The sequence below is a fragment of the Hypanus sabinus genome, unplaced genomic scaffold, assembly GCF_030144855.1.
Source record: "Hypanus sabinus isolate sHypSab1 unplaced genomic scaffold, sHypSab1.hap1 scaffold_773, whole genome shotgun sequence".
Taxonomy (NCBI): domain Eukaryota; kingdom Metazoa; phylum Chordata; class Chondrichthyes; order Myliobatiformes; family Dasyatidae; genus Hypanus; species Hypanus sabinus.
The window spans coordinates 1,933-73,651 of record NW_026781624.1 but is presented as its reverse complement, the minus strand read 5'-3'; positions in this window follow the sequence as shown (position 1 = coordinate 73,651).

Genomic DNA, 71,719 nt, shown 5'->3' with positions numbered 1-71,719 from the left:
TCCTATCAGGCTCCCCCTTCTCCAGTCCTGTATCTCATTCACCAATCACTTCCCAGCTCTCCTATCAGACTTCTGTCCTCTCCTGTCAGACTCCCCCTTCTCCAGTCCTGTGTCTCATTCACCAACCAACTTCCCAGCTCTCCTATCAGACTTCTGTCCTCTCCTATCAGACTCCCCCTTCTCCAGCCCTGTATCTCGTTCACCAATCACTTCCCAGCTCTCCTATCAGACTTCTGTCCTCTCCTATCAGATTTCCCTTCTCCAGTCCTGTCTCTCGTTCACCAATCACTTCCCAGCTCTCCTGTCAGACTTCTGTCCTCTCCTATCAGACTCCCCCTTCTCCAGTCCTGTGTCTCATTCACCAACCAACTTCCCAGCTCTCCTATCAGACTTCTGTCCTCTCCTATCAGACTCCCCCTTCTCCAGTCCTGTATCTCGTTCACCAATCACTACCCAGATCTCCTATCAGACTTCTGTCCTCTCCTATCAGACTCCCCCTTCTCCAGTCCTGTATCTCGTTCACCAATCACTTCCCAGCTCTCCTATCAGACTTCTGTCCTCTCCTATCAGACTCCCCCTTCTCCAGCCCTGTATCTCGTTCACCAATCACTTCCCAGCTCTCCTATCAGACTTCTGTCTTCTCCTATCAGACTCCCCCTTCTCCAGACCTGTATCTCATTCACCAATCACTTCCCAGCTCTGCTATCAGACTTCTGTCCTCTCCTATCAGACTCCCCCTTCTCCAGCCCTGTATCTCGATCACCAATCACTTCCCAGTTCTCCTATCAGACTTCTGTCCTCTCCTATCAGACTCCCCCTTCTCCAGTCCTGTATCTCGTTCACCAATCAGTTCCCAGCTCTCCTATCAGACTCCCCCTTCTACAGTCCTGTATCTCGTTCACCAATCACTTCCCAGCTCCCCTATCAGACTTCTGTCCTCCTATCAGACTCCCCTTCTCCAGCCCTCTATCTCGTTCACCAATCACTTCCCAGCTCTTCTATCAGACTCCCCCTTCTCCAGCCCTGTATCTCGTTCACCAATCACATCCCAGCTCTCCTATCAGACTCCCCCTTCTCCAGCCTTGTATCTCGTTCACCAATCACTTCCCAGCTCTCCTATCAGACTTCTGACCTCTCCTATCAGACTCCCTTTCTCCAGCCCTGTATCTCGTTCACCAATCACTTCCCAGCTCTCCTATCAGACTTCTGTCCTCTCCTATCAGACTCCCCCTTCTCCAGTCCTGTATCTCGTTCACCAATCACTTCCCAGCTCTCCTATCAGACTTCTGTCCTCTCCTATCAGACTCCCCCTTCTCCAGTCCTGTATCTCGTTCACCAATCACTTCCCAGCTCTCCTATCGGACTTCTGTCCTCTCCTATCAGACTCCCCCATCTCCAGCCCTGTATCTCGTTCACCAATCACTTCCCAGCTCTCCGATCAGACTTCTGTCCTCTCCTATCAGACTCTCCCTTCTCCAGTCCTGTATCTCATTCACCAATCACTTCCCAGCTCTCCTATCAGACTCTCCCTTCTCCAGTCCTGTATCTCATTCACCAATCACTTCCCAGCTCTCCTATCAACCTTCCCCTTCTCCAGCCCTGTATCTCGTTCAGCAATCACTTCCCAGCTCTCCTATCAGACTTCTGTCCTCTCCTATCAGACTCCCCCTTCTCCAGTCCTGTATCTCGTTCACCAATCACTTCCCAGCTCTCCTATCAGACTTCTGTCCTCTCCTATCAGACTCCCCCTTCTCCAGCCCTGTATCTCGTTCACCAATCACTTCCCAGCTCTCCTATCACTTCTGTCTTCTCCTATCAGACTCCCCCTTCTCCAGTCCTGTGTCTCATTCACCAACCAACTTCCCAGCTCTCCTATCAGACTTCTGTCCTCTCCTATCAGACTCCCCCTTCTCCAGCCCTGTATCTCGTTCACCAATCACTTCCCAGCTCTCCTATCAGACTTCTGTCTTCTCCTATCAGACTCCCCCTTCTCCAGTCCTGTATCTCATTCACCAATCACTTCCCAGCTCTTCTATCAGACTCCCCTTCTCCAGCCCTGTACCTCGTTCACCAATCACTTCCCAGCTCTCCTATCAGACTTCTGTCCTCTCCTATCAGACTCCCCCTTCTCCAGCCCTGTATCTCGTTCACGAATCACTTCCCAGCTCTCATATCAGACTTCTGTCCTCTCCTATCAGACTCCCCCTTCTCCAGTCCTGTATCTCGTTCACCAATCACTTCCCTGCTCTCCTATCAGACTTCTGTCCTCTCCTATCAGGCTCCCCCTTCTCCAGTCCTGTATCTCGTTCACCAATCACTTCCCAGCTCCCCTATCAGACTCCCCCTTCTACAGTCCTGTATCTCGTTCACCAATCACTTCCCAGCTCTCCTATCAGACTTCTGTTCTCTCCTATCAGACTCCCCCTTCTCCAGTCCTGTATCTCGTTCACCAATCACTTCCCTGCTCTCCTATCAGACTTCTGTCCTCTCCTATCAGGCTCCCCCTTCTCCAGTCCTGTATCTCATTCACCAATCACTTCCCAGCTCTCCTATCAGACTTCTGTCCTCTCCTATCAGACTCCCTCTTCTCCAGTCCTGTATCTCGTTCTCCAATCACTTCCCAGCTCTCCTATCAGACTTCTGTCCTCTCCTATCAGACTTCCCTTCTCCAGTCCTGTCTCTCGTTCACCAATCACTTCCCAGCTCTCCTGTCAGACTTCTGTCCTCTCCTGTCAGACTCCCCCTTCTCCAGTCCTGTGTCTCATTCACCAACCAACTTCCCAGCTCTCCTATCAGACTTCTGTCCTCTCCTATCAGACTCCCCCTTCTCCAGCCCTGTATCTCGTTCACCAATCACTTCCCAGCTCTCCTATCACTTCTGTCTTCTCCTATCAGACTCCCCCTTCTCCAGCCCTGTGCTTCATTCACCAACCAACTTCCCAGCTCTCCTGACTTCTGTCCTCTCCTCAGACTCCCCCTTCTCCAGCCGTATCACATTTACCAATCACTTCCCAGCTCACCTATCAGACTCCCCCTTCTCCAGCCCTGTATCTCATTCACCAATCACTTCCCAGCTCTCCTATCAGACTTCTGTCCTCTCCTATCAGGCTCCCCCTTCTCCAGTCCTGTATCTCATTCACCAATCACTTCCCAGCTCTCCTATCAGACTTCTGTCCTCTCCTATCAGACTCCCTCTTCTCCAGTCCTGTATCTCGTTCTCCAATCACTTCCCAGCTCTCCTATCAGACTTCTGTCCTCTCCTATCAGATTTCCCTTCTCCAGTCCTGTATCTCGTTCACCAATCACTTCCCTGCTCTCCTATCAGACTTCTGTCCTCTCCTATCAGGCTCCCCCTTCTCCAGTCCTGTATCTCATTCACCAATCACTTCCCAGCTCTCCTATCAGACTTCTGTCCTCTCCTATCAGACTCCCTCTTCTCCAGTCCTGTATCTCGTTCTCCAATCACTTCCCAGCTCTCCTATCAGACTTCTGTCCTCTCCTATCAGACTTCCCTTCTCCAGTCCTGTCTCTCGTTCACCAATCACTTCCCAGCTCTCCTGTCAGACTTCTGTCCTCTCCTGTCAGACTCCCCCTTCTCCAGTCCTGTGTCTCATTCACCAACCAACTTCCCAGCTCTCCTATCAGACTTCTGTCCTCTCCTATCAGACTCCCCCTTCTCCAGCCCTGTATCTCGTTCACCAATCACTTCCCAGCTCTCCTATCACTTCTGTCTTCTCCTATCAGACTCCCCCTTCTCCAGCCCTGTGCTTCATTCACCAACCAACTTCCCAGCTCTCCTGACTTCTGTCCTCTCCTCAGACTCCCCCATCTCCAGCCGTATCACATTTACCAATCACTTCCCAGCTCACCTATCAGACTCCCCCTTCTCCAGCCCTGTATCTCGTTCACCAATCACTTCCCAGCTCTCCTATCAGACTTCTGTCTTCTCCTATCAGACTCCCCCTTCTCCAGTCCTGTATCTCATTCACCAATCACTTCCCAGCTCTTCTATCAGACTCCCCTTCTCCAGCCCTGTATCTCGTTCACCAATCACTTCCCAGCTCTCCTATCAGACTTCTGTCCTCTCCTATCAGGCTCAGCCTTCTCCAGTCCTGTATCTCATTCACCAATCACTTCCCAGCTCTCCTATCAGACTTCTGTCCTCTCCTATCAGACTCCCTCTTCTCCAGTCCTGTATCTCGTTCTCCAATCACTTCCCAGCTCTCCTATCAGACTTCTGTCCTCTCCTATCAGATTTCCCTTCTCCAGTCCTGTCTCTCGTTCACCAATCACTTCCCAGCTCTCCTGTCAGACTTCTGTCCTCTCCTGTCAGACTCCCCCTTCTCCAGTCCTGTGTCTCATTCACCAACCAACTTCCCAGCTCTCCTATCAGACTTCTGTCCTCTCCTATCAGACTCCCCTTCTCCAGCCCTGTATCTCATTCACCAATCACTTCCCAGCTCTCCTATCAGACTCCCCCTTCTCCAGCCCTGTATCTCGTTCACCAATCACTTCCCAGCTCTCCTATCAGACTTCTGACCTCTCCTATCAGACTCCCTTTCTCCAGCCCTGTATCTCGTTCACCAATCACTTCCCAGCTCTCCTATCAGACTTCTGTCCTCTCCTATCAGACTCCCCCTTCTCCAGTCCTGTATCTCGTTCACCAATCACTTCCCAGATCTCCTATCAGACTTCTGTCCTCTCCTATCAGACTCCCCCTTCTCCAGTCCTGTATCTCGTTCACCAATCACTTCCCAGCTCTCCTATCAGACTTCTGTCCTCTCCTATCAGACTCCCCCTTCTCCAGCCCTGTATCTCGTTCACCAATCACTTCCCAGCTCTCCTATCAGACTTCTATCTTCTCCTATCAGACTCCCCCTTCTCCAGTCCTGTATCTCATTCACCAATCACTTCCCAGCTCTGCTATCAGACTTCTGTCCTCTCCTATCAGACTCCCCCTTCTCCAGCCCTGTATCTCGATCACCAATCACTTCCCAGTTCTCCTATCAGACTTCTGTCCTCTCCTATCAGACTCCCCCTTCTCCAGTCCTGTATCTCGTTCACCAATCAGTTCCCAGCTCTCCTATCAGACTCCCCCTTATACAGTCCTGTATCTCGTTCACCAATCACTTCCCAGCTCTCCTATCAGACTTCTGTCCTCCTATCAGACTCCCCTTCTCCATCCCTCTATCTCGTTCACCAATCACTTCCCAGCTCTTCTATCAGACTCCCCCTTCTCCAGCCCTGTATCTCGTTCACCAATCACATCCCAGCTCTCCTATCAGACTCCCCCTTCTCCAGCCCTGTATCTCGTTCACCAATCACTTCCCAGCTCTCCTATCAGACTTCTGACCGCTCCTATCAGACTCCCTTTCTCCAGCCCTGTATCTCGTTCACCATTCACTTCCCAGCTCTCCTATCAGACTTCTGTCCTCTCCTATCAGACTCCCCCTTCTCCAGTCCTGTATCTCGTTCACCAATCACTTCCCAGCTCTCCTATCAGACTTCTGTCCTCTCCTATCAGACTCCCCCTTCTCCAGTCCTGTATCTCGTTCACCAATCACTTCCCAGCTCTCCTATCAGACTTCTGTCCTCTCCTATCAGACTCCCCCTTCTCCAGCCCTGTATCTCGTTCACCAATCACTTCCCAGCTCTCCGATCAGACTTCTGTCCTCTCCTATCAGACTCTCCCTTCTCCAGTCCTGTATCTCATTCACCAATCCCTTCCCAGCTCTCCTATCAGACTCTCCCTTCTCCAGTCCTGTATCTCATTCACCAATCACTTCCCAGCTCTCCTATCAGACTTCCCTTCTCCAGTCCTGTCTCTCGTTCACCAATCACTTCCCAGCTCTCCTGTCAGACTTCTGTCCTCTCCTGTCAGACTCCCCCTTCTCCAGTCCTGTGTCTCATTCACCAACCAACTTCCCAGCTCTCCTATCAGACTTCTGTCCTCTCCTATCAGACTCCCCCTTCTCCAGCCCTGTATCTCGTTCACCAATCACTTCCCAGCTCTCCTATCACTTCTGACTTCTCCTATCAGACTCCCCCTTCTCCAGCCCTGTGCTTCATTCACCAACCAACTTCCCAGCTCTCCTGACTTCTGTCCTCTCCTCAGACTCCCCTTTCTCCAGCCGTATCACATTTACCAATCACTTCCCAGCTCACCTATCAGACTCCCCCTTCTCCAGCCCTGTATCTCGTTCACCAATCACTTCCCAGCTCTCCTATCAGACTTCTGTCTTCTCCTATCAGACTCCCCCTTCTCCAGTCCTGTATCTCATTCACCAATCACTTCCCAGCTCTTCTATCAGACTCCCCTTCTCCAGCCCTGTATCTCGTTCACCAATCACTTCCCAGCTCTCCTATCAGACTTCTGTCCTCTCCTATCAGGCTCCCCCTTCTCCAGTCCTGTATCTCATTCACCAATCACTTCACAGCTCTCCTATCAGACTTCTGTCCTCTCCTATCAGACTCCCTCTTCTCCAGTCCTGTATCTCGTTCTCCAATCACTTCCCAGCTCTCCTATCAGACTTCTGTCCTCTCCTATCAGATTTCCCTTCTCCAGTCCTGTCTCTCGTTCACCAATCACTTCCCAGCTCTCCTGTCAGACTTCTGTCCTCTCCTGTCAGACTCCCCCTTCTCCAGTCCTGTGTCTCATTCACCAACCAACTTCCCAGCTCTCCTATCAGACTTCTGTCCTCTCCTATCAGACTCCCCCTTCTCCAGCCCTGTATCTCGTTCACCAATCACTTCCCAGCTCTCCTATCAGACTTCTGTCCTCTCCTATCAGATTTCCCTTCTCCAGTCCTGTCTCTCGTTCACCAATCACTTCCCAGCTCTCCTGTCAGACTTCTGTCCTCTCCTATCAGACTCCCCCTTCTCCAGTCCTGTGTCTCATTCACCAACCAACTTCCCAGCTCTCCTATCAGACTTCTGTCCTCTCCTATCAGACTCCCCTTCTCCAGCCCTGTATCTCATTCACCAATCACTTCCCAGCTCTCCTATCAGACTCCCCCTTCTCCAGCCCTGTATCTCGTTCACCAATCACTTCCCAGCTCTCCTATCAGACTTCTGACCTCTCCTATCAGACTCACTTTCTCCAGCCCTGTATCTCGTTCACCAATCACTTCCCAGCTCTCCTATCAGACTTCTGTCCTCTCCTATCACTCCCCCTTCTCCAGTCCTGTATCTCGTTCACCAATCACTTCCCAGATCTCCTATCAGACTTATGTCCTCTCCTATCAGACTCCCCCTTCTCCAGTCCTGTATCTCGTTCACCAATCACTTCCCAGCTCTCCTATCAGACTTCTGTCCTCTCCTATCAGACTCCCCCTTCTCCAGCCCTGTATCTCGTTCACCAATCACTTCCCAGCTCTCCTATCAGACTTCTGTCTTCTCCTATCAGACTCCCCCTTCTCCAGTCCTGTATCTCATTCACCAATCACTTCCGAGCTCTGCTATCAGACTTCTGTCCTCTCCTATCAGACTCCCCCTTCTCCAGCCCTGTATCTCGATCACCAATCACTTCCCAGTTCTCCTATCAGACTTCTGTCCTCTCCTATCAGACTCCCCCTTCTCCAGTCCTGTATCTCGTTCACCAATCAGTTCCCAGCTCTCCTATCAGACTCCCCCTTCTACAGTCCTGTATCTCGTTCACCAATCACTTCCCAGCTCTCCTATCAGACTTCTGTCCTCCTATCAGACTCCCCTTCTCCAGCCCTCTATCTCGTTCACCAATCACTTCCCAGCTCTTCTATCAGACTCCCCCTTCTCCAGCCCTGTATCTCGTTCACCAATCACATCCCAGCTCTCCTATCAGACTCCCCCTTCTCCAGCCCTGTATCTCGTTCACCAATCACTTCCCAGCTCTCCTATCAGACTTCTGACCTCTCCTATCAGACTCCCATTCTGCAGCCCTGTATCTCGTTCACCAATCACTTCCCAGCTCTCCTATCAGACATCTGTCCTCTCCTATCAGACTCCCCCTTCTCCAGTCCTGTATCTCGTTCACCAATCACTTCCCAGCTCTCCTATCAGACTTCTGTCCTCTCCTATCAGACTCCCCCTTCTCCAGTCCTGTATCTCGTTCACCAATCACATCCCAGCTCTCCTATCAGACTTCTGTCCTCTCCTATCAGACTCCCCCTTCTCCAGCCCTGTATCTCGTTCACCAATCACTTCCCAGCTCTCCGATCAGACTTCTGTCCTCTCCTATCAGACTCTCCCTTCTCCAGTCCTGTATCTCATTCACCAATCACTTCCCAGCTCTCCTATCAGACTCTCCCTTCTCCAGTCCTGTATCTCATTCACCAATCACTTCCCAGCTCTCCTATCAACCTTCCCCTTCTCCAGCCCTGTATCTCGTTCAGCAATCACTTCCCAGCTCTCCTATCAGACTCCCCCTTCTCCAGCCCTGTATCTCGTTCACCAATCACTTCCCAGCTCTCCTATCAGACTTCTGTCCTCGCCTATCAGACTCCCCCTTCTCCAGTCCTGTATCTCGTTCACCAATCACTTCCCAGCTCTCCTATCAGACATCTGTCCTCTCCTATCAGACTCCCCCTTCTCCAGCCCTGTATCTCGTTCACCAATCACTTCCCAGCTCTCCTATCAGACTTCTGTCCTCGCCTATCAGACTCCCCCTTCTCCAGTCCTGTATCTCGTTCACCAATCACTTCCCAGCTCTCCTATCAGACATCTGTCCTCTCCTATCAGACTCCCCCTTCTCCAGCCCTGTATCTCGTTCACCAATCACTTCCCAGCTCTCCTATCAGACTTCTGTCCTCTCCTATCAGACTCCCTCTTCTCCAGTCCTGTATCTCGTTCTCCAATCACTTCCCAGCTCTCCTATCAGACTTCTGTCCTCTCCTATCAGACTTCCCTTCTCCAGTCCTGTCTCTCGTTCACCAATCACTTCCCAGCTCTCCTGCCAGACTTCTGTCAGACTCCCCTTTCTCCAGTCCTGTGTTTCGTTCACCAACCAACTTCCCAGCTTTCCTATCAAACTTCTGTCCTCTCCATCAGACTCCCCCATCTCCAGTCCTGTATCTCGTTCACCAATCACTTCCCAGCTCTCCTATCAGACTCAACCTTCTCCAGTCCTGTATCTCGTTCACCAATCACTTCCCAGCTCTCCTATCAGATTTCTGTCCTCTCCTATCAGACTCCCCCTTCTCCAGCCCTGTATCTCGTTCACCAATCACTTCCCAGCTCTCCTATCAGACTTCTGTCCTCTCCTATCAGACTCCCCCTTCTCCAGTACTGTATCTCGTTCACCAATCACTTCCCAGCTCTCCTATCAGACTTCTGTCCTCTCCTATCAGGCTCCCCCTTCTCCAGTCCTGTATCTCATTCACCAATCACTTCCCAGCTCTCCTATCAGACCTCTGTCCTCTCCTATCAGGCTCCCCCTTCTCCAGTCCTGTATCTCATTCACCAATCACTTCCCAGCTCTCCTATCAGACTTCTGTCCTCTCCTATCAGACTCCCTCTTCTCCAGTCCTGTATCTCGTTCTCCAATCACTTCCCAGCTCTCCTATCAGACTTCTGTCCTCTCCTATCAGATTTCCCTTCTCCAGTCCTGTCTCTCGTTCACCAATCACTTCCCAGCTCTCCTGTCAGACTTCTGTCCTCTCCTGTCAGACTCCCCCTTCTCCAGTCCTGTGTCTCATTCACCAACCAACTTCCCAGCTCTCCTATCAGACTTCTGTCCTCTCCTATCAGACTCCCCTTCTCCAGCAAAGTATCTCATTCACCAATCACTTCCCAGCTCTCCTATCAGACTCCCCCTTCTCCAGCCCTGTATCTCGTTCACCAATCACTTCCCAGCTCTCCTATCAGACTCCCCCTTCTCCAGCCCTGTATCTCGTTCAGCAATCACTTCCCAGCTCTCCTATCAGACTCCCCCTTCTCCAGCCCTGTATCTCGTTCACCAACCAACTTCCCAGCTCTCCTGACTTCTGTCCTCTCCTATCAGCCTCCCCCTTCTCCAGCCGTATCTCATTTACCAATCACTTCCCAGCTCTCCTATCAGACTTCTGTCCTCTCCTATCAGACTCCCCCTTCTCCAGCCCTGTATCTCGTTCACCAATCACTTCCCAGCTCTCCTATCACTTCTGTCTTCTCCTATCAGACTCCCCCTTCTCCAGTCCTGTGTCTCATTCACCAACCAACTTCCCAGCTCTCCTATCAGACTTCTGTCCTCTCCTATCAGACTCCCCCTTCTCCAGCCCTGTATCTCGTTCACCAATCACTTCCCAGCTCTCCTATCAGACTTCTGTCTTCTCCTATCAGACTCCCCCTTCTCCAGTCCTGTATCTCATTCACCAATCACTTCCCAGCTCTTCTATCAGACTCCCCTTCTCCAGCCCTGTACCTCGTTCACCAATCACTTCCCAGCTCTCCTATCAGACTTCTGTCCTCTCCTATCAGACTCCCCCTTCTCCAGCCCTGTATCTCGTTCACGAATCACTTCCCAGCTCTCATATCAGACTTCTGTCCTCTCCTATCAGACTCCCCCTTCTCCAGTCCTGTATCTCGTTCACCAATCACTTCCCAGCTCTCCTGCCAGACTTCTGTCAGACTCCCCTTTCTCCAGTCCTGTGTTTCGTTCACCAACCAACTTCCCAGCTTTCCTATCAAACTTCTGTCCTCTCCATCAGACTCCCCCATCTCCAGTCCTGTATCTCGTTCACCAATCACTTCCCAGCTCTCCTATCAGACTCAACCTTCTCCAGTCCTGTATCTCGTTCACCAATCACTTCCCAGCTCTCCTATCAGATTTCTGTCCTCTCCTATCAGACTCCCCCTTCTCCAGCCCTGTATCTCGTTCACCAATCACTTCCCAGCTCTCCTATCAGACTTCTGTCCTCTCCTATCAGACTCCCCCTTCTCCAGTACTGTATCTCGTTCACCAATCACTTCCCAGCTCTCCTATCAGACTTCTGTCCTCTCCTATCAGGCTCCCCCTTCTCCAGTCCTGTATCTCATTCACCAATCACTTCCCAGCTCTCCTATCAGACCTCTGTCCTCTCCTATCAGGCTCCCCCTTCTCCAGTCCTGTATCTCATTCACCAATCACTTCCCAGCTCTCCTATCAGACTTCTGTCCTCTCCTATCAGACTCCCTCTTCTCCAGTCCTGTATCTCGTTCTCCAATCACTTCCCAGCTCTCCTATCAGACTTCTGTCCTCTCCTATCAGATTTCCCTTCTCCAGTCCTGTCTCTCGTTCACCAATCACTTCCCAGCTCTCCTGTCAGACTTCTGTCCTCTCCTGTCAGACTCCCCCTTCTCCAGTCCTGTGTCTCATTCACCAACCAACTTCCCAGCTCTCCTATCAGACTTCTGTCCTCTCCTATCAGACTCCCCTTCTCCAGCAAAGTATCTCATTCACCAATCACTTCCCAGCTCTCCTATCAGACTCCCCCTTCTCCAGCCCTGTATCTCGTTCACCAATCACTTCCCAGCTCTCCTATCAGACTCCCCCTTCTCCAGCCCTGTATCTCGTTCAGCAATCACTTCCCAGCTCTCCTATCAGACTCCCCCTTCTCCAGCCCTGTATCTCGTTCACCAACCAACTTCCCAGCTCTCCTGACTTCTGTCCTCTCCTATCAGCCTCCCCCTTCTCCAGCCGTATCTCATTTACCAATCACTTCCCAGCTCTCCTATCAGACTTCTGTCCTCTCCTATCAGACTCCCCCTTCTCCAGCCCTGTATCTCGTTCACCAATCACTTCCCAGCTCTCCTATCACTTCTGTCTTCTCCTATCAGACTCCCCCTTCTCCAGTCCTGTGTCTCATTCACCAACCAACTTCCCAGCTCTCCTATCAGACTTCTGTCCTCTCCTATCAGACTCCCCCTTCTCCAGCCCTGTATCTCGTTCACCAATCACTTCCCAGCTCTCCTATCAGACTTCTGTCTTCTCCTATCAGACTCCCCCTTCTCCAGTCCTGTATCTCATTCACCAATCACTTCCCAGCTCTTCTATCAGACTCCCCTTCTCCAGCCCTGTACCTCGTTCACCAATCACTTCCCAGCTCTCCTATCAGACTTCTGTCCTCTCCTATCAGACTCCCCCTTCTCCAGCCCTGTATCTCGTTCACGAATCACTTCCCAGCTCTCATATCAGACTTCTGTCCTCTCCTATCAGACTCCCCCTTCTCCAGTCCTGTATCTCGTTCACCAATCACTTCCCAGCTCCCCTATCAGACTCCCCCTTCTACAGTCCTGTATCTCGTTCACCAATCACTTCCCAGCTCTCCTATCAGACTTCTGTTCTCTCCTATCAGACTCCCCCTTCTCCAGTCCTGTATCTCGTTCACCAATCACTTCCCTGCTCTCCTATCAGACTTCTGTCCTCTCCTATCAGGCTCCCCCTTCTCCAGTCCTGTATCTCATTCACCAATCACTTCCCAGCTCTCCTATCAGACTTCTGTCCTCTCCTATCAGACTCCCTCTTCTCCAGTCCTGTATCTCGTTCTCCAATCACTTCCCAGCTCTCCTATCAGACTTCTGTCCTCTCCTATCAGACTTCCCTTCTCCAGTCCTGTCTCTCGTTCACCAATCACTTCCCAGCTCTCCTGTCAGACTTCTGTCCTCTCCTGTCAGACTCCCCCTTCTCCAGTCCTGTGTCTCATTCACCAACCAACTTCCCAGCTCTCCTATCAGACTTCTGTCCTCTCCTATCAGACTCCCCCTTCTCCAGCCCTGTATCTCGTTCACCAATCACTTCCCAGCTCTCCTAACACTTCTGTCTTCTCCTATCAGACTCCCCCTTCTCCAGCCCTGTGCTTCATTCACCAACCAACTTCCCAGCTCTCCTGACTTCTGTCCTCTCCTCAGACTCCCCCTTCTCCAGCCGTATCACATTTACCAATCACTTCCCAGCTCACCTATCAGACTCCCCCTTCTCCAGCCCTGTATCTCGTTCACCAATCACTTCCCAGCTCTCCTATCAGACTTCTGTCTTCTCCTATCAGACTCCCCCTTCTCCAGTCCTGTATCTCATTCACCAATCACTTCCCAGCTCTGCTATCAGACTTCTGTCCTCTCCTATCAGACTCCCCCTTCTCCAGCCCTGTATCTCGATCACCAATCACTTCCCAGTTCTCCTATCAGACTTCTGTCCTCTCCTATCAGACTCCCCCTTCTCCAGTCCTGTATCTCGTTCACCAATCAGTTCCCAGCTCTCCTATCAGACTCCCCCTTCTACAGTCCTGTATCTCGTTCACCAATCACTTCCAAGCTCTCCTATCAGACTTCTGTCCTCCTATCAGACTCCCCTTCTCCAGCCCTCTATCTCGTTCACCAATCACTTCCCAGCTCTTCTATCAGACTCCCCCTTCTCCAGCCCTGTATCTCGTTCACCAATCACATCCCAGCTCTCCTATCAGACTCCCCCTTCTCCAGCCCTGTATCTCGTTCACCAATCACTTCCCAGCTCTCCTATCAGACTTCTGACCTCTCCTATCAGACTCCCTTTCTCCAGCCCTGTATCTCGTTCACCAATCACTTCCCAGCTCTCCTATCAGACATCTGTCCTCTCCTATCAGACTCCCCCTTCTCCAGTTCTGTATCTCGTTCACCAATCACTTCCCAGCTCTCCTATCAGACTTCTGTCCTCTCCTATCAGACTCCCCCTTCTCCAGTCCTGTATCTCGTTCACCAATCACTTCCCAGCTCTCCTATCAGACTTCTGTCCTCTCCTATCAGACTCCCCCTTCTCCAGCCCTGTATCTCGTTCACCAATCACTTCCCAGCTCTCCGATCAGACTTCTGTCCTCTCCTATCAGACTCTCCCTTCTCCAGTCCTGTATCTCATTCACCAATCACTTCCCAGCTCTCCTATCAGACTCTCCCTTCTCCAGTCCTGTATCTCATTCACCAATTACTTCCCAGCTCTCCTATCAACCTTCCCCTTCTCCAGCCCTGTATCTCGTTCAGCAATCACTTCCCAGCTCTCCTATCAGACTCCCCCTTCTCCAGCCCTGTATCTCGTTCACCAATCACTTCCCAGCTCTCCTATCAGACTTCTGTCCTCGCCTATCAGACTCCCCCTTCTCCAGTCCTGTATCTCGTTCACCAATCACTTCCCAGCTCTCCTATCAGACTTCTGTCCTCTCCTATCAGACTCCCCCTTCTCCAGCCCTGTATCTCGTTCACCAATCACTTCCCAGCTCTCCTATCAGACTTCTGTCTTCTCCTATCAGACTCCCCCTTCTCCAGTCCTGTATCTCATTCACCAATCACTTCCCAGCTCTTCTATCAGACTCCCCTTCTCCAGCCCTGTACCTCGTTCACCAATCACTTCCCAGCTCTCCTATCAGACTTCTGTCCTCTCCTATCAGACTCCCCCTTCTCCAGCCCTGTATCTCGTTCACGAATCACTTCCCAGCTCTCATATCAGACTTCTGTCCTCTCCTATCACTCCCCCTTCTCCAGTCCTGTATCTCGTTCACCAATCACTTCCCAGCTCCCCTATCAGACTCCCCCTTCTACAGTCCTGTATCTCGTTCACCAATCACTTCCCAGCTCTCCTATCAGACTTCTGTTCTCTCCTATCAGACTCCCCCTTCTCCAGTCCTGTATCTCGTTCACCAATCACTTCCCTGCTCTCCTATCAGACTTCTGTCCTCTCCTATCAGGCTCCCCCTTCTCCAGTCCTGTATCTCATTCACCAATCACTTCCCAGCTCTCCTATCAGACTTCTGTCCTCTCCTATCAGACTCCCTCTTCTCCAGTCCTGTATCTCGTTCTCCAATCACTTCCCAGCTCTCCTATCAGACTTCTGTCCTCTCCTATCAGACTTCCCTTCTCCAGTCCTGTCTCTCGTTCACCAATCACTTCCCAGCTCTCCTGTCAGACTTCTGTCCTCTCCTGTCAGACTCCCCCTTCTCCAGTCCTGTGTCTCATTCACCAACCAACTTCCCAGCTCTCCTATCAGACTTCTGTCTTCTCCTATCAGACTCCCCCTTCTCCAGTCCTGTATCTCATTCACCAATCACTTCCCAGCTCTGCTATCAGACTTCTGTCCTCTCCTATCAGACTCCCCCTTCTCCAGCCCTGTATCTCGATCACCAATCACTTCCCAGTTCTCCTATCAGACTTCTGTCCTCTCCTATCAGACTCCCCCTTCTCCAGTCCTGTATCTCGTTCACCAATCAGTTCCCAGCTCTCCTATCAGACTCCCCCTTCTACAGTCCTGTATCTCGTTCAACAATCACTTCCAAGCTCTCCTATCAGACTTCTGTCCTCCTATCAGACTCCCCTTCTCCAGCCCTCTATCTCGTTCACCAATCACTTCCCAGCTCTTCTATCAGACTCCCCCTTCTCCAGCCCTGTATCTCGTTCACCAATCACATCCCAGCTCTCCTATCAGACTCCCCCTTCTCCAGCCCTGTATCTCGTTCACCAATCACTTCCCAGCTCTCCTATCAGACTTCTGACCTCTCCTATCAGAGTCCCTTTCTCCAGCCCTGTATCTCGTTCACCAATCACTTCCCAGCTCTCCTATCAGACATCTGTCCTCTCCTATCAGACTCCCCCTTCTCCAGTCCTGTATCTCGTTCACCAATCACTTCCCAGCTCTCCTATCAGACTTCTGTCCTCTCCTATCAGACTCCCCCTTATCCAGTCCTGTATCTCGTTCACCAATCACTTCCCAGCTCTCCTATCAGACTTCTGTCCTCTCCTATCAGACTCCCCCTTCTCCAGCCCTGTATCTCGTTCACCAATCACTTCCCAGCTCTCCGATCAGACTTCTGTCCTCTCCTATCAGACTCTCCCTTCTCCAGTCCTGTATCTCATTCACCAATCACTTCCCAGCTCTCCTATCAGACTCTCCCTTCTCCAGTCCTGTATCTCATTCACCAATTACTTCCCAGCTCTCCTATCAACCTTCCCCTTCTCCAGCCCTGTATCTCGTTCAGCAATCACTTCCCAGCTCTCCTATCAGACTCCCCCTTCTCCAGCCCTGTATCTCGTTCACCAATCACTTCCCAGCTCTCCTATCAGACTTCTGTCCTCGCCTATCAGACTCCCCCTTCTCCAGTCCTGTATCTCGTTCACCAATCACTTCCCAGCTCTCCTATCAGACATCTGTCCTCTCCTATCAGACTCCCCCTTCTCCAGCCCTGTATCTCGTTCACCAATCACTTCCCAGCTCTCCGATCAGACTTCTGTCCTCTCCTATCAGACTCTCCCTTCTCCAGTCCTGTATCTCATTCACCAATCACTTCCCAGCTCTCCTATCAGACTCCCCCTTCTCCAACCCTGTATCTCGTTCACCAATCACTTCCCAGCTCTCCTATCAGACTTCTGTCCTCTCCTATCAGACTCCTCCTTCTCCAGTCCTGTATCTCATTCACCAATCACCTCCCAGCTCTCCTATCAGTCTTCTGTCCTCTCCTATCAGACTCCCTCTTCTCCAGTCCTGTATCTCGTTCTCCAATCACTTCCCAGCTCTCCTATCAGACTTCTGTCCTCTCCTATCAGATTTCCCTTCTCCAGTCCTGTCTCTCGTTCACCAATCACTTCCCAGCTCTCCTGCCAGACTTCTGTCAGACTACCCTTTCTCCAGTCCTGTGTCTCGTTCACCAACCAACTTCCCAGCTTTCCTATCAAACTTCCGTCCTCTCCATCAGACTCCCCCATCTCCAGTCCTGTATCTCGTTCACCAATCACTTCCCAGCTCTCCTATCAGACTCAACCTTCTCCAGTCCTGTATCTCGTTCACCAATCACTTCCCAGCTCTCCTATCAGATTTCTGTCCTCTCCTATCAGACTACCCCTTCTCCAGCCCTGTATCTCGTTCACCAATCACTTCCCAGCTCTCCTATCAGACTTCTGTCCTCTCCTATCAGACTCCCCCTTCTCCAGTACTGTATCTCGTTCACCAATCAGTTCCCAGCTCTCCTATCAGACTCCCCCATCTCCAGTCCTGTATCTCGTTCACCAATCACTTCCCAGCTCTCCTATCAGACTTCTGTCCTCTCCTATCAGGCTCCCCCTTCTCCAGTCCTGTATCTCATTCACCAATCACTTCCCAGCTCTCCTATCAGACTTCTGTCCTCTCCTATCAGACTCCCTCTTCTCCAGTCCTGTATCTCGTTCTCCAATCACTTCCCAGCTCTCCTATCAGACTTCTGTCCTCTCCTATCAGATTTCCCTTCTCCAGTCCTGTCTCTCGTTCACCAATCACTTCCCAGCTCTCCTATCAGACCTGTTCTCTCCTATCAGACTCCCCCTTCTCCAGTCCTGTATCTCGTTCACCAATCACTTCCCAGCTCTTCTATCAGACTCCCCTTCTCCAGCCCTGTATCTCGTTCACCAATCACTTCCCAGCTCTCCTATCAGACTTCTGTCCTCTCCTATCAGACTCCCTCTTCTCCAGTCCTGTATCTCGTTCTCCAATCACTTCCCAGCAATCCTATCAGACTTCTTTCCTCTCCTATCAGACTCCCCCTTCTCTTGCCCTGTATCTCGTTCACCAATCACTTCCCAGCTCTCCTATCAGACTCCCCCTTCTCCAGCCCTGTATCTCGTTCACCAATCACTTCCCAGCTCTCCTATCAGACTCCCCCTTCTCCAGTCCTGTATCTCGTTCACCAATCACTTCCCAGCTCTCCTATCAGACTTCTGTTCTCTCCTATCAGACTCCCCCTTCTCCAGTCCTGTATCTCGTTCACCAATCACTTCCCAGCTCCCCTATCAGACTCCCCCTTCTACAGCCCTGTATCTCGTTCACCAATCACTTCCCAGCTCTCCTATCAGACTCCCCCTTCTCCAGTCCTGTATCTCGTTCACCAATCACTTCCCAGCTCTCCTATCAGACTTCTGTCCTCTCCTATCAGACTCCCCCTTCTCCAGCCCTGTATCTCGATCACCATTCACTTCCCAGCTCTCATATCAGACTTCTGTCCTCTCCTATCAGACTCCCCCTTCTCTTGCCCTGTATCTCGTTCACCAATCACTTCCCAGCTCACCTATCAGACTCCCCCTTCTCCAGCCCTGTATCTCGTTCACCAATCACTTCCCAGCTCTCCTATCAGACTTCTGTCTTCTCCTATCAGACTCCCCCTTCTCCAGTCCTGTATCTCATTCACCAATCACTTCCCAGCTCTTCTATCAGACTCCCCTTCTCCAGTCCTGTATCTCGTTCACCAATCACTTCCCAGCTCTCCTATCAGACTTCTGTTCTCTCCTATCAGACTCCCCCTTCTCCAGTCCTGTATCTCGTTCACCAATCACTTCCCAGCTCTCCTATCAGACTTCTGTTCTCTCCTATCAGACTCCCCCTTCTCCAGTCCTGTATCTCGTTCACCAATCACTTCCCAGCTCTCCTATCAGACTTCTGTCCTCTCCTATCAGGCTCCCCCTTCTCCAGTCCTGTATCTCATTCACCAATCACTTCCCAGCTCTCCTATCAGACTTCTGTCCTCTCCTATCAGACTCCCTCTTCTCCAGTCCTGTATCTCATTCTCCAATCACTTCCCAGCTCTCCTATCAGACTTCTGTCCTCTCCTATCAGATTTTCCTTCTCCAGTCCTGTCTCTCGTTCACCAATCACTTCCCAGCTCTCCTGTCAGACTTCTGTCCTCTCCTGTCAGACTCCCCCTTCTCCAGTCCTGTGTCTCATTCACCAACCAACTTCCCAGCTCTCCTATCAGACTTCTGTCCTCTCCTATCAGACTCCCCCTTCTCCAGTCCTGTATCTCGTTCACCAATCACTTCCCAGCTCTCCTATCAGACTTCTGTCCTCTCCTATCAGATTTCCCTTCTCCAGTCCTGTCTCTCGTTCACCAATCACTTCCCAGCTCTCATGTCAGACTTCTGTCCTCTCCTGTCAGACTCCCCCTTCTCCAGTCCTGTGTCTCATTCACCAACCAACTTCCCAGCTCTCCTATCAGACTTCTGTCCTCTCCTATCAGACTCCCCTTCTCCAGCCCTGTATCTCATTCACCAATCACTTCCCAGCTCTCCTATCAGACTCCCCCTTCTCCAGCCCTGTATCTCGTTCACCAATCACTTCCCAGCTCTCCTATCAGACTCCCCCTTCTCCAGCCCTGTATCTCGTTCAGCAATCACTTCCCAGCTCTCCTATCAGACTCCCCCTTCTCCCGCCCTGTGTCTCGTTCACCAACCAACTTCCCAGCTCTCCTGACTTCTGTCCTCTCCTATCAGACTCCCCCTTCTCCAGCCGTATCTCATTTACCAATCACTTCCCAGCTCTCCTATCAGACTTCTGTCCTCTCCTATCAGACTCCCCCTTCTCCACCCGTGTATCTCGTTCACCAATCACTTCCCAGCTCTCCTATCAGACTTCTGTCTTCTCCTATCAGACTCCCCCTTCTCCAGTCCTGTATCTCATTCACCAATCACTTCCCAGCTCTTCTATCAGACTCCCCTTCTCCAGCCCTGTATCTCGTTCACCAATCACTTCCCAGCTCTCCTATCAGACTTCTGTCCTCTCCTATCAGACTCCCCCTTCTCCAGCCCTGTATCTCGTTCACGAATCACTTCCCAGCTCTCAAATCAGACTTCTGTCCTCTCCTATCAGACTCCCCCTTCTCCAGTCCTGTATCTCGTTCACCAATCACTTCCCAGCTCCCCTATCAGACTCCCCCTTCTACAGTCCTGTATCTCGTTCACCAATCACTTCCCAGCTCTCCTATCAGACTTCTGTCCTCTCCTATCAGATTCCCCTTCTCCAGCCCTGTATCTCATTCACCAATCACTTCCCAGCTCTCCTATCAGACTCCCCCTTCTCCAGCCCTGTATCTCGTTCACCAATCACATCCCAGCTCTCCTATCAGACTCCCCCTTCTCCAGCCCTGTATCTCGTTCACCAATCACTTCCCAGCTCTCCTATCACTTCTGTCTTCTCCTATCAGACTCCCCCTTCTCCAGCCGTATCTCATTTACCAATCACTTCCCAGCTCTCCTATCAGACTTCTGTCCTCTCCTATCAGACTCTCCCTACTCCAGTCCTGTATCTCGTTCACCAATCACTTCCCAGCTCTCCTATCAGACTTCTGTCCTCTCCTATCAGACTCCCCCTTCTCCAGCCCTGTATCTCGTTCACCAATCACTTCCCAGCTCTCCTATCAGACTTCTGACCTCTCCTATCAGACTCCCTTTCTCCAGCCCTGTATCTCGTTCACCAATCACTTCCCAGCTCTCCTATCAGACTTCTGTCCTCTCCTATCAGACTCCCCTTCTCCAGCCCTGTATCTCGTTCACCAATCACTTCCCAGCTCTCCTATCAGACTTCTGTCCTCTCCTATCAGACTCCCCCTTCTGCAGTCCTGTATCTCATTCACCAATCACTTCCCAGCTCTACTATCAGACTTCTGTCCTCTCCTATCAGACTCCCCCTTCTCCAGCCCTGTATCTCGTTCACCAATCACTTCCCAGCTCTCCTATCAGACTTCTGTCCTCTCCGATCAGTCTCTCCCTTCTCCAGCCCTGTATCACGTTCACCAATCACTTCCCAGCTCTCCTATCAGACTTCTGTTCTCTCCTATCAGACTCCCCCTTCTCCAGTCCTGTATCTCGTTCTCCAATCACTTCCCAGCTCTTCTATCAGACTCCCCTTCTCCAGCCCTGTATCTCGTTCACCAATCACTTCCCAGCTCTCCTATCAGACTTCTGTCCTCTCCTATCAGACTCCCCCTTCTCCAGCCCTGTATCTCGTTCACCAATCACTTCCCAGCTCTCATATCAGACTTCTGTCCTCTCCTATCAGACTCCCCCTTCTCTTGCCCTGTATCTCGTTCACCAATCACTTCCCAGCTCACCTATCAGACTCCCCCTTCTCCAGCCCTGTATCTCGTTCACCAATCACTTCCCAGCTCTCCTATCAGACTTCTGTCCTCTCCTATCAGACTCCCCCTTCTCCAGCCCTGTATCTCGTTCACCAATCACTTCCCAGCTCTCCTATCAGACTTCTGTCCTCTCCTATCAGACTCCCCCTTCTGCAGTCCTGTATCTCATTCACCAATCACTTCCCAGCTCTCCTATCAGACTTCTGTCCTCTCCTATCAGACTCCCCCTTCTCCAGCCCTGTATCTCGTTCACCAATCACTTCCCAGCTCTCCTATCAGACTTCTGTCCTCTCCGATCAGTCTCTCCCTTCTCCAGCCCTGTATCTCGTTCTCCAATCACTTCCCAGCTCTCCTATCAGACTTCTGTTCTCTCCTATCAGACTCCCCCTTCTCCAGTCCTGTATCTCGTTCACCAATCACTTCCCAGCTCTCCTATCAGACTCCCCCTTCTCCAGCCCTGTATCTCGTTCACCAATCACTTCCCAGCTCTCCGATCAGACTTCTGTCCTCTCCTATCAGACTCTCCCTTCTCCAGTCCTGTATCTCATTCACCAATCACTTCCCAGCTCTCCTATCAGACTCCCCCTTCTCCAACCCTGTATCTCGTTCACCAATCACTTCCCAGCTCTCCTATCAGACTTCTGTCCTCTCCTATCAGACTCCTCCTTCTCCAGTCCTGTATCTCATTCACCAATCACCTCCCAGCTCTCCTATCAGTCTTCTGTCCTCTCCTATCAGACTCCCTCTTCTCCAGTCCTGTATCTCGTTCTCCAATCACTTCCCAGCTCTCCTATCAGACTTCTGTCCTCTCCTATCAGATTTCCCTTCTCCAGTCCTGTCTCTCGTTCACCAATCACTTCCCAGCTCTCCTGCCAGACTTCTGTCAGACGCTCCTTTCTCCAGTCCTGTGTCTCGTTCACCAACCAACTTCCCAGCTTTCCTATCAAACTTCTGTCCTCTCCATCAGACTCCCCCATCTCCAGTCCTGTATCTCGTTCACCAATCACTTCCCAGCTCTCCTATCAGACTCCCCCTTCTCCAGTCCTGTATCTCGTTCACCAATCACTTCCCAGCTCTCCTATCAGATTTCTGTCCTCTCCTATCAGACTCCCCCTTCTCCAGCCCTGTATCTCGTTCACCAATCACTTCCCAGCTCTCCTATCAGACTTCTGTCCTCTCCTATCAGACTCCCCCTTCTCCAGTACTGTATCTCGTTCACCAATCACTTCCCAGCTCTCCTATCAGACTTCTGTCCTCTCCTATCAGGCTCCCCCTTCTCCAGTCCTGTATCTCATTCACCAATCACTTCCCAGCTCTCCTATCAGACTTCTGTCCTCTCCTATCAGACTCCCTCTTCTCCAGTCCTGTATCTCGTTCTCCAATCACTTCCCAGCTCTCCTATCAGACTTCTGTCCTCTCCTATCAGATTTCCCTTCTCCAGTCCTGTCTCTCGTTCACCAATCACTTCCCAGCTCTCCTATCAGACTTCTGTTCTCTCCTATCAGACTCCCCCTTCTCCAGTCCTGTATCTCGTTCACCAATCACTTCCCAGCTCTTCTATCAGACTCCCCTTCTCCAGCCCTGTATCTCGTTCACCAATCACTTCCCAGCTCTCCTATCAGACTTCTGTCCTCTCCTATCAGACTCCCTCTTCTCCAGTCCTGTATTTCGTTCTCCAATCACTTCCCAGCAATCCTATCAGACTTCTTTCCTCTCCTATCAGACTCCCCCTTCTCTTGCCCTGTATCTCGTTCACCAATCACTTCCCAGCTCTCCTATCAGACTCCCCCTTCTCCAGCCCTGTATCTCGTTCACCAATCACTTCCCAGCTCTCCTATCAGACTTCTGCCTCTCCTATCAGACTCCCCCTTCTCCAGTCCTGTATCTCGTTCACCAATCACTTCCCAGTTCTCCTATCAGACTTCTGTTCTCTCCTATCAGACTCCCCCTTCTCCAGTCCTGTATCTCGTTCACCAATCACTTCCCAGCTCTCCTATCAGACTTCTGTTCTCTCCTATCAGACTCCCCCTTCTCCAGTCCTGTATCTCGTTCACCAATCACTTCCCAGCTCTCCTATCAGACTTCTGTCCTCTCCTATCAGGCTCCCCCTTCTCCAGTCCTGTATCTCATTCACCAATCACTTCCCAGCTCTCCTATCAGACTTCTGTCCTCTCCTATCAGACTCCCTCTTCTCCAGTCCTGTATCTCATTCTCCAATCACTTCCCAGCTCTCCTATCAGACTTCTGTCCTCTCCTATCTGATTTTCCTTCTCCAGTCCTGTCTCTCGTTCACCAATCACTTCCCAGCTCTCCTGTCAGACTTCTGTCCTCTCCAGTCAGACTCCCCCTTCTCCAGTCCTGTGTCTCATTCACCAACCAACTTCCCAGCTCTCCTATCAGACTTCTGTCCTCTCCTATCAGACTCCCCATTCTCCAGTCCTGTATCTCGTTCACCAATCACTTCCCAGCTCTCCTATCAGACTTCTGTCCTCTCCTATCAGATTTCCCTTCTCCAGTCCTGTCTCTCGTTCACCAATCACTTCCCAGCTCTCATGTCAGACTTCTGTCCTCTCCTGTCAGACTCCCCCTTCTCCAGTCCTGTGTCTCATTCACCAACCAACTTCCCAGCTCTCCTATCAGACTTCTGCCCTCTCCTATCAGACTCCCCTTCTCCAGCCCTGTATCTCATTCACCAATCACTTCCCAGCTCTCCTATCAGACTCCCCCTTCTCCAGCCCTGTATCTCGTTCACCAATCACTTCCCAGCTCTCCTATCAGACTCCCCCTTCTCCAGCCCTGTATCTCGTTCAGCAATCACTTCCCAGCTCTCCTATCAGACTCCCCCTTCTCCAGCCCTGTGTCTCGTTCACCAACCAACTTCCCAGCTCTCCTGACTTCTGTCCTCTCCTATCAGACTCCCCCTTCTCCAGCCGTATCTCATTTACCAATCACTTCCCAGCTCTCCTATCAGACTTCTGTCCTCTCCTATCAGACTCCCCCTTCTCCAGCCCTGTATCTCGTTCACCAATCACTTCCCAGCTCTCCTATCAGACTTCTGTCTTCTCCTATCAGACTCCCCCTTCTCCAGTCCTGTATCTCATTCACCAATCACTTCCCAGCTCTTCTATCAGACTCCCCTTCTCCAGCCTTGTATCTCGTTCACCAATCACTTCCCAGCTCTCCTATCAGACTTCTGTCCTCTCCTATCAGACTCCCCCTTCTCCAGCCCTGTATCTCGTTCACGAATCACTTCCCAGCTCTCATATCAGACTTCTGTCATCTCCTATCAGACTCCCCCTTCTCCAGTCCTGTATCTCGTTCACCAATCACTTCCCAGCTCCCCTATCAGACTCCCCCTTCTACAGTCCTGTATCTCGTTCACCAATCACTTCCCAGCTCTCCTATCAGACTTCTGTCCTCTCCTATCAGATTCCCCTTCTCCAGCCCTGTATCTCATTCACCAATCACTTCCCAGCTCTCCTATCAGACTCCCCCTTCTCCAGCCCTGTATCTCGTTCACCAATCACATCCCAGCTCTCCTATCAGACTCCCCCTTCTCCAGCCCTGTATCTCGTTCACCAATCACTTCCCAGCTCTCCTATCACTTCTGTCTTCTCCTATCAGACTCCCCCTTCTCCAGCCGTATCTCATTTACCAATCACTTCCCAGCTCTCCTATCAGACTTCTGTCCTCTCCTATCAGACTCTCCCTTCTCCAGTCCTGTATCTCGTTCACCAATCACTTCCCAGCTCTCCTATCAGACTTCTGTCCTCTCCTATCAGACTCCCCCTTCTCCAGCCCTGTATCTCGTTCACCAATCACTTACCAGCTCTCCTATCAGACTTCTGACCTCTCCTATCAGACTCCCTTTCTCCAGCCCTGTATCTCGTTCACCAATCACTTCCCAGCTCTCCTATCAGACTTCTGTCCTCTCCTATCAGACTCCCCTTCTCCAGCCCTGTATCTCGTTCACCAATCACTTCCCAGCTCTCCTATCAGACTTCTGTCCTCTCCTATCAGACTCCCCCTTCTGCAGTCCTGTATCTCATTCACCAATCACTTCCCAGCTCTCCTATCAGACTTCTGTCCTCTCCTTTCAGACTCCCCCTTCTCCAGCCCTGTATCTCGTTCACCAATCACTTCCCAGCTCTCATATCAGACTTCTGTCCTCTCCTATCAGACTCCCCCTTCTCTTGCCCTGTATCTCGTTCACCAATCACTTCCCAGCTCACCTATCAGACTCCCCCTTCTCCAGCCCTGTATCTCGTTCACCAATCACTTCCCAGCTCTCCTATCAGACTTCTGTCCTCTCCTATCAGACTCCCCCTTCTCCAGCCCTGTATCTCGTTCACCAATCACTTCCCAGCTCTCCTATCAGACTTCTGTCCTCTCCTATCAGACTCCCCCTTCTGCAGTCCTGTATCTCATTCACCAATCACTTCCCAGCTCTCCTATCAGACTTCTGTCCTCTCCTATCAGACTCCCCCTTCTCCAGCCCTGTATCTCGTTCACCAATCACTTCCCAGCTCTCCTATCAGACTTCTGTTCTCTCCTATCAGACTCCCCCTTCTCTAGTCCTGTATCTCGTTCACCAATCACTTCCCAGCTTTCCTATCAGACTCCCCCTTCTCCAGCCCTGTATCTCGTTCACCAATCACTTCCCAGCTCTCCGATCAGACTTCTGTCCTCTCCTATCAGACTCCCCCTTCTCCAACCCTGTATCTCGTTCACCAATCACTTCCCAGCTCTCCTATCAGACTTCTGTCCTCTCCTATCAGACTCCTCCTTCTCCAGTCCTGTATCTCATTCACCAATCACCTCCCAGCTCTCCTATCAGTCTTCTGTCCTCTCCTATCAGACTCCCTCTTCTCCAGTCCTGTATCTCGTTCTCCAATCACTTCCCAGCTCTCCTATCAGACTTCTGTCCTCTCCTATCAGATTTCCCTTCTCCAGTCCTGTCTCTCGTTCACCAATCACTTCCCAGCTCTCCTGCCAGACTTCTGTCAGACTCTCCGTTCTCCAGTCCTGTGTCTCGTTCACCAACCAACTTCCCAGCTTTCCTATCAAACTTCTGTCCTCTCCATCAGACTCCCCCATCTCCAGTCTGTATCTCGTTCACCAATCACTTCCCAGCTCTCCTATCAGACTCCCCCTTCTCCAGTCCTGTATCTCGTTCACCAATCACTTCCCAGCTCTCCTATCAGATTTCTGTCCTCTCCTATCAGACTCCCCCTTCTCCAGCCCTGTATCTCGTTCACCAATCACTTCCCAGCTCTCCTATCAGACTTCTGTCCTCTCCTATCAGACTCCCCCTTCTCCAGTACTGTATCTCGTTCACCAATCACATCCCAGCTCTCCTATCAGACTTCTGTCCTCTCCTACCAGGCTCCCACTTCTCCAGTCCTGTATCTCATTCACCAATCACTTCCCAGCTCTCCTATCAGACTTCTGTCCTCTCCTATCAGACTCCCTCTTCTCCAGTCCTGTATCTCGTTCTCCAATCACTTCCCAGCTCTCCTGTCAGACTTCTGTCCTCTCCTATCAGATTTCCCTTCTCCAGTCCTGTCTCTCGTTCACCAATCACTTCCCAGCTCTCCTATCAGACTTCTGTTCTCTCCTATCAGACTCCCCCTTCTCCAGTCCTGTATCTCGTTCACCAATCACTTCCCAGCTCTTCTATCAGACTCCCCTTCTCCAGCCCTGTATCTCGTTCACCAATCACTTCCCAGCTCTCCTATCAGACTTCTGTCCTCTCCTATCAGACTCCCTCTTCTCCAGTCCTGTATCTCGTTCTCCAATCACTTCCCAGCAATCCTATCAGACTTCTGTCCTCTTCTATCAGACTCCCCCTTCTCTTGCCCTGTATCTCGTTCACCAATCACTTCCCAGCGCTCCTATCAGACTCCCCCTTCTCCAGCCCTGTATCTCGTTCACCAATCACTTCCCAGCTCTCCTATCAGACTTCTGCCCTCTCCTATCAGACTCCCCCTTCTCCAGTCCTGTATCTCGTTCACCAATCACTTCCCAGCTCTCCTATCAGACTTCTGTTCTCTCCTATCAGACTCCCCCTTCTCCAGTCCTGTATCTCGTTCACCAATCACTTCCCAGCTCCCCTATCAGACTCCCCCTTCTACAGCCCTGTATCTCGTTCACCAATCACTTCCCAGCTCTCCTATCAGACTTCTGTTCTCTCCTATCAGACTCCCCCTTCTCCAGTCCTGTATCTCGTTCACCAGTCACTTCCCAGCTCTCCTATCAGACTTCTGTCCTCTCCTATCAGGCTCCCCCTTCTCCAGTCCTGTATCTCATTCACCAATCACTTCCCAGCTCTCCTATCAGACTTCTGACCTCTCCTATCAGACTCCCTCTTCTCCAGTCCTGTATCTCATTCTCCAATCACTTCCCAGCTCTCCTATCAGACTTCTGTCCTCTCCTATCAGATTTTCCTTCTCCAGTCCTGTCTCTCGTTCACCAATCACTTCCCAGCTCTCCTGTCAGACTTCTGTCCTCTCCTGTCAGACTCCCCCTTCTCCAGTTCTGTGTCTCATTCACCAACCAACTTCCCAGCTCTCCTATCAGACTTCTGTCCTCTCCTATCAGACTCCGCCTTCTCCAGTCCTGTATCTCGTTCACCAATCACTTCCCAGCTCTCCTATCAGACTTCTGTCCTCTCCTATCAGATTTCCCTTCTCCAGCCCTGTATCTCGTTCACCAATCACTTCCCAGCTCTCCTATCAGACTCCCCCTTCTCCAGCCCTGTATCTCGTTCAGCAATCACTTCCCAGCTCTCCTATCAGACTTCTGTTCTCTCCTATCAGACTCCCCCTTCTCCAGTCCTGTATCTCGTTCACCAATGACTTCCCAGCTCCCCTATCAGACTCCCCCTTCTACAGTCCTGTATCTCGTTCACCAATCACTTCCCAGCTCTCCTATCAGACTTCTGTTCTCTCCTATCAGACTCCCCCTTCTCCAGTCCTGTATCTCGTTCACCAATCACTTCCCAGCTCTCCTATCAGACTTCTGTCCTCTCCTATCAGGCTCCCCCTTCTCCAGTCCTGTATCTCATTCACCAATCACTTCCCAGCTCTCCTATCAGACTTCTGACCTCTCCTATCAGACTCCCTCTTCTCCAGTCCTGTATCTCATTCTCCAATCACTTCCCAGCTCTCCTATCAGACTTCTGTCCTCTCCTATCAGATTTTCCTTCTCCAGTCCTGTCTCTCGTTCACCAATCACTTCCCAGCTCTCCTGTCAGACTTCTGTCCTCTCCTGTCAGACTCCCCCTTCTCCAGTCCTGTGTCTCATTCACCAACCAACTTCCCAGCTCTCCTATCAGACTTCTGTCCTCTCCTATCAGACTCCCCCTTCTCCAGTCCTGTATCTCGTTCACCAATCACTTCCCAGCTCTCCTATCAGACTTCTGTCCTCTCCTATCAGATTTCCCTTCTCCAGCCCTGTATCTCGTTCACCAATCACTTCCCAGCTCTCCTATCAGACTCCCCCTTCTCCAGCCCTGTATCTCGTTCAGCAATCACTTCCCAGCTCTCCTATCAGACTTCTGTCCTCTCCGATCAGACTCCCCCTTCTCCAGCCCTGTATCTCGTTCACCAATCACTTCCCAGCTCTCCTATCACTTCTGTCTTCTCCTATCAGACTCCCCCTTCTCCAGCCCTGTGCTTCATTCACCAACCAACTTCCCAGCTCTCCTGACTGCTGTCCTCTCCTCAGACTCCCCCTTCTCCAGCCGTATCTCATTTACCAATCACTTCCCAGCTCACCTATCAGACTCCCCCTTCTCCAGCCCTGTATCTCGTTCACCAATCACTTCCCAGCTCTCCTATCAGACTTCTGTCTTCTCCTATCAGACTCACCCTTCTCCAGTCCTGTATCTCATTCACCAATCACTTCCCAGCTCTTCTATCAGACTCACCTTCTCCAGTCCTGTATCTCGTTCACCAATCACTTCCCAGCTCTCCTATCAGACTTCTGTTCTCTCCTATCAGACTCCCCCTTCTCCAGTCCTGTATCTCGTTCACCAATCACTTCCCAGCTCTTCTATCAGACTCCCCTTCTTCAGCCCTGTATCTCGTTCACCAATCACTTCCCAGCTCTCCTATCAGACTTCTGTCCTCTCCTATCAGACTCCCCCTTCTCCAGCCCTGTATCTCGTTCACCAATCACTTCCCAGCTCTCATATCAGACTTCTGTCCTCTCCTATCAGACTCCCCCTTCCCTTGCCCTGTATCTCGTTCACCAATCACTTCCCAGCTCACCTATCAGACTCCCCCTTCTCCAGCCCTGTATCTCGTTCACCAATCACTTCCCAGCTCTCCTATCAGACTTCTGTCCTCTCCTATCAGACTCCCCCTTCTCCAGCCCTGTATCTCGTTCACCAATCACTTCCCAGCTCTCCTATCAGACTTCTGACCTCTCCTATCAGACTCCCTTTCTCCAGCCCTGTATCTCGTTCACCAATCACTTCCCAGCTCTACTATCAGACTTCTGTCCTCTCCTATCAGACTCCCCTTCTCCAGCCCTGTATCTCGTTCACCAATCACTTCCCAGCTCTCCTATCAGACTTCTGTCCTCTCCTATCAGACTCCCCCTTCTGCAGTCCTGTATCTCATTCACCAATCACTTCCCAGCTCTCCTATCAGACTTCTGTCCTCTCCTATCAGACTCCCCCTTCTCCAGCCCTGTATCTCGTTCACCAATCACTTCCCAGCTCTCCTATCAGACTTCTGTCCTCTCCGATCAGTCTCTCCCTTCTCCAGCCCTGTATCTCGTTCACCAATCACTTCCCAGCTCTCCTATCAGACTTCTGTCCTCTCCTATCAGACTCCCCCTTCTGCAGTCCTGTATCTCATTCACCAATCACTTCCCAGCTCTCCTATCAGACTTCTGTCCTCTCCTATCAGACTCCCCCTTCTCCAGCCCTGTATCTCGTTCACCAATCACTTCCCAGCTCTCCTATCAGACTTCTGTCCTCTCTGATCAGTCTCTCCCTTCTCCAGTCCTGTATCTCGTTCACCAATCACTTCCCAGCTCTTCTATCAGACTCCCCTTCTCCAGCCCTGTATCTCGTTCACCAATCACTTCCCAGCTCTCATATCAGACTTCTGTCCTCTCCTATCAGTCTCCCCCTTCTCCAGCCCTGTATCTCGTTCACCAATCACTTCCCAGCTCTCATATCAGACTTCTGTCCTCTCCTATCAGACTCCCCCTTCTCTTGCCCTGTATCTCGTTCACCAATCACTTCCCAGCTCCCCTATCAGACTCCCCCTTCTACAGTCCTGTATCTCGTTCACCAATCACTTCACAGCTCTCCTATCAGACTTCTGTTCTCTCCTATCAGACTCCCCCTTCTCCAGTCCTGTATCTCGTTCACCAATCACTTCCCAGCTCTCCTATCAGACTTCTGTCCTCTCCTATCAGGCTCCCCCTTCTCCAGTCCTGTATCTCATTCACCAATCACTTCCCAGCTCTCCTATCAGACCTGTCCTCTCCTATCAGACTCCCTCTTCTCCAGCCCTGTATCTCGTTCTCCAATCACTTCCCAGCTCTCCTATCAGACTTCTGTCCTCTCCTATCAGATTTCCCTTCTCCAGTCCTGTCTCTCTTTCACCAATCACTTCCCAGCTCTCCTGTCAGACTTCTGTCCTCTCCTGTCAGACTCCCCCTTCTCCAGTCCTGTCTCATTCACCAACCAACTTCCCAGCTCTCCTATCAGACTTCTGTCCTCTCCTATCAGACTCCCCCTTCTCCAGCCCTGTATCTCGTTCACCAATCACTTCCCAGCTCTCCTATCACTTCTGTCTTCTCCTATCAGACTCCCCCTTCTCCAGCCCTGTGCTTCATTCACCAACCAACTTCCCAGCTCTCCTGACTGCTGTCCTCTCCTCAGACTCCCCCTTCTCCAGCCGTATCTCATTTACCAATCACTTCCCAGCTCACCTATCAGACTTCTGTCCTCTCCTATCAGACTCCCTCTTCTCCAGTCCTGTATCTCGTTCTCCAATCACTTCCCAGCTCTCCTATCAGACTTCTGTCCTCTCCTATCAGATTTCCCTTCTCCAGTCCTGTCTCTCGTTCACCAATCACTTCCCAGCTCTTCTATCAGACTCCCCTTCTCCAGTCCTGTATCTCGTTCACCAATCACTTCCCAGCTCTCCTATCAGACTTCTGTCCTCTCCTATCAGACTCCTCCTTCTCCAGTCCTGTATCTCATTCACCAATCACCTCCCAGCTCTGCTATCAGACATCTGTCCTCTCCTATCAGACTCCCTCTTCTCCAGTCCTGTATCTCGTTCTCCAATCACTTCCCAGCTCTCCTATCAGACTTCTGTTCTCTCCTATCAGACTCCCCCTTCTCCAGTCCTGTATCTCGTTCACCAATCACTTCCCAGCTCTTCTATCAGACTCCCCTTCTCCAGCCCTGTATCTCGTTCACCAATCACTTCCCAGCTCTCCTATCAGACTTCTGTCCTCTCCTATCAGACTCCCTCTTCTCCAGTCCTGTATCTCGTTCTCCAATCACTTCCCAGCAATCCTATCAGACTTCTGTCCTCTTCTATCAGACTCCCCCTTCTCTTGCCCTGTATCTCGTTCACCAATCACTTCCCAGCTCTCCTATCAGACTCCCCCTTCTCCAGCCCTGTATCTCGTTCACCAATCACTTCCCAGCTCTCCTATCAGACTTCTGCCCTCTCCTATCAGACTCCCCCTTCTCCAGTCCTGTATCTCGTTCACCAATCACTTCCCAGCTCCCCTATCAGACTCCCCCTTCTACAGCCCTGTATCTCGTTCACCAATCACTTCCCAGCTCTCCTATCAGACTTCTGTTCTCTCCTATCAGACTCCCCCTTCTCCAGTCCTGTATCTCGTTCACCAGTCACTTCCCAGCTCTCCTATCAGACTTCTGTCCTCTCCTATCAGGCTCCCCCTTCTCCAGTCCTGTATCTCATTCACCAATCACTTCCCAGCTCTCCTATCAGACTTCTGACCTCTCCTATCAGACTCCCTCTTCTCCAGTCCTGTATCTCATTCTCCAATCACTTCCCAGCTCTCCTATCAGACTTCTGTCCTCTCCTATCAGATTTTCCTTCTCCAGTCCTGTCTCTCGTTCACCAATCACTTCCCAGCTCTCCTGTCAGACTTCTGTCCTCTCCTGTCAGACTCCCCCTTCTCCAGTCCTGTGTCTCATTCACCAACCAACTTCCCAGCTCTCCTATCAGACTTCTGTCCTCTCCTATCAGACTCCGCCTTCTCCAGTCCTGTATCTCGTTCACCAATCACTTCCCAGCTCTCCTATCAGACTTCTGTCCTCTCCTATCAGATTTCCCTTCTCCAGCCCTGTATCTCGTTCACCAATCACTTCCCAGCTCTCCTATCAGACTCCCCCTTCTCCAGCCCTGTATCTCGTTCAGCAATCACTTCCCAGCTCTCCTATCAGACTTCTGTTCTCTCCTATCAGACTCCCCCTTCTCCAGTCCTGTATCTCGTTCACCAATGACTTCCCAGCTCCCCTATCAGACTCCCCCTTCTACAGTCCTGTATCTCGTTCACCAATCACTTCCCAGCTCTCCTATCAGACTTCTGTTCTCTCCTATCAGACTCCCCCTTCTCCAGTCCTGTATCTCGTTCACCAATCACTTCCCAGCTCTCCTATCAGACTTCTGTCCTCTCCTATCAGGCTCCCCCTTCTCCAGTCCTGTATCTCATTCACCAATCACTTCCCAGCTCTCCTATCAGACTTCTGACCTCTCCTATCAGACTCCCTCTTCTTCAGTCCTGTATCTCATTCTCCAATCACTTCCCAGCTCTCCTATCAGACTTCTGTCCTCTCCTATCAGATTTTCCTTCTCCAGTCCTGTCTCTCGTTCACCAATCACTTCCCAGCTCTCCTGTCAGACTTCTGTCCTCTCCTGTCAGACTCCCCCTTCTCCAGTCCTGTGTCTCATTCACCAACCAACTTCCCAGCTCTCCTATCAGACTTCTGTCCTCTCCTATCAGACTCCCCCTTCTCCAGTCCTGTATCTCGTTCACCAATCACTTCCCAGCTCTCCTATCAGACTTCTGTCCTCTCCTATCAGATTTCCCTTCTCCAGCCCTGTATCTCGTTCACCAATCACTTCCCAGCTCTCCTATCAGACTCCCCCTTCTCCAGCCCTGTATCTCGTTCAGCAATCACTTCCCAGCTCTCCTATCAGACTTCTGTCCTCTCCGATCAGACTCCCCCTTCTCCAGCCCTGTATCTCGTTCACCAATCACTTCCCAGCTCTCCTATCACTTCTGTCTTCTCCTATCAGACTCCCCCTTCTCCAGCCCTGTGCTTCATTCACCAACCAACTTCCCAGCTCTCCTGACTGCTGTCCTCTCCTCAGACTCCCCCTTCTCCAGCCGTATCTCATTTACCAATCACTTCCCAGCTCACCTATCAGACTCCCCCTTCTCCAGCCCTGTATCTCGTTCACCAATCACTTCCCAGCTCTCCTATCAGACTTCTGTCTTCTCCTATCAGACTCACCCTTCTCCAGTCCTGTATCTCATTCACCAATCACTTCCCAGCTCTTCTATCAGACTCCCCTTCTCCAGTCCTGTATCTCGTTCACCAATCACTTCCCAGCTCTCCTATCAGACTTCTGTTCTCTCCTATCAGACTCCCCCTTCTCCAGTCCTGTATCTCGTTCACCAATCACTTCCCAGCTCTTCTATCAGACTCCCCTTCTTCAGCCCTGTATCTCGTTCACCAATCACTTCCCAGCTCTCCTATCAGACTTCTGTCCTCTCCGATCAGTCTCTCCCTTCTCCAGCCCTGTATCTCGTTCACCAATCACTTCCCAGCTCTCCTATCAGACTTCTGTTCTCTCCTATCAGACTCCCCCTTCTCCAGCCCTGTATCTCGTTCACCAATCACTTCCCAGCTCTCCTATCAGACTTCTGTCCTCTCCTATCAGTCTCCCCCTTCTCCAGCCCTGTATCTCGTTCACCAATCACTTCCCAGCTCTCATATCAGACTTCTGTCCTCTCCTATCAGACTCCCCCTTCTCTTGCCCTGTATCTCGTTCACCAATCACTTCCCAGCTCCCCTATCAGACTCCCCCTTCTACAGTCCTGTATCTCGTTCACCAATCACTTCACAGCTCTCCTATCAGACTTCTGTTCTCTCCTATCAGACTCCCCCTTCTCCAGTCCTGTATCTCGTTCACCAATCACTTCCCAGCTCTCCTATCAGACTTCTGTCCTCTCCTATCAGGCTCCCCCTTCTCCAGTCCTGTATCTCATTCACCAATCACTTCCCAGCTCTCCTATCAGACCTGTCCTCTCCTATCAGACTCCCTCTTCTCCAGCCCTGTATCTCGTTCTCCAATCACTTCCCAGCTCTCCTATCAGACTTCTGTCCTCTCCTATCAGATTTCCCTTCTCCAGTCCTGTCTCTCGTTCACCAATCACTTCCCAGCTCTCCTGTCAGACTTCTGTCCTCTCCTGTCAGACTCCCCCTTCTCCAGTCCTGTGTCTCATTCACCAACCAACTTCCCAGCTGTCCTATCAGACTTCTGTCCTCTCCTATCAGACTCCCCTTTCTCCAGCCCTGTATCTCGTTCACCAATCACTTCCCAGCTCTCCTATCACTTCTGTCTTCTCCTATCAGACTCCCCCTTCTCCAGCCCTGTGCTTCATTCACCAACCAACTTCCCAGCTCTCCTGACTGCTGTCCTCTCCTCAGACTCCCCCTTCTCCAGCCGTATCTCATTTACCAATCACTTCCCAGCTCACCTATCAGACTTCTGTCCTCTCCTATCAGACTCCCTCTTCTCCAGTCCTGTATCTCGTTCTCCAATCACTTCCCAGCTCTCCTATCAGACTTCTGTCCTCTCCTATCAGATTTCCCTTCTCCAGTCCTGTCTCTCGTTCACCAATCACTTCCCAGCTCTTCTATCAGACTCCCCTTCTCCAGTCCTGTATCTCGTTCACCAATCACTTCCCAGCTCTCCTATCAGACTTCTGTCCTCTCCTATCAGACTCCTCCTTCTCCAGTCCTGTATCTCATTCACCAATCACCTCCCAGCTCTGCTATCAGACATCTGTCCTCTCCTATCAGACTCCCTCTTCTCCAGTCCTGTATCTCGTTCTCCAATCACTTCCCAGCTCTCCTATCAGACTTCTGTCCTCTCCTATCAGATTTCCCTTCTCCAGTCCTGTCTCTCGTTCACCAATCACTTCCCAGCTCTCCTGTCAGACTTCTGTCAGACTCCCCTTTCTCGAGTCCTGTGTCTCGTTCACCAACCAACTTCCCAGCTTTCCTATCAAACTTCTGTCCTCTCCATCAGACTCCCCCATCTCCAGTCCTGTATCTCGTTCACCAATCACTTCCCAGCTCTCCTATCAGACTCCCTCTTCTCCAGTCCTGTATCTCGTTCACCAATCACTTCCCAGCTCTCCTATCAGATTTCTGTCCTCTCCTATCAGACTCCCCCTTCTCCAGCCCTGTATCTCGTTCACCAATCACTTCCCAGCTCTCCTATCAGACTTCTGTCCTCTCCTATCAGACTCCCCCTTCTCCAGTACTGTATCTCGTTCACCAATCACTTCCCAGCTCTCCTATCAGACTTCTGTCCTCTCCTATCAGGCTCCCCCTTCTCCAGTCCTGTATCTCATTCACCAATCACTTCCCAGCTCTCCTATCAGACTTCTGTCCTCTCCTATCAGACTCCCTCTTCTCCAGTCCTGTATCTCGTTCTCCAATCACTTCCCAGCTCTCCTATCAGACTTCTGTCCTCTCCTATCAGATTTCCCTTCTCCAGTCCTGTCTCTCGTTCACCAATCACTTCCCAGCTCTCCTATCAGACTTCTGTTCTCTCCTATCAGACTCCCCCTTCTCCAGTCCTGTATCTCGTTCACCAATCACTTCCCAGCTCTTCTATCAGACTCCCCTTCTCCAGCCCTGTATCTCGTTCACCAATCACTTCCCAGCTCTCCTATCAGACTTCTGTCCTCTCCTATCAGACTCCCTCTTCTCCAGACCTGTATCTCGTTCTCCAATCACTTCCCAGCAATCCTATCAGACTTCTGTCCTCTTCTATCAGACTCCCCCTTCTCTTGCCCTGTATCTCGTTCACCAATCACTTCCCAGCTCTCCTATCAGACTCCCCCTTCTCCAGCCCTGTATCTCGTTCACCAATCACTTCCCAGCTCTCCTATCAGACTTCTGCCCTCTCCTATCAGACTCCCCCTTCTCCAGTCCTGTATCTCGTTCACCAATCACTTCCCAGCTCTCCTATCAGACTTCTGTTCTCTCCTATCAGACTCCCCCTTCTCCAGTCCTGTATCTCGTTCACCAATCACTTCCCAGCTCCCCTATCAGACTCCCCCTTCTACAGTCTTGTATCTCGTTCACCAATCACTTCCCAGCTCTCCAATCAGACTTCTGTTCTCTCCTATCAGACTCCCCCTTCTCCAGTCCTGTATCTCGTTCACCAATCACTTCCCAGCTCTCCTATCAGACTTCTGTCCTCTCCTATCAGGCTCCCCCTTCTCCAGTCCTGTATCTCATTCACCAATCACTTCCCAGCTCTCCTATCAGACTTCTGACCTCTCCTATCAGACTCCCTCTTCTCCAGTCGTGTATCTCATTCTCCAATCACTTCCCAGCTCTCCTATCAGACTTCTGTCCTCTCCTATCAGATTTTCCTTCTCCAGTCCTGTATCTCATTCACCAATCACTTCCCAGCTCTCCTGTCAGACTTCTGTCCTCTCCTGTCAGACTCCCCCTTCTCCAGTCCTGTGTCTCATTCACCAACCAACTTCCCAGCTCTCCTATCAGACTTCTGTCCTCTCCTATCAGATTTCCCTTCTCCAGCCCTGTATCTCGTTCACCAATCACTTCCCAGCTCTCCTATCAGACTCCCCCTTCTCCAGCCCTGTATCTCGTTCAGCAATCACTTCCCAGCTCTCCTATCAGACTCCCCCTTCTCCAGCCCTGTGTCTCGTTCACCAACCAACTTCCCAGCTCTCCTGACTTCTGTCCTCTCCTATCAGACTCCCCCTTCTCCAGCCGTATCTCATTTACCAATCACTTCCCAGCTCTCCTATCAGACTTCTGTCCTCTCCTATCAGACTCCCCCTTCTCCAGCCCTGTATCTCGTTCACCAATCACTTCCCAGCTCTCCTATCAGACTTCTGTCTTCTCCTATCAGACTCCCCCTTCTCCAGTCCTGTATCTCATTCACCAATCACTTCCCAGCTCTTCTATCAGACTCCCCTTCTCCAGCCCTGTATCTCGTTCACCAATGACTTCCCAGCTCTCCTATCAGACTTCTGTCCTCTCCTATCAGACTCCCCCTTCTCCAGCCCTGTATCTCGTTCACGAATCACTTCCCAGCTCTCATATCAGACTTCTGTCCTCTCCTATCAGACTCCCCCTTCTCCAGTCCTGTATCTCGTTCACCAATCACTTCCCAGCTCCCCTATCAGACTCCCCCTTCTACAGTCCTGTATCTCGTTCACCAATCACTTCCCAGCTCTCCTATCAGACTTCTGTCCTCTCCTATCAGATTCCCCTTCTCCAGCCCTGTATCTCATTCACCATTCACTTCCCAGCTCTCCTATCAGACTCCCCCTTCTCCAGCCCTGTATCTCGTTCACCAATCACATCCCAGCTCTCCTATCAGACTCCCCCTTCTCCAGCCGTATCTCATTTACCAATCACTTCCCAGCTCTCCTATCAGACGTCTGTCCTCTCCTATCAGACTCCCTCTTCTCCAGCCCTGTATCTCGTTCTCCAATCACTTCCCAGCTCTCCTATCAGACTTCTGTCCTCTCCTATCAGATTTCCCTTCTCCAGTCCTGTCTCTCGTTCACCAATCACTTCCCAGCTCTCCTGTCAGACTTCTGTCCTCTCCTGTCAGACTCCCCCTTCTCCAGTCCTGTGTCTCATTCACCAACCAACTTCCCAGCTCTCCTATCAGACTTCTGTCCTCTCCTATCAGACTCCCCCTTCTCCAGCCCTGTATCTCGTTCACCAATCACTTCCCAGCTCTCCTATCACTTCTGTCTTCTCCTATCAGACTCCCCCTTCTCCAGCCCTGTGCTTCATTCACCAACCAACTTCCCAGCTCTCCTGACTGCTGTCCTCTCCTCAGACTCCCCCTTCTCCAGCCGTATCTCATTTACCAATCACTTCCCAGCTCACCTATCAGACTTCTGTCCTCTCCTATCAGACTCCCTCTTCTCCAGTCCTGTATCTCGTTCTCCAATCACTTCCCAGCTCTCCTATCAGACTTCTGTCCTCTCCTATCAGATTTCCCTTCTCCAGTCCTGTCTCTCGTTCACCAATCACTTCCCAGCTCTTCTATCAGACTCCCCTTCTCCAGTCCTGTATCTCGTTCACCAATCACTTCCCAGCTCTCCTATCAGACTTCTGTCCTCTCCTATCAGACTCCTCCTTCTCCAGTCCTGTATCTCATTCACCAATCACCTCCCAGCTCTGCTATCAGACTTCTGTCCTCTCCTATCAGACTCTCTCTTCTCCAGTCCTGTATCTCGTTCTCCAATCACTTCCCAGCTCTCCTATCAGACTTCTGTCCTCTCCTATCAGATTTCCCTTCTCCAGTCCTGTCTCTCGTTCACCAATCACTTCCCAGCTCTCCTGTCAGACTTCTGTCAGACTCCCCTTTCTCCAGTCCTGTGTCTCGTTCACCAACCAACTTCCCAGCTTTCCTATCAAACTTCTGTCCTCTCCATCAGACTCCCCCATCTCCAGTCCTGTATCTCGTTCACCAATCACTTCCCAGCTCTCCTATCAGACTCCCTCTTCTCCAGTCCTGTGTCTCGTTCACCAATCACTTCCCAGCTCTCCTATCAGATTTCTGTCCTCTCCTATCAGACTCCCCCTTCTCCAGCCCTGTATCTCGTTCACCAATCACTTCCCAGCTCTCCTATCAGACTTCTGTCCTCTCCTATCAGACTCCCCCTTCTCCAGTACTGTATCTCGTTCACCAATCACTTCCCAGCTCTCCTATCAGACTTCTGTCCTCTCCTATCAGGCTCCCCCTTCTCCAGTCCTGTATCTCATTCACCAATCACTTCCCAGCTCTCCTATCAGACTTCTGTCCTCTCCTATCAGACTCCCTCTTCTCCAGTCCTGTATCTCGTTCTCCAATCACTTCCCAGCTCTCCGATCAGACTTCTGTCCTCTCCTATCAGATTTCCCTTCTCCAGTCCTGTCTCTCGTTCACCAATCACTTCCCAGCTCTTCTATCAGACTTCTGTTCTCTCCTATCAGACTCCCCCTTCTCCAGTCCTGTATCTCGTTCACCAATCACTTCCCAGCTCTTCTATCAGACTCCCCTTCTCCAGCCCTGTATCTCGTTCACCAATCACTTCCCAGCTCTCCTATCAGACTTCTGTCCTCTCCTATCAGACTCCCTCTTCTCCAGTCCTGTATCTCGTTCTCCAATCACTTCCCAGCAATCCTATCAGACTTCTGTCCTCTTCTATCAGACTCCCCCTTCTCTTGCCCTGTATCTCATTCACCAATCACTTCCCAGCTCTCCTATCAGACTCCCCCTTCTCCAGCCCTGTATCTCGTTCACCAATCACTTCCCAGCTCTCCTATCAGACTTCTGCCCTCTCCTATCAGACTCCCCCTTCTCCAGTCCTGTATCTCGTTCACCAATCACTTCCCAGCTCTCCTATCAGACTTCTGTTCTCTCCTATCAGACTCCCCCTTCTCCAGTCCTGTAACTCGTTCACCAATCACTTCCCAGCTCCTCTATCAGACTCCCCCTTCTACAGTCCTGTATCTCGTTCACCAATCACTTCCCAGCTCTCCTATCAGACTTCTGTTCTCTCCTATCAGACTCCCCCTTCTCCAGTCCTGTATCTCGTTCACCAATCACTTCCCAGCTCTCCTATCAGACTTCTGTCCTCTCCTATCAGGCTCCCCCTTCTCCAGTCCTGTATCTCATTCACCAATCACTTCCCAGCTCTCCTATCAGACTTCTGACCTCTCCTATCAGACTCCCTCTTCTCCAGTCCTGTATCTCATTCTCCAATCACTTCCCAGCTCTCCTATCAGACTTCTGTCCTCTCCTATCAGATTTTCCTTCTCCAGTCCTGTCTCTCGTTCACCAATCACTTCCCAGCTCTCCTGTCAGACTTCTGTCCTCTCCTGTCAGACTCCCCCTTCTCCAGTCCTGTGTCTCATTCACCAACCAACTTCCCAGCTCTCCTATCAGACTTCTGTCCTCTCCTATCAGACTCCCCCTTCTCCAGTCCTGTATCTCGTTCACCAATCACTTCCCAGCTCTCCTATCAGACTTCTGTCCTCTCCTATCAGATTTCCCTTCTCCAGCCCTGTATCTCGTTCACCAATCACTTCCCAGCTCTCCTATCAGACTCCCCCTTCTCCAGCCCTGTATCTCGTTCAGCAATCACTTCCCAGCTCTCCTATCAGACTCCCCCTTCTCCATCCCTGTGTCTCGTTCACCAACCAACTTCCCAGCTCTCCTGACTTCTGTCCTCTCCTATCAGACTCCCCCTTCTCCAGCCGTATCTCATTTACCAATCACTTCCCAGCAATCCTATCAGACTTCTGTCCTCTTCTATCAGACTCCCCCTTCTCTTGCCCTGTATCTCATTCACCAATCACTTCCCAGCTCTCCTATCAGACTCCCCCTTCTCCAGCCCTGTATCTCGTTCACCAATCACTTCCCAGCTCTCCTATCAGACTTCTGCCCTCTCCTATCAGACTCCCCCTTCTCCAGTCCTGTATCTCGTTCACCAATCACTTCCCAGCTCTCCTATCAGACTTCTGTTCTCTCCTATCAGACTCCCCCTTCTCCAGTCCTGTAACTCGTTCACCAATCACTTCCCAGCTCCTCTATCAGACTCCCCCTTCTACAGTCCTGTATCTCGTTCACCAATCACTTCCCAGCTCTCCTATCAGACTTCTGTTCTCTCCTATCAGACTCCCCCTTCTCCAGTCCTGTATCTCGTTCACCAATCACTTCCCAGCTCTCCTATCAGACTTCTGTCCTCTCCTATCAGGCTCCCCCTTCTCCAGTCCTGTATCTCATTCACCAATCACTTCCCAGCTCTCCTATCAGACTTCTGACCTCTCCTATCAGACTCCCTCTTCTCCAGTCCTGTATCTCATTCTCCAATCACTTCCCAGCTCTCCTATCAGACTTCTGTCCTCTCCTATCAGATTTTCCTTCTCCAGTCCTGTCTCTCGTTCACCAATCACTTCCCAGCTCTCCTGTCAGACTTCTGTCCTCTCCTGTCAGACTCCCCCTTCTCCAGTCCTGTGTCTCATTCACCAACCAACTTCCCAGCTCTCCTATCAGACTTCTGTCCTCTCCTATCAGACTCCCCCTTCTCCAGTCCTGTATCTCGTTCACCAATCACTTCCCAGCTCTCCTATCAGACTTCTGTCCTCTCCTATCAGATTTCCCTTCTCCAGCCCTGTATCTCGTTCACCAATCACTTCCCAGCTCTCCTATCAGACTCCCCCTTCTCCAGCCCTGTATCTCGTTCAGCAATCACTTCCCAGCTCTCCTATCAGACTCCCCCTTCTCCATCCCTGTGTCTCGTTCACCAACCAACTTCCCAGCTCTCCTGACTTCTGTCCTCTCCTATCAGACTCCCCCTTCTCCAGCCGTATCTCATTTACCAATCACTTCCCAGCTCTCCTATCAGACTTCTGTCCTCTCCTATCAGACTCCCCCTTCTCCAGCCCTGTATCTCGTTCACCAATCACTTCCCAGCTCTCCTATCAGACTTCTGTCTTCTCCTATCAGACTCCCCCTTCTCCAGTCCTGTATCTCATTCACCAATCACTTCCCAGCTCTTCTATCAGACTCCCCTTCTCCAGCCCTGTATCTCGTTCACCAATGACTTCCCAGCTCTCCTATCAGACTTCTGTCCTCTCCTATCAGACTCCCCCTTCTCCAGTCCTGTATCTCGTTCACCAATCACTTCCCAGCTCCCCTATCAGACTCCCCCTTCTACAGTCCTGTATCTCGTTCACCAATCACTTCCCAGCTCTCCTATCAGACTTCTGTCCTCTCCTATCAGATTCCTCTTCTCCAGCCCTGTATCTCATTCACCAATCACTTCCCAGCTCTCCTATCAGACTCCCCCTTCTCCAGCCCTGTATCTCGTTCACCAATCACATCCCAGCTCTCCTATCAGACTCCCCCTTCTCCAGCCGTATCTCATTTACCAATCACTTCCCAGCTCTCCTATCAGACTTCTGTCCTCTCCTATCAGACTCTCTCTTCTCCAGTCCTGTATCTCGTTCTCCAATCACTTCCCAGCAATCCTATCAGACTTCTGTCCTCTTCTATCAGACTCCCCCTTCTCTTGCCCTGTATCTCGTTCACCAATCACTTCCCAGCTCTCCTATCAGACTCCCCCTTCTCCAGCCCTGTATCTCGTTCACCAATCACATCCCAGCTCTCCTATCAGACTCCCCCTTCTCCAGCCGTATCTCATTTACCAATCACTTCCCAGCTCTCCTATCAGACGTCTGTCCTCTCCTATCAGACTCCCTCTTCTCCAGCCCTGTATCTCGTTCACCAATCACTTCCCAGCTCTCCTATCAGACTTCTGTCCTCTCCTATCAGATTTCCCTTCTCCAGTCCTGTGTCTCATTCACCAACCAACTTCCCAGCTCTCCTATCAGACTTCTGTCCTCTCCTATCAGACTCCCCCTTCTCCAGCCCTGTATCTCGTTCACCAATCACTTCCCAGCTCTCCTATCACTTCTGTCCTCTCCTATCAGACTCCCCCTTCTCCAGCCCTGTGCTTCATTCACCAACCAACTTCCCAGCTCTCCTGACTGCTGTCCTCTCCTCAGACTCCCCCTTCTCCAGCCGTATCTCATTTACCAATCACTTCCCAGCTCACCTATCAGACTTCTGTCCTCTCCTATCAGACTCCCTCTTCTCCAGTCCTGTATCTCGTTCTCCAATCACTTCCCAGCTCTCCTATCAGACTTCTGTCCTCTCCTATCAGATTTCCCTTCTCCAGTCCTGTCTCTCGTTCACCAATCACTTCCCAGCTCTTCTATCAGACTCCCCTTCTCCAGTCCTGTATCTCGTTCACCAATCACTTCCCAGCTCTCCTATCAGACTTCTGTCCTCTCCTATCAGACTCCTCCTTCTCCAGTCCTGTATCTCATTCACCAATCACCTCCCAGCTCTGCTATCAGACTTCTGTCCTCTCCTATCAGACTCTCTCTTCTCCAGTCCTGTATCTCGTTCTCCAATCACTTCCCAGCTCTCCTATCAGACTTCTGTCCTCTCCTATCAGATTTCCCTTCTCCAGTCCTGTCTCTCGTTCAGCAATCACTTCCCAGCTCTCCTGTCAGACTTCTGTCAGACTCCCCTTTCTCCAGTCCTGTGTCTCGTTCACCAACCAACTTCCCAGCTTTCCTATCAAACTTCTGTCCTCTCCATCAGACTCCCCCATCTCCAGTCCTGTATCTCGTTCACCAATCACTTCCCAGCTCTCCTATCAGACTCCCTCTTCTCCAGTCCTGTATCTCGTTCACCAATCACTTCCCAGCTCTACTATCAGATTTCTGTCCTCTCCTATCAGACTCCCCCTTCTCCAGCCCTGTAACTCGTTCACCAATCACTTCCCAGCTCTCCTATCAGACTTCTGTCCTCTCCTATCAGACTCCCCCTTCTCCAGTACTGTATCTCGTTCACCAATCACTTCCCAGCTCTCCTATCAGACTTCTGACCTCTCCTATCAGGCTCCCCCTTCTCCAGTCCTGTATCTCATTCACCAATCACTTCCCAGCTCTCCTATCAGACTTCTGTCCTCTCCTATCAGACTCCCTCTTCTCCAGTCCTGTATCTCGTTCTCCAATCACTTCCCAGCTCTCCTATCAGACTTCTGTCCTCTCCTATCAGATTTCCCTTCTCCAGTCCTGTCTCTCGTTCACCAATCACTTCCCAGCTCTCCTATCAGACTTCTGTTCTCTCCTATCAGACTCCCCCTTCTCCAGTCCTGTATCTCGTTCACCAATCACTTCCCAGCTCTTCTATCAGACTCCCCTTCTCCAGCCCTGTATCTCGTTCACCAATCACTTCCCAGCTCTCCTATCAGACTTCTGTCCTCTCCTATCAGACTCCCTCTTCTCCAGTCCTGTATCTCGTTCTCCAATCACTTCCCAGCAATCCTATCAGACTTCTGTCCTCTTCTATCAGACTCCCCCTTCTCTTGCCCTGTATCTCATTCACCAATCACTTCCCAGCTCTCCTATCAGACTCCCCCTTCTCCAGCCCTGTATCTCGTTCACCAATCACTTCCCAGCTCTCCTATCAGACTTCTGCCCTCTCCTATCAGACTCCCCCTTCTCCAGTCCTGTATCTCGTTCACCAATCACTTCCCAGCTCTCCTATCAGACTTCTGTTCTCTCCTATCAGACTCCCCCTTCTCCAGTCCTGTATCTCGTTCACCAATCACTTCCCAGCTCCCCTATCAGACTCCCCCTTCTACAGTCCTGTATCTCGTTCACCAATCACTTCCCAGCTCTCCTATCAGACTTCTGTTCTCTCCTATCAGACTCCCCCTTCTCCAGTCCTGTATCTCGTTCACCAATCACTTCCCAGCTCTCCTATCAGACTTCTGTCCTCTCCTATCAGGCTCCCCCTTCTCCAGTCCTGTATCTCATTCACCAATCACTTCCCAGCTCTCCTATCAGACTTCTGACCTCTCCTATCAGACTCCCTCTTCTCCAGTCCTGTATCTCATTCTCCAATCACTTCCCAGCTCTCCTATCAGACTTCTGTCCTCTCCTATCAGATTTTCCTTCTCCAGTCCTGTCTCTCGTTCACCAATCACTTCCCAGCTCTCCTGTCAGACTTCTGTCCTCTCCTGTCAGACTCCCCCTTCTCCAGTCCTGTGTCTCATTCACCAACCAACTTCCCAGCTCTCCTATCAGACTTCTGTCCTCTCCTATCAGACTCCCCCTTCTCCAGTCCTGTATCTCGTTCACCAATCACTTCCCAGCTCTCCTATCAGACTTCTGTCCTCTCCTATCAGATTTCCCTTCTCCAGCCCTGTATCTCGTTCACCAATCACTTCCCAGCTCTCCTATCAGACTCCCCCTTCTCCAGCCCTGTATCTCGTTCAGCAATCACTTCCCAGCTCTCCTATCAGACTCCCCCTTCTCCATCCCTGTGTCTCGTTCACCAACCAACTTCCCAGCTCTCCTGACTTCTGTCCTCTCCTATCAGACTCCCCCTTCTCCAGCCGTATCTCATTTACCAATCACTTCCCAGCTCTCCTATCAGACTTCTGTCCTCTCCTATCAGACTCCCCCTTCTCCAGCCCTGTATCTCGTTCACCAATCACTTCCCAGCTCTCCTATCAGACTTCTGTCTTCTCCTATCAGACTCCCCCTTCTCCAGTCCTGTATCTCATTCACCAATCACTTCCCAGCTCTTCTATCAGACTCCCCTTCTCCAGCCCTGTATCTCGTTCACCAATGACTTCCCAGCTCTCCTATCAGACTTCTGTCCTCTCCTATCAGACTCCCCCTTCTCCAGCCCAGTATCTCGTTCACGAATCACTTCCCAGCTCTCATATCAGACTTCTGTCCTCTCCTATCAGACTCCCCCTTCTCCAGTCCTGTATCTCGTTCACCAATCACTTCCCAGCTCCCCTATCAGACTCCCCCTTCTACAGTCCTGTATCTCGTTCACCAATCACTTCCCAGCTCTCCTATCAGACTTCTGTCCTCTCCTATCAGATTCCTCTTCTCCAGCCCTGTATCTCATTCACCAATCACTTCCCAGCTCTCCTATCAGACTCCCCCTTCTCCAGCCCTGTATCTCGTTCACCAATCACATCCCAGCTCTCCTATCAGACTCCCCCTTCTCCAGCCGTATCTCATTTACCAATCACTTCCCAGCTCTCCTATCAGACTTCTGTCCTCTCCTATCAGACTCTCCCTTCTCCAGTCCTGTATCTCGTTCACCAATCACTTCCCAGCTCTCCTATCAGACTTCTGTCCTCTCCTATCAGATTTCCCTTCTCCAGTCCTGTCTCTCGTTCACCAATCACTTCCCAGCTCTCCTGTCAGACTTCTGTCAGACTCCCCTTTCTCCAGTCCTGTGTCTCGTTCACCAACCAACTTCCCAGCTTTCCTATCAAACTTCTGTCCTCTCCATCAGACTCCCCCATCTCCAGTCCTGTATCTCGTTCACCAATCACTTCCCAGCTCTCCTATCAGACTCCCTCTTCTCCAGTCCTGTATCTCGTTCACCAATCACTTCCCAGCTCTCCTATCAGATTTCTGTCCTCTCCTATCAGACTCCCCCTTCTCCAGCCCTGTATCTCGTTCACCAATCACTTCCCAGCTCTCCTATCAGACTTCTGTCCTCTCCTATCAGACTCCCCCTTCTCCAGTACTGTATCTCGTTCACCAATCACTTCCCAGCTCTCCTATCAGACTTCTGTCCTCTCCTATCAGGCTCCCCCTTCTCCAGTCCTGTATCTCATTCACCAATCACTTCCCAGCTCTCCTATCAGACTTCTGTCCTCTCCTATCAGACTCCCTCTTCTCCAGTCCTGTATCTCGTTCTCCAATCACTTCCCAGCTCTCCTATCAGACTTCTGTCCTCTCCTATCAGATTTCCCTTCTCCAGTCCTGTCTCTCGTTCACCAATCACTTCCCAGCTCTCCTATCAGACTTCTGTTCTCTCCTATCAGACTCGCCCTTCTCCAGTCCTGTATCTCGTTCACCAATCACTTCCCAGCTCTTCTATCAGACTCCCCTTCTCCAGCCCTGTATCTCGTTCACCAATCACTTCCCAGCTCTCCTATCAGACTTCTGTCCTCTCCTATCAGACTCCCTCTTCTCCAGTCCTGTATCTCGTTCTCCAATCACTTCCCAGCAATCCTATCAGACTTCTGTCCTCTTCTATCAGACTCCCCCTTCTCTTGCCCTGTATCTCGTTCACCAATCACTTCCCAGCTCTCCTATCAGACTCCCCCTTCTCCAGCCCTGTATCTCGTTCACCAATCACTTCCCAGCTCTCCTATCAGACTTCTGCCCTCTCCTATCAGACTCCCCCTTCTCCAGTCCTGTATCTCGTTCACCAATCACTTCCCAGCTCTCCTATCAGACTTCTGTTCTCTCCTATCAGACTCCCCCTTCTCCAGTCCTGTATCTCGTTCACCAATCACTTCCCAGCTCCCCTATCAGACTCCCCCTTCTACAGTCCTGTATCTCGTTCACCAATCACTTCCCAGCTCTCCTATCAGACTTCTGTTCTCTCCTATCAGACTCCCCCTTCTCCAGTCCTGTATCTCGTTCACCAATCACTTCCCAGCTCTCCTATCAGACTTCTGTCCTCTCCTATCAGACTCCTCCTTCTCCAGTCCTGTATCTCATTCACCAATCACCTCCCAGCTCTGCTATCAGACTTCTGTCCTCTCCTATCAGACTCTCTCTTCTCCAGTCCTGTATCTCGTTCTCCAATCACTTCCCAGCTCTCCTATCAGACTTCTGTCCTCTCCTATCAGATTTCCCTTCTCCAGTCCTGTCTCTCGTTCACCAATCACTTCCCAGCTCTCCTGTCAGACTTCTGTCAGACTCCCCTTTCTCCAGTCCTGTGTCTCGTTCACCAACCAACTTCCCAGCTTTCCTATCAAACTTCTGTCCTCTCCATCAGACTCCCCCATCTCCAGTCCTGTATCTCGTTCACCAATCACTTCCCAGCTCTCCTATCAGACTCCCTCTTCTCCAGTCCTGTATCTCGTTCACCAATCACTTCCCAGCTCTCCTATCAGATTTCTGTCCTCTCCTATCAGACTCCCCCTTCTCCAGCCCTGTATCTCGTTCACCAATCACTTCCCAGCTCTCCTATCAGACTTCTGTCCTCTCCTATCAGACTCCCCCTTCTCCAGTACTGTATCTCGTTCACCAATCACTTCCCAGCTCTCCTATCAGACTTCTGTCCTCTCCTATCAGGCTCCCCCTTCTCCTGTATCTCATTCACCAATCACTTCCCAGCTCTCCTATCAGACTTCTGTCCTCTCCTATCAGACTCCCTCTTCTCCAGTCCTGTATCTCGTTCTCGAATCACTTCCCAGCTCTCCTATCAGACTTCTGTCCTCTCCTATCAGATTTCCCTTCTCCAGTCCTGTCTCTCGTTCACCAATCACTTCCCAGCTCTCCTATCAGACTTCTGTTCTCTCCTATCAGACTCCCCCTTCTCCAGTCCTGTATCTCGTTCACCAATCACTTCCCAGCTCTTCTATCAGTCTCCCCTTCTCCAGCCCTGTATCTCGTTCACCAATCACTTCCCAGCTCTCCTATCAGACTTCTGTCCTCTCCTATCAGACTCCCTCTTCTCCAGTCCTGTATCTCGTTCTCCAATCACTTCCCAGCAATCCTATCAGACTTCTGTCCTCTTCTATCAGACTCCCCCTTCTCTTGCCCTGTATCTCGTTCACCAATCACTTCCCAGCTCTCCTATCAGACTCCCCCTTCTCCAGCCCTGTATCTCGTTCACCAATCACTTCCCAGCTCTCCTATCAGACTTCTGCCCTCTCCTATCAGACTCCCCCTTCTCCAGTCCTGTATCTCGTTCACCAATCACTTCCCAGCTCTCCTATCAGACTTCTGTTCTCTCCTATCAGACTCCCCCTTCTCCAGTCCTGTATCTCGTTCACCAATCACTTCCCAGCTCCCCTATCAGACTCCCCCTTCTACAGTCCTGTATCTCGTTCACCAATCACTTCCCAGCTCTCCTATCAGACTTCTGTTCTCTCCTATCAGACTCCCCCTTCTCCAGTCCTGTATCTCGTTCACCAATCACTTCCCAGCTCTCCTATCAGACTTCTGTCCTCTCCTATCAGGCTCCCCCTTCTCCAGTCCTGTATCTCATTCACCAATCACTTCCCAGCTCTCCTATCAGACTTCTGACCTCTCCTATCAGACTCCCTCTTCTCCAGTCCTGTATCTCATTCTCCAATCACTTCCCAGCTCTCCTATCAGACTTCTGTCCTCTCCTATCAGATTTTCCTTCTCCAGTCCTGTCTCTCGTTCACCAATCACTTCCCAGCTCTCCTGTCAGACTTCTGTCCTCTCCTGTCAGACTCCCCCTTCTCCAGTCCTGTGTCTCATTCACCAACCAACTTCCCAGCTCTCCTATCAGACTTCTGTCCTCTCCTATCAGACTCCCCCTTCTCCAGTCCTGTATCTCGTTCACCAATCACTTCCCAGCTCTCCTATCAGACTTCTGTCCTCTCCTATCAGATTTCCCTTCTCCAGCCCTGTATCTCGTTCACCAATCACTTCCCAGCTCTCCTATCAGACTCCCCCTTCTCCAGCCCTGTATCTCGTTCAGCAATCACTTCCCAGCTCTCCTATCAGACTCCCCCTTCTCCAGCCCTGTGTCTCGTTCACCAACCAACTTCCCAGCTCTCCTGACTTCTGTCCTCTCCTATCAGACTCCCCCTTCTCCAGCCGTATCTCATTTACCAATCACTTCCCAGCTCTCCTATCAGACTTCTGTCCTCTCCTATCAGACTCCCCCTTCTCCAGCCCTGTATCTCGTTCACCAATCACTTCCCAGCTCTCCTATCAGACTTCTGTCTTCTCCTATCAGACTCCCCCTTCTCCAGTCCTGTATCTCATTCACCAATCACTTCCCAGCTCTTCTATCAGACTCCCCTTCTCCAGCCCTGTATCTCGTTCACCAATGACTTCCCAGCTCTCCTATCAGACTTCTGTCCTCTCCTATCAGACTCCCCCTTCTCCAGCCCTGTATCTCGTTCACGAATCACTTCCCAGCTCTCATATCAGACTTCTGTCCTCTCCTATCAGACTCCCCCTTCTCCAGTCCTGTATCTCGTTCACCAATCACTTCCCAGCTCCCCTATCAGACTCCCCCTTCTACAGTCCTGTATCTCGTTCACCAATCACTTCCCAGCTCTCCTATCAGACTTCTGTCCTCTCCTATCAGATTCCTCTTCTCCAGCCCTGTATCTCATTCACCAATCACTTCCCAGCTCTCCTATCAGACTCCCCCTTCTCCAGCCCTGTATCTCGTTCACCAATCACATCCCAGCTCTCCTATCAGACTCCCCCTTCTCCAGCCGTATCTCATTTACCAATCACTTCCCAGCTCTCCTATCAGACTTCTGTCCTCTCCTATCAGACTCTCCCTTCTCCAGTCCTGTATCTCGTTCACCAATCACTTCCCAGCTCTCCTATCAGACTTCTGTCCTCTCCTATCAGATTTCCCTTCTCCAGTCCTGTCTCTCGTTCACCAATCACTTCCCAGCTCTCCTGTCAGACTTCTGTCAGACTCCCCTTTCTCCAGTCCTGTGTCTCGTTCACCAACCAACTTCCCAGCTTTGCTATCAAACTTCTGTCCTCTCCATCAGACTCCCCCATCTCCAGTCCTGTATCTCGTTCACCAATCACTTCCCAGCTCTCCTATCAGACTCCCTCTTCTCCAGTCCTGTATCTCGTTCACCAATCACTTCCCAGCTCTCCTATCAGATTTCTGTCCTCTCCTATCAGACTCCCCCTTCTCCAGCCCTGTATCTCGTTCACCAATCACTTCCCAGCTCTCCTATCAGACTTCTGTCCTCTCCTATCAGACTCCCCCTTCTCCAGTACTGTATCTCGTTCACCAATCACTTCCCAGCTCTCCTATCAGACTTCTGTCCTCTCCTATCAGGCTCCCTCTTCTCCAGTCCTGTATCTCATTCACCAATCACTTCCCAGCTCTCCTATCAGACTTCTGTCCTCTCCTATCAGACTCCCTCTTCTCCAGTCCTGTATCTCGTTCTCCAATCACTTCCCAGCTCTCCAATCAGACTTCTGTCCTCTCCTATCAGATTTCCCTTCTCCAGTCCTGTCTCTCGTTCACCAATCACTTCCCAGCTCTCCTATCAGACTTCTGTTCTCTCCTATCAGACTCCCCCTTCTCCAGTCCTGTATCTCGTTCACCAATCACTTCCCAGCTCTTCTATCAGACTCCCCTTCTCCAGCCCTGTATCTCGTTCACCAATCACTTCCCAGCTCTCCTATCAGACTTCTGTCCTCTCCTATCAGACTCCCTCTTCTCCAGTCCTGTATCTCGTTCTCCAATCACTTCCCAGCAATCCTATCAGACTTCTGTCCTCTTCTATCAGACTCCCCCTTCTCTTGCCCTGTATCTCGTTCACCAATCACTTCCCAGCTCTCCTATCAGACTCCCCCTTCTCCAGCCCTGTATCTCGTTCACCAATCACTTCCCAGCTCTCCTATCAGACTGCTGCCCTCTCCTATCAGACTCCCCCTTCTCCAGTCCTGTATCTCGTTCACCAATCACTTCCCAGCTCTCCTATCAGACTTCTGTTCTCTCCTATCAGACTCCCCCTTCTCCAGTCCTGTATCTCGTTCACCAATCACTTCCCAGCTCCCCTATCAGACTCCCCCTTCTACAGTCCTGTATCTCGTTCACCAATCACTTCCCAGCTCTCCTATCAGACTTCTGTTCTCTCCTATCAGACTCCACCTTCTCCAGTCCTGTATCTCGTTCACCAATCACTTCCCAGCTCTCCTATCAGACTTCTGTCCTCTCCTATCAGGCTCCCCCTTCTCCAGTCCTGTATCTCATTCACCAATCACTTCCCAGCTCTCCTATCAGACTTCTGACCTCTCCTATCAGACTCCCTCTTCTCCAGTCCTGTATCTCATTCTCCAATCACTTCCCAGCTCTCCTATCTGACTTCTGTCCTCTCCTATCAGATTTTCCTTCTCCAGTCCTGTCTCTCGTTCACCAATCACTTCCCAGCTCTCCTGTCAGACTTCTGTCCTCTCCTGTCAGACTCCCCCTTCTCCAGTCCTGTGTCTCATTCACCAACCAACTTCCCAGCTCTCCTATCAGACTTCTGTCCTCTCCTATCAGACTCCCCCTTCTCCAGTCCTGTATCTCGTTCACCAATCACTTCCCAGCTCTCCTATCAGACTTCTGTCCTCTCCTATCAGATTTCCCTTCTCCAGCCCTGTATCTCGTTCACCAATCACTTCCCAGCTCTCCTATCAGACTTCTGTCCTCTCCTATCAGACTCCTCCTTCTCCAGTCCTGTATCTCATTCACCAATCACCTCCCAGCTCTCCTATCAGTCTTCTGTCCTCTCCTATCAGACTCCCTCTTCTCCAGTCCTGTATCTCGTTCTCCAATCACTTCCCAGCTCTCCTATCAGACTTCTGTCCTCTCCTATCAGATTTCCCTTCTCCAGTCCTGTCTCTCGTTCACCAATCACTTCCCAGCTCTCCTGCCAGACTTCTGTCAGACTCTCCGTTCTCCAGTCCTGTGTCTCGTTCACCAACCAACTTCCCAGCTTTCCTATCAAACTTCTGTCCTCTCCATCAGACTCCCCCATCTCCAGTCCTGTATCTCGTTCACCAATCACTTCCCAGCTCTCCTATCAGACTCCCCCTTCTCCAGCCCTGTATCTCGTTCAGCAATCACTTCCCAGCTCTCCTATCAGACTCCCCCTTCTCCAGCCCTGTGTCTCGTTCACCAACCAACTTCCCAGCTCTCCTGACTTCTGTCCTCTCCTATCAGACTCCCCCTTCTCCAGCCCTGTATCTCGTTCACCAATCACTTCCCAGCTCTCCTATCAGACTTCTGTCTTCTCCTATCAGACTCCCCCTTCTCCAGTCCTGTATCTCATTCACCAATCACTTCCCAGCTCTCCTATCAGACTCCCCCTTCTCCAGCCCTGTGTCTCGTTCACCAACCAACTTCCCAGCTCTCCTGACTTCTGTCCTCTCCTATCAGACTCCCCCTTCTCCAGCCGTATCTCATTTACCAATCACTTCCCAGCTCTCCTATCAGACTTCTGTCTTCTCCTATCAGACTCCCCCTTCTCCAGTCCTGTATCTCATTCACCAATCACTTCCCAGCTCTTCTATCAGACTCCCCTTCTCCAGCCCTGTATCTCGTTCACCAATGACTTCCCAGCTCTCCTATCAGACTTCTGTCCTCTCCTATCAGACTCCCCCTTCTCCAGCCCTGTATCTCGTTCACGAATCACTTCCCAGCTCTCATATCAGACTTCTGTCCTCTCCTATCAGACTCCCCCTTCTCCAGTCCTGTATCTCGTTCACCAATCACTTCCCAGCTCCCCTATCAGACTCCCCCTTCTACAGTCCTGTATCTCGTTCACCAATCACTTCCCAGCTCTCCTATCAGACTTCTGTCCTCTCCTATCATTCCTCTTCTCCAGCCCTGTATCTCATTCACCAATCACTTCCCAGCTCTCCTATCAGACTCCCCCTTCTCCAGCCCTGTATCTCGTTCACCAATCACATCCCAGCTCTCCTATCAGACTCCACCTTCTCCAGCCGTATCTCATTTACCAATCACTTCCCAGCTCTCCTATCAGACTTCTGTCCTCTCCTATCAGACTCTCCCTTCTCCAGTCCTGTATCTCGTTCACCAATCACTTCCCAGCTCTCCTATCAGACTTCTGTCCTCTCCTATCAGACTCCCCCTTCTCCAGCCCTGTATCTCGTTCACCAATCACTTCCCAGCTCTCCTATCAGACTTCTGACCTCTCCTATCAGACTCCCTTTCTCCAGCCCTGTATCTCGTTCACCAATCACTTCCCAGCTCTCCTATCAGACTTCTGTCCTCTCCTATCAGACTCCCCTTCTCCAGCCCTGTATCTCGTTCACCAATCACTTCCCAGCTCTCCTATCAGACTTCTGTCCTCTCCTATCAGACTCCCCCTTCTGCAGTCCTGTATCTCATTCACCAATCACTTCCCAGCTCTCCTATCAGACTTCTGTCCTCTCCAATCAGACTCCCCCTTCTCCAGCCCTGTATCTCGTTCACCAATCACTTCCCAGCTCTCCTATCAGACTTCTGTCCTCTCCGATCAGTCTCTCCCTTCTCCAGCCCTGTACCTCGTTCACCAATCACTTCCCAGCTCTCCTATCAGACTTCTGTTCTCTCCTATCAGACTCCCCCTTCTCCAGTCCTGTATCTCGTTCACCAATCACTTCCCAGCTCTTCTATCAGACTCCCCTTCTCCAGCCCTGTATCTCGTTCACCAATCACTTCCCAGCTCTCCTATCAGACTTCTGTCCTCTCCTATCAGATTTCCCTTCTCCAGTCCTGTCTCTCGTTCACCAATCACTTCCCAGCTCTCCTGTCAGACTTCTGTCAGACTCCCCTTTCTCCAGTCCTGTGTCTCGTTCACCAACCAACTTCCCAGCTTTCCTATCAAACTTCTGTCCTCTCCATCAGACTCCCCCATCTCCAGTCCTGTATCTCGTTCACCAATCACTTCCCAGCTCTCCTATCAGACTCCCTCTTCTCCAGTCCTGTATCTCGTTCACCAATCACTTCCCAGCTCTCCTATCAGATTTCTGTCCTCTCCTATCAGACTCCCCCTTCTCCAGCCCTGTATCTCGTTCACCAATCACTTCCCAGCTCTCCTATCAGACTTCTGTCCTCTCCTATCAGACTCCCCCTTCTCCAGTACTGTATCTCGTTCACCAATCACTTCCCAGCTCTCCTATCAGACTTCTGTCCTCTCCTATCAGGCTCCCCCTTCTCCAGTCCTGTATCTCATTCACCAATCACTTCCCAGCTCTCCTATCAGACTTCTGTCCTCTCCTATCAGACTCCCTCTTCTCCAGTCCTGTATCTCGTTCTCCAATCACTTCCCAGCTCTCCTATCAGACTTCTGTCCTCTCCTATCAGATTTCCCTTCTCCAGTCCTGTCTCTCGTTCACCAATCACTTCCCAGCAATCCTATCAGACTTCTGTCCTCTTCTATCAGACTCCCCCTTCTCTTGCCCTGTATCTCGTTCACCAATCACTTCCCAGCTCTCCTATCAGACTCCCCCTTCTCCAGCCCTGTATCTCGTTCACCAATCACTTCCCAGCTCTCCTATCAGACTTCTGCCCTCTCCTATCAGACTCCCCCTTCTCCAGTCCTGTATCTCGTTCACCAATCACTTCCCAGCTCTCCTATCAGACTTCTGTTCTCTCCTATCAGACTCCCCCTTCTCCAGTCCTGTATCTCGTTCACCAATCACTTCCCAGCTCCCCTATCAGACTCCCCCTTCTACAGTCCTGTATCTCGTTCACCAATCACTTCCCAGCTCTCCTATCAGACTTCTGTTCTCTCCTATCAGACTCCCCCTTCTCCAGTCCTGTATCTCGTTCACCAATCACTTCCCAGCTCTCCTATCAGACTTCTGTCCTCTCCTATCAGGCTCCCCCTTCTCCAGTCCTGTATCTCATTCACCAATCACTTCCCAGCTCTCCTATCAGACTTCTGACCTCTCCTATCAGACTCCCTCTTCTCCAGTCCTGTATCTCATTCTCCAATCACTTCCCAGCTCTCCTATCTGACTTCTGTCCTCTCCTATCAGATTTTCCTTCTCCAGTCCTGTCTCTCGTTCACCAATCACTTCCCAGCTCTCCTATCAGACTTCTGTCCTCTCCTATCAGACTCCCCCTTCTCCAGTCCTGTATCTCGTTCACCAATGACTTCCCAGCTCTCCTATCAGACTTCTGTTCTCTCCTATCAGACTCCCCCTTCTCCAGTCCTGTATCTCGTTCACCAATCATTTCCCAGCTCCCCTATCAGACTCCCCCTTCTACAGTCCTGTATCTCATTCACCAATCACCTCCCAGCTCTCCTATCAGTCTTCTGTCCTCTCCTATCAGACTCCCTCTTCTCCAGTCCTGTATCTCGTTCTCCAATCACTTCCCAGCTCTCCTATCAGACTTCTGTCCTCTCCTATCAGATTTCCCTTCTCCAGTCCTGTCTCTCGTTCACCAATCACTTCCCAGCTCTCCTGCCAGACTTCTGTCAGACTCTCCGTTCTCCAGTCCTGTGTCTCGTTCACCAACCAACTTCCCAGCTTTCCTATCAAACTTCTGTCCTCTCCATCAGACTCCCCCATCTCCAGTCCTGTATCTCGTTCACCAATCACTTCCCAGCTCTCCTATCAGACTCCCCCTTCTCCAGCCCTGTATCTCGTTCAGCAATCACTTCCCAGCTCTCCTATCAGACTCCCCCTTCTCCAGCCCTGTGTCTCGTTCACCAACCAACTTCCCAGCTCTCCTGACTTCTGTCCTCTCCTATCAGACTCCCCCTTCTCCAGCCCTGTATCTCGTTCACCAATCACTTCCCAGCTCTCCTATCAGACTTCTGTCTTCTCCTATCAGACTCCCCCTTCTCCAGTCCTGTATCTCCTTCACCAATCACTTCCCAGCTCTCCTATCAGAATCCCCCTTCTCCAGCCCTGTGTCTCGTTCACCAACCAACTTCCCAGCTCTCCTGACTTCTGTCCTCTCCTATCAGACTCCCCCTTCTCCAGCCGTATCTCATTTACCAATCACTTCCCAGCTCTCCTATCAGACTTCTGTCCTCTCCTATCAGACTCCCCCTTCTCCAGCCCTGTATCTCGTTCACCAATCACTTCCCAGCTCTCCTATCAGACTTCTGTCTTCTCCTATCAGACTCCCCCTTCTCCAGTCCTGTATCTCATTCACCAATCACTTCCCAGCTCTTCTATCAGACTCCCCTTCTCCAGCCCTGTATCTCGTTCACCAATGACTTCCCAGCTCTCCTATCAGACTTCTGTCCACTCCTATCAGACTCCCCCTTCTCCAGCCCTGTATCTCGTTCACGAATCACTTCCCAGCTCTCATATCAGACTTCTGTCCTCTCCTATCAGACTCCCCCTTCTCCAGTCCTGTATCTCGTTCACCAATCACTTCCCAGCTCCCCTATCAGACTCCCCCTTCCACAGTCCTGTATCTCATTCACCAATCACCTCCCAGCTCTCCTATCAGTCTTCTGTCCTCTCCTATCAGACTCCCTCTTCTCCAGTCCTGTATCTCGTTCTCCAATCACTTCCCAGCTCTCCTATCAGACTTCTGTCCTCTCCTATCAGATTTCCCTTCTCCAGTCCTGTCTCTCGTTCACCAATCACTTCCCAGCTCTCCTGCCAGACTTCTGTCAGACTCTCCGTTCTCCAGTCCTGTGTCTCGTTCACCAACCAACTTCCCAGCTTTCCTATCAAACTTCTGTCCTCTCCATCAGACTCCCCCATCTCCAGTCCTGTATCTCGTTCACCAATCACTTCCCAGCTCTCCTATCAGACTCCCCCTTCTCCAGCCCTGTATCTCGTTCAGCAATCACTTCCCAGCTCTCCTATCAGACTCCCCCTTCTCCAGCCCTGTGTCTCGTTCACCAACCAACTTCCCAGCTCTCCTGACTTCTGTCCTCTCCTATCAGACTCCCCCTTCTCCAGCCCTGTATCTCGTTCACCAATCACTTCCCAGCTCTCCTATCAGACTTCTGTCTTCTCCTATCAGACTCCCCCTTCTCCAGTCCTGTATCTCATTCACCAATCACTTCCCAGCTCTCCTATCAGAATCCCCCTTCTCCAGCCCTGTGTCTCGTTCACCAACCAACTTCCCAGCTCTCCTGACTTCTGTCCTCTCCTATCAGACTCCCCCTTCTCCAGCCGTATCTCATTTACCAATCACTTCCCAGCTCTCCTATCAGACTTCTGTCCTCTCCTATCAGACTCCCCCTTCTCCAGCCCTGTATCTCGTTCACCAATCACTTCCCAGCTCTCCTATCAGACTTCTGTCTTCTCCTATCAGACTCCCCCTTCTCCAGTCCTGTATCTCATTCACCAATCACTTCCCAGCTCTTCTATCAGACTCCCCTTCTCCAGCCCTGTATCTCGTTCACCAATGACTTCCCAGCTCTCCTATCAGACTTCTGTCCTCTCCTATCAGACTCCCCCTTCTCCAGCCCTGTATCTCGTTCACGAATCACTTCCCAGCTCTCATATCAGACTTCTGTCCTCTCCTATCAGACTCCCCCTTCTCCAGTCCTGTATCTCGTTCACCAATCACTTCCCAGCTCCCCTATCAGACTCCCCCTTCTACAGTCCTGTATCTCGTTCACCAATCACTTCCCAGCTCTCCTATCAGACTTCTGTCCTCTCCTATCAGATTCCTCTTCTCCAGCCCTGTATCTCATTCACCAATCACTTCCCAGCTCTCCTATCAGACTCCCCCTTCTCCAGCCCTGTATCTCGTTCACCAATCACATCCCAGCTCTCCTATCAGACTCCCCCTTCTCCAGCCGTATCTCATTTACCAATCACTTCCCAGCTCTCCTATCAGACTTCTGTCCTCTCCTATCAGACTCTCCCTTCTCCAGTCCTGTATCTCGTTCACCAATCACTTCCCAGCTCTCCTATCAGACTTCTGTCCTCTCCTATCAGACTCCCCCTTCTCCAGCCCTGTATCTCGTTCACCAATCACTTCCCAGCTCTCCTATCAGACTTCTGACCTCTCCTATCAGACTCCCTTTCTCCAGCCCTGTATCTCGTTCACCAATCACTTCCCAGCTCTCCTATCAGACTTCTGTCCTCTCCTATCAGACTCCCCTTCTCCAGCCCTGTATCTCGTTCACCAATCACTTCCCAGCTCTCCTATCAGACTTCTGTCCTCTCCTATCAGACTCCCCCTTCTGCAGTCCTGTATCTCATTCACCAATCACTTCCCAGCTTTCCTATCAGACTTCTGTCCTCTCCAATCAGACTCCCCCTTCTCCAGCCCTGTATCTCGTTCACCAATCACTTCCCAGCTCTCCTATCAGACTTCTGTCCTCTCCGATCAGTCTCTCCCTTCTCCAGCCCTGTATCTCGTTCACCAATCACTTCCCAGCTCTCCTATCAGACTTCTGTTCTCTCCTATCAGACTCCCCCTTCTCCAGTCCTGTATCTCGTTCACCAATCACTTCCCAGCTCTTCTATCAGACTCCCCTTCTCCAGCCCTGTATCTCGTTCACCAATCACTTCCCAGCTCCCCTATCAGACTTCTGTCCTCTCCTATCAGACTCCCCCTTCTCCAGCCCTGTATCTTGTTCACCAATCACTTCCCAGCTCTCATATCAGACTTCTGACCTCTCCTATCAGACTCCCTTTCTCCAGCCCTGTATCTCGTTCACCAATCACTTCCCAGCTCTCCTATCAGACTTCTGTCCTCTCCTATCAGACTCCCCTTCTCCAGCCCTGTATCTCGTTCACCAATCACTTCCCAGCTCTCCTATCAGACTTCTGTCCTCTCCTATCAGACTCCCCCTTCTGCAGTCCTGTATCTCATTCACCAATCACTTCCCAGCTCTCCTATCAGACTTCTGTCCTCTCCTATCAGACTCCCCCTTCTCCAGCCCTGTATCTCGTTCACCAATCACTTCAAAGCTCTCCTATCAGACTTCTGTCCTCTCCGATCAGTCTCTCCCTTCTCCAGCCCTGTATCTCGTTCACCAATCACTTCCCAGCTCTACTATCAGACTTCTGTTCTCTCCTATCAGACTCCCCCTTCTCCAGTCCTGTATCTCGTTCACCAATCACTTCCCAGCTCTTCTATCAGACTCCCCTTCTCCAGCCCTGTATCTCGTTCACCAATCACTTCCCAGCTCTCCTATCAGACTTCTGTCCTCTCCTATCAGACTCCCCCTTCTCCAGCCCAGTATCTCGTTCACCAATCACTTCCCAGCTCTCATATCAGACTTCTGTCCTCTCCTATCAGACTCCCCCTTCTCTTGCCCTGTATCTCGTTCACCAATCACTTCCCAGCTCCCCTATCAGACTCCCCCTTCTACAGTCCTGTATCTCGTTCACCAATCACTTCCCAGCTCTCCTATCAGACTTCTGTTCTCTCCTATCAGACTCCCCCTTCTCCAGTCCTGTATCTCGTTCACCAATCACTTCCCAGCTCTCCTATCAGACTTCTGTCCTCTCCTATCAGGCTCCCCCTTCTCCAGTCCTGTATCTCATTCACCAATCACTTCCGAGCTCTCCTATCAGACTTCTGTCCTCTCCTATCAGACTCCCTCTTCACCAGCCCTGTATCTCGTTCTCCAATCACTTCCCAGCTCTCCTATCAGACTTCTGTCCTCTCCTATCAGATTTCCCTTCTCCAGTCCTGTCTCTCGTTCACCAATCACTTCCCAGCTCTCCTGTCAGACTTCTGTCCTCTCCTGTCAGACTCCCCCTTCTCCAGTCCTGTGTCTCATTCACCAACCAACTTCCCAGCTCTCCTATCAGACTTCTGTCCTCTCCGATCAGTCTCTCCCTTCTCCAGCCCTGTATCTCGTTCACCAATCACTTCCCAGCTCTCCTATCAGACTTCTGTTCTCTCCTATCAGACTCCCCCTTCTCCAGTCCTGTATCTCGTTCACCAATCACTTCCCAGCTCTTCTATCAGACTCCCCTTCTCCAGCCCTGTATCTCGTTCACCAATCACTTCCCAGCTCTCCTATCAGACTCCCCCTTCTCCAGCCCTGTATCTCGTTCACCAATCACTTCCCAGCTCTCCTATCAGACTTCTGACCTCTCCTATCAGACTCCCTTTCTCCAGCCCTGTATCTCGTTCACCAATCACTTCCCAGCTCTCCTATCAGACTTCTGTCCTCTCCTATCAGACTCCCCCTTCTCCAGTCCTGTATCTCGTTCACCAATCACTTCCCAGATCTCCTATCAGACTTCTGTCCTCTCCTATCAGACTCCCCCTTCTCCAGTCCTGTATCTCGTTCACCAATCACTTCCCAGCTCTCCTATCAGACTTCTGTCCTCTCCTATCAGGCTCCCCCTTCTCCAGTCCTGTATCTCATTCACCAATCACTTCCGAGCTCTCCTATCAGACTTCTGTCCTCTCCTATCAGACTCCCTCTTCTCCAGCCCTGTATCTCGTTCTCCAATCACTTCCCAGCTCTCCTATCAGACTTCTGTCCTCTCCTATCAGATTTCCCTTCTCCAGTCCTGTCTCTCGTTCACCAATCACTTCCCAGCTCTCCTGTCAGACTTCTGTCCTCTCCTGTCAGACTCCCCCTTCTCCAGTCCTGTGTCTCATTCACCAACCAACTTCCCAGCTCTCCTATCAGACTTCTGTCCTCTCCTATCAGACTCCCCCTTCTCCAGCCCTGTATCTCGTTCACCAATCACTTCCCAGCTCTCCTATCACTTCTGTCTTCTCCTATCAGACTCCCCCTTCTCCAGCCCTGTGCTTCATTCACCAACCAACTTCCCAGCTCTCCTGACTGCTGTCCTCTCCTCAGACTCCCCCTTCTCCAGCCGTATCTCATTTACCAATCACTTCCCAGCTCACCTATCAGACTCCCCCTTCTCCAGCCCTGTATCTCGTTCACCAATCACTTCCCAGCTCTCCTATCAGACTTCTGTCTTCTCCTATCAGACTCACCCTTCTCCAGTCCTGTATCTCATTCACCAATCACTTCCCAGCTCTTCTATCAGACTCCCCTTCTCCAGTCATGTATCTCGTTCACCAATCACTTCCCAGCTCTCCTATCAGACTTCTGTCCTCTCCTATCAGACTCCTCCTTCTCCAGTCCTGTCTTTCATTCACCAATCACCTCCCAGCTCTCCTATCAGACTTCTGTCCTCTCCTATCAGACTCCCTCTTCTCCAGTCCTGTATCTCGTTCTCCAATCACTTCCCAGCTCTCCTATCAGACTTCTGTCCTCTCCTATCAGATTTCCCTTCTCCAGTCCAGTCTCTCGTACACCAATCACTTCCCAGCTCTCCTGTCAGACTTCTGTCAGACTCCCCTTTCTCCAGTCCTGTGTCTCGTTCACCAACCAACTTCCCAGCTTTCCTATCAAACTTCTGTCCTCTCCATCAGACTCCCCCATCTCCAGTCCTGTATCTCGTTCACCAATCACTTCCCAGCTCTCCTATCAGACTCCCCCTTCTCCAGTCCTGTATCTCGTTCACCAATCACTTCCCAGCTCTCCTATCAGATTTCTGTCCTCTCCTATCAGACTCCCCCTTCTCCAGCCCTGTATCTCGTTCACCAATCACTTCCCAGCTCTCCTATCAGACTTCTGTCCTCTCCTATCAGACTCCCCCTTCTCCAGTACTGTATCTCGTTCACCAATCACTTCCCAGCTCTCCTATCAGACTTCTGTCCTCTCCTATCAGGCTCCCCCTTCTCCAGCCCTGTATCTCGTTCACCAATCACTTCCCAGCTCTCCTATCAGACTCCCCCTTCTCCAGCCCTGTATCTCGTTCACCAATCACTTCCCAGCTCTCCTATCAGACTCCCCCTTCTCCAGCCCGGTATCTCGTTCACCAATCACTTCCCAGCTCTCCTATCAGACTTCTGTCCTCTCCTATCAGACTCCCCCATCTCCAGTCCTGTATCTCGTTCACCAATCACTTCCCAGCTCTCCTATCAGACTTCTGTCCTCTCCTATCAGACTCCCCCTTCTCCAGTACTGTATCTCGTTCACCAATCACTTCCCAGCTCTCCTATCAGACTTCTGTCCTCTCCTATCAGGCTCCCCCTTCTCCAGTCCTGTATCTCATTCACCAATCACTTCCCAGCTCTCCTATCAGACTTCTGTCCTCTCCTATCAGACTCCCTCTTCTCCAGTCCTGTATCTCGTTCTCCAATCACTTCCCAGCTCTCCTATCAGACTTCTGTCCTCTCCTATCAGATTTCCCTTCTCCAGTCCTGTCTCTCGTTCACCAATCACTTCCCAGCTCTCCTATCAGACTTCTGTTCTCTCCTATCAGACTCCCCCTTCTCCAGTCCTGTATCTCGTTCACCAATCACTTCCCAGCTCTTCTATCAGACTCCCCTTCTCCAGCCCTGTATCTCGTTCACCAATGACTTCCCAGCTCTCCTATCAGACTTCTGTCCTCTCCTATCAGACTCCCTCTTCTCCAGTCCTGTATCTCGTTCTCCAATCACTTCCCAGCAATCCTATCAGACTTCTGTCCTCTCCTATCAGACTCCCCCTTCTCTTGCCCTGTATCTCGTTCACCAATCACTTCACAGCTCTCCTATCAGGCTCCCCCTTCTCCAGCCCTGTATCTCGTTCACCAATCACTTCCCAGCTCTCCTATCAGACTTCTGCCCTCTCCTATCAGACTCCCCCTTCTCCAGTCCTGTATCTCGTTCACCAATCACTTCCCAGCTCTCCTATCAGACTTCTGTTCTCTCCTATCAGACTCCCCCTTCTCCAGTCCTGTATCTCGTTCACCAATCACTTCCCAGCTCCCCTATCAGACTCCCCCTTCTACAGTCCTGTATCTCGTTCGCCAATCACTTCCCAGCTCTCCTATCAGACTTCTGTTCTCTCCTATCAGACTCCCCCTTCTCCAGTCCTGTATCTCGTTCACCAATCACTTCCCAGCTCTCCTATCAGACTTCTGTCCTCTCCTATCAGGCTCCCCCTTCTCCAGTCCTGTATCTCATTCACCAATCACTTCCCAGCTCTCCTATCAGACTTCTGTCCTCTCCTATCAGACTCCCCCTTCTCCAGTCCTGTATCTCGTTCACCAATCACTTACCAGCTCTCCTATCAGACTTCTGTCCTCTCCTATCAGACTCCCCCTTCTCCAGCCCTGTATCTCGTTCACCAATCACTTCCCAGCTCTCCTATCAGACTTCTGTCCTCTCCTATCAGACTCTCCCTTCTCCAGTCCTGTATCTCGTTCACCAATCACTTCCCAGCTCTCCTATCAGACTTCTGTCCTCTCCTATCAGACTCCCCCTTCTCCAGTACTGTATCTCGTTCACCAATCACTTCCCAGCTCTCCTATCAGACTTCTGTCCTCTCCTATCAGCTCCCCCTTCTCCAGTCCTGTATCTCATTCACCAATCACTTCCCAGCTCTCCTATCAGACTTCTGTCCTCTCCTATCAGACTCCCTCTTCTCCAGTCCTGTATCTCGTTCTCCAATCACTTCCCAGCTCTCCTATCAGACTTCTGTTCTCTCCTATCAGATTTCCCTTCTCCAGTCCTGTCTCTCGTTCACCAATCACTTCCCAGCTCTCCTGTCAGACTTCTGTCAGACTTCCCTTTCTCCAGTCCTGTGTCTCGTTCACCAACCAACTTCCCAGCTTTCCTATCAAACTTCTGTCCTCTCCATCAGACTCCCCCATCTCCAGTCCTGTATCTCGTTCACCAATCACTTCCCAGCTCTCCTATCAGACTCCCCCTTCTCCAGTCCTGTATCTCGTTCACCAATCACTTCCCAGCTCTCCTATCAGATTTCTGTCCTCTCCTATCAGACTCCCCCATCTCCAGCCCTGTATCTCGTTCACCAATCACTTCCCAGCTCTCCTATCAGACTTCTGTCCTCTCCTATCAGACTCCCCCTTCTCCAGTCCTGTATCTCGTTCACCAATCACTTCCCAGCTCTCCTATCAGACTTCTGTCCTCTCCTATCAGATTTCCCTTCTCCAGTCCTGTCTCTCGTTCACCAATCACTTCCCAGCTCTCCTATCAGACTTCTGTTCTCTCCTATCAGACTCCCCCTTCTCCAGTCCTGTATCTCGTTCACCAATCACTTCCCAGCTCTTCTATCAGACTCCCCATCTCCAGCCCTGTATCTCGTTCACCAATCACTTCCCAGCTCTCCTATCAGACTTCTGTCCTCTCCTATCAGACTCCCTCTTCTCCAGTCCTGTATCTCGTTCTCCAATCACTTCCCAGCAATCCTATCAGACTTCTTTCCTCTCCTATCAGACTCCCCCTTCTCTTGCCCTGTATCTCGTTCACCAATCACTTCCCAGCTCTCCTATCAGACTCCCCCTTCTCCAGCCCTGTATCTCGTTCACCAATCACTTCCCAGCTCTCCTATCAGACTTCTGCCCTCTCCTATCAGACTCCCCCTTCTCCAGTCCTGTATCTCGTTCACCAATCACTTCCCAGCTCTCCTATCAGACTTCTGTTCTCTCCTATCAGACTCCCCCTTCTCCAGTCCTGTATCTCGTTCACCAATCACTTCCCAGCTCCCCTATCAGACTCCCCCTTCTACAGTCCTGTATCTCGTTCACCAATCACTTCCCAGCTCTCCTATCAGACTTCTGTTCTCTCCTATCAGACTCCCCCTTCTCCAGTCCTGTATCTCGTTCACCAATCACTTCCCAGCTCTCCTATCAGACTTCTGTCCTCTCCTATCAGGCTCCCCCTTCTCCAGTCCTGTATCTCATTCACCAATCACTTCCCAGCTCTCCTATCAGACTTCTGTCCTCTCCTATCAGACTCCCTCTTCTCCAGTCCTGTATCTCATTCTCCAATCACTTCCCAGCTCTCCTATCAGACTTCTGTCCTCTCCTATCAGATTTCCCTTCTCCAGTCCTGTCTCTCGTTCACCAATCACTTCCCAGCTCTCCTGTCAGACTTCTGTCCTCTCCTGTCAGACTCCCCCTTCTCCAGTCCTGTGTCTCATTCACCAACCAACTTCCCAGCTCTCCTATCAGACTTCTGTCCTCTCCTATCAGACTCCCCCTTCTCCAGTCCTGTATCTTGTTCACCAATCACTTCCCAGCTCTCCTATCAGACTTCTGTCCTCTCCTATCAGATTTCCCTTCTCCAGTCCTGTCTCTCGTTCACCAATCACTTCCCAGCTCTCATGTCAGACTTCTGTCCTCTCCTGTCAGACTCCCCCTTCTCCAGTCCTGTGTCTCATTCACCAACCAACTTCCCAGCTCTCCTATCAGACTTCTGTCCTCTCCTATCAGACTCCCCTTCTCCAGCCCTGTATCTCATTCACCAATCACTTCCCAGCTCTCCTATCAGACTTCTGTCCTCTCCTATCAGACCCCCCCTTCTCCAGCCCTGTATGTCGTTCACCAATCACTTCCCAGCTCTCCTATCAGACTCCCCCTTCTCCAGCCCTGTATCTCGTTCAGCAATCACTTCCCAGCTCTCCTATCAGACTCCCCCTTCTCCAGCCCTGTGTCTCGTTCACCAACCAACTTCCCAGCTCTCCTGACTTCTGTCCTCTCCTATCAGACTCCCCCTTCTCCAGCCGTATCTCATTTACCAATCACTTCCCAGCTCTCCTATCAGACTTCTGTCCTCTCCTATCAGACTCCCCCTTCTCCAGCCCTGTATCTCGTTCACCAATCACTTCCCAGCTCTCCTATCAGACTTCTGTCTTCTCCTATCAGACTCCCCCTTCTCCAGTCCTGTATCTCATTCACCAATCACTTCCCAGCTCTCCTATCAGACTCCCCCTTCTCCAGTCCTGTATCTCGTTCACCAATCACTTCCCAGCTCTCCTATCAGATTTCTGTCCTCTCCTATCAGACTCCCCCTTCTCCAGCCCTGTATCTCGTTCACCAATCACTTCCCAGCTCTCCTATCAGACTTCTGTCCTCTCCTATCAGACTCCCCCTTCTCCAGTACTGTATCTCGTTCACCAATCACTTCCCAGCTCTCCTATCAGACTTCTGTCCTCTCCTATCAGGCTCCCCCTTCTCCAGTCCTGTATCTCATTCACCAATCACTTCCCAGCTCTCCTATCAGACTTCTGTCCTCTCCTATCAGACTCCCTCTTCTCCAGTCCTGTATCTCGTTCTCCAATCACTTCCCAGCTCTCCTATCAGACTTCTGTCCTCTCCTATCAGATTTCCCTTCTCCAGTCCTGTCTCTCGTTCACCAATCACTTCCCAGCTCTCCTATCAGACTTCTGTTCTCCCCTATCAGACTCCCCCTTCTCCAGTCTTGTATCTCGTTCACCAATCACTTCCCAGCTCTTCTATCAGACTCCCCTTCTCCAGCCCTGTATCTCGTTCACCAATCACTTCCCAGCTCTCCTATCAGACTTCTGTCCTCTCCTATCAGACTCTCTCTTCTCCAGTCCTGTATCTCGTTCTCCAATCACTTCCCAGCAATCCTATCAGACTTCTTTCCTCTCCTATCAGACTCCCCCTTCTCTTGCCCTGTATCTCGTTCACCAATCACTTCCCAGCTCTCCTATCAGACTCCCCCTTCTCCAGCCCTGTATCTCGTTCACCAATCACTTCCCAGCTCTCCTATCAGACTTCTGCCCTCTCCTATCAGACTCCCCCTTCTCCAGTCCTGTATCTCGTTCACCAATCACTTCCCAGCTCTCCTATCAGACTTCTGTTCTCTCCTATCAGACTCCCCCTTCTCCAGTCCTGTATCTCGTTCACCAATCACTTCCCAGCTCCCCTATCAGACTCCCCCTTCTACAGTCCTGTATCTCGTTCACCAATCACTTCCCAGCTCTCCTATCAGACTTCTGTTCTCTCCTATCAGACTCCCCCTTCTCCAGTCCTGTATCTCGTTCACCAATCACTTCCCAGCTCTCCTATCAGACTTCTGTCCTCTCCTATCAGGCTCCCCCTTCTCCAGTCCTGTATCTCATTCACCAATCACTTCCCAGCTCTCCTATCAGACTTCTGTCCTCTCCTATCAGACTCCCTCTTCTCCAGTCCTGTATCTCATTCTCCAATCACTTCCCAGCTCTCCTATCAGACTTCTGTCCTCTCCTATCAGATTTCCCTTCTCCAGTCCTGTCTCTCGTTCACCAATCACTTCCCAGCTCTCCTGTCAGACTTCTGTCCTCTCCTGTCAGACTCCCCCTTCTCCAGTCCTGTGTCTCATTCACCAACCAACTTCCCAGCTCTCCTATCAGACTTCTGTCCTCTCCTATCAGACTCCCCCTTCTCCAGTCCTGTATCTCGTTCACCAATCACTTCCCAGCACTCCTATCAGACTTCTGTCCTCTCCTATCAGATTTCCCTTCTCCAGTCCTGTCTCTCGTTCACCAATCACTTCCCAGCTCTCATGTCAGACTTCTGTCCTCTCCTGTCAGACTCCCCCTTCTCCAGTCTTGTGTCTCATTCACCAACCAACTTCCCAGCTCTCCTATCAGACTTCTGTCCTCTCCTATCAGACTCCCCTTCTCCAGCCCTGTATCTCATTCACCAATCACTTCCCAGCTCTCCTATCAGACCCCCCCTTCTCCAGCCCTGTATGTCGTTCACCAATCACTTCCCAGCTCTCCTATCAGACTCCCCCTTCTCCAGCCCTGTATCTCGTTCAGCAATCACTTCCCAGCTCTCCTATCAGACTCCCCCTTCTCCAGCCCTGTGTCTCGTTCACCAACCAACTTCCCAGCTCTCCTGACTTCTGTCCCCTCATATCAGACTCCCCCTTCTCCAGCCGTATCTCATTTACCAATCACTTCCCAGCTCTCCCATCAGACTTCTGTCCTCTCCTATCAGACTCCCCCTTCTCCAGCCCTGTATCTCGTTCACCAATCACTTCCCAGCTCTCCTATCAGACTTCTGTCTTCTCCTATCAGACTCCCCCTTCTCCAGTCCTGTATCTCATTCACCAATCACTTCCCAGCTCTTCTATCAGACTCCCCTTCTCCAGCCCTGTATCTCGTTCACCAATCACTTCCCAGCTCTCCTATCAGACTTCTGTCCTCTCCTATCAGACTCCCCCTTCTCCAGCCCTGTATCTCGTTCACGAATCACTTCCCAGCTCTCATATCAGACTTCAGTCCTCTCCTATCAGACTCCCCCTTCTCCAGCCCTGTATCTCGTTCACCAATCACATCCCAGCTCTCCTATCAGACTCCCCCTTCTCCAGCCCTGTATCTCGTTCACCAATCACTTCCCAGCTCTCCTATCACTTCTGTCTTCTCCTATCAGACTCCCCCTTCTCCAGCCGTATCTCATTTACCAATCACTTCCCAGCTCTCCTATCAGACTTCTGTCCTCTCCTATCAGACTCCCCCTTCTCCAGCCCTGTATCTCGTTCACCAATCACTTCCCAGCTCTCCTATCAGACTTCTGACCTCTCCTATCAGACTCCCTTTCTCCAGCCCTGTATCTCGTTCACCTATCACTTCCCAGCTCTCCTATCAGACTTCTGTCCTCTCCTATCAGACTCCCCCTTCTCCAGTCCTGTATCTCGTTCACCAATCACTTCCCAGATCTCCTATCAGACTTCTGTCCTCTCCGATCAGACTCCCCCTTCTCCAGTCCTGTATCTAATTCACCAATCACTTCCCAGCTCTGCTATCAGACTTCTGTCCTCTCCTATCAGACTCCCCCTTCTCCAGCCCTGTATCTCGATCACCAATCACTTCCCAGTTCTCCTATCAGACTTCTGTCCTCTCCTATCAGACTCCCCCTTCTCCAGTCCTGTATCTCGTTCACCAATCAGTTCCCAGCTCTCCTATCAGACTCCCCCTTCTACAGTCCTGTATCTCGTTCACCAATCACTTCCCAGCTCTCCTATCAGACTTCTGTCCTCCTATCAGACTCCCCTTCTCCAGCCCTCTATCTCATTCACCAATCACTTCCCAGCTCTTCTATCAGACTCCCCCTTCTCCAGCCCTGTATCTCGTTCACCAATCACATCCCAGCTCTCCTATCAGACTCCCCCTCCAGCCCTGTATCTCGTTCACCAATCACTTCCCAGCTCTCCTATCACTTCTGTCTTCTCCTATCAGACTCCCCCTTCTCCAGCCGTATCTCATTTACCAATCACTTCCCATCTCTCCTATCAGACTTCTGTCCTCTCCTATCAGACTCCCCCTTCTCCAGTCCTGTATCTCGTTCACCAATCACATCCCAGCTCTCCTATCAGACTTCTGTCCTCTCCTATCAGACTCCCCCTTCTCCAGCCCTGTATCTCGTTCACCAATCACTTCCCAGCTCTCCTGACTTCTGACCTCTCCTATCAGACTCCCTTTCTCCAGCCCTGTATCTCGTTCACCAATCACTTCCCAGCTCTCCTATCAGACTTCTGTCCTCTCCTATCAGACTCCCCCTTCTCCAGTCCTGTATCTCATTCACCAATCACTTCCCAGCTCTCCTATCAGACTCCCCCTTCTCCAGCCCTGTATCTCGTTCACCAATCACTTCCCAGCTCTCCTATCAGACTTCTGTCCTCTCCTATCAGACTCTCCCTTCTCCAGTCCTGTATCTCATTCACCAATCACTTCCCAGCTCTCCTATCAGACTCTCCCTTCTCCAGTCCTGTATCTCATTCACCAATCACTTCCCAGCTCTCCTATCAGACTTCCCCTTCTCCAGCCCTGTATCTCGTTCAGCAATCACTTCCCAGCTCTCCTATCAGACTCCCCCTTCTCCAGCCATGTATCTCGTTCACCAATCACTTCCCAGCTCTCCTATCAGACTTCTGTCCTCTCCTATCAGACTCCCCCTTCTCCAGTACTGTATCTCGTTCACCAATCACTTCCCAGCTCTCCTATCAGACTTCTGTCCTCTCCTATCAGGCTCCCCCTTCTCCAGTCCTGTATCTCATTCACCAATCACTTCCCAGCTCTCCTATCAGACTTCTGTCCTCTCCTATCAGACTCCCTCTTCTCCAGTCCTGTATCTCGTTCTCCAATCACTTCCCAGCTCTCCTATCAGACTTCTGTCCTCTCCTATCAGATTTCCCTTCTCCAGTCCTGTCTCTCGTTCACCAATCACTTCCCAGCTCTCCTATCAGACTTCTGTTCTCTCCTATCAGACTCCCCCTTCTCCAGTCTTGTATCTCGTTCACCAATCACTTCCCAGCTCTTCTATCAGACTCCCCTTCTCCAGCCCTGTATCTCGTTCACCAATCACTTCCCAGCTCTCCTATCAGACTTCTGTCCTCTCCTATCAGACTCCCTCTTCTCCAGTCCTGTATCTCGTTCTCCAATCACTTCCCAGCAATCCTATCAGACTTCTTTCCTCTCCTATCAGACTCCCCCTTCTCCAGCCATGTATCTCGTTCACCAATCACTTCCCAGCTCTCCTATCAGACTTCTGTCCTCTCCTATCAGACTCCCCCTTCTCCAGTACTATATCTCGTTCACCAATCACTTCCCAGCTCTCCTATCAGACTTCTGTCCTCTCCTATCAGGCTCCCCCTTCTCCAGTCCTGTATCTCATTCACCAATCACTTCCCAGCTCTCCTATCAGACTTCTGTCCTCTCCTATCAGACTCCCTCTTCTCCAGTCCTGTATCTCGTTCTCCAATCACTTCCCAGCTCTCCTATCAGACTTCTGTCCTCTCCTATCAGATTTCCCTTCTCCAGTCCTGTCTCTCGTTCACCAATCACTTCCCAGCTCTCCTATCAGACTTCTGTTCTCTCCTATCAGACTCCCCCTTCTCCAGTCTTGTATCTCGTTCACCAATCACTTCCCAGCTCTTCTATCAGACTCCCCTTCTCCAGCCCTGTATCTCGTTCACCAATCACTTCCCAGCTCTCCTATCAGACTTCTGTCCTCTCCTATCAGACTCCCTCTTCTCCAGTCCTGTATCTCGTTCTCCAATCACTTCCCAGCAATCCTATCAGACTTCTTTCCTCTCCTATCAGACTCCCCCTTCTCTTGCCCTGTATCTCGTTCACCAATCACTTCCCAGCTCTCCTATCAGACTCCCCCTTCTCCAGCCCTGTATCTCGTTCACCAATCACTTCCCAGCTCTCCTATCAGACTTCTGCCCTCTCCTATCAGACTCCCCCTTCTCCAGTCCTGTATCTCGTTCACCAATCACTTCCCAGCTCTCCTATCAGACTTCTGTTCTCTCCTATCAGACTCCCCCTTCTCCAGTCCTGTATCTCGTTCACCAATCACTTCCCAGCTCCCCTACCAGACTCCCCCTTCTACAGTCCTGTATCTCGTTCACCAATCACTTCCCAGCTCTCCTATCAGACTTCTGTTCTCTCCTATCAGACTCCCCCTTCTCCAGTCCTGTATCTCGTTCACCAATCACTTCCCAGCTCTCCTATCAGACTTCTGTCCTCTCCTATCAGGCTCCCCCTTCTCCAGTCCTGTATCTCATTCACCAATCACTTCCCAGCTCTCCTATCAGACTTCTGTCCTCTCCTATCAGACTCCCTCTTCTCCAGTCCTGTATCTCATTCTCCAATCACTTCCCAGCTCTCCTATCAGACTTCTGTCCTCTCCTATCAGATTTCCCTTCTCCAGTCCTGTCTCTCGTTCACCAATCACTTCCCAGCTCTCCTGTCAGACTTCTGTCCTCTCCTGTCAGACTCCCCCTTCTCCAGTC